Below are 72,089 nucleotides of genomic sequence, written 5' to 3' on the forward strand. Positions count from 1 at the left end.
TACCATTTATTTATTTGGGTCAGACACATGCATCATTCTAGTTAATCCTTTAATTTCCCATTTTACAACTAAGGAAACCGAGGCATAGAAAGGTTAAAATAGTTTGCACATGGTCCTAGCATTATTAAGTGGCAAAGTCAGGAGTATACCTAACTTGTTTGTCTTTTACCTTCAGAGTTTCTGTGTTTAACCACAAGATTATGCCACCACCATCATTTACTGCAATCAATATAATTATCAATGAACTTCCCTTGGAACCTCCAAATCGTGATTAGAATTCACAAACGAGTGGGGCTCCTGGGTGGCTTAATTTGTTGAGCGACCAACTCTTGATTTTGGCCCAGGTCAGGATCTCAGGGGCCTGGGAATAAATTCCCCAACAGAATCCATGCTTAGCGAGGAGTCTGCTTGCCTTCTGCTCCTCCCCCAACTCATGCTCACTCGCTCTCTCTTTTTATCTCTCACAAATAAAAAAAATCTTTAAAAAAAAAAAAAAAGAACTCACAATAGGGGAAAAAAGAACTCACACAGTGTTTCTTAGAAAACATTAGTAAATGGCAAACCACTTTAACTCAATTGAATTAATGAATACTTATGATGTGACAAAATACTAAGCACAATATATGGTTGTTAAATTTAATTATTGATTTCTTATTAAAGTGCTCTTATGTCTAGAGTTGCAAGGATATCCTTTACTTGACCAAAGTCAAGTAAAAATCCTAAGCAGAATCAATAAATATATGTAGAATGAAAGAGTAAAGCTAGTACTATTTACCAATGTACAAGCTACTATTTAAAAGGCTAAAAGTGCTCTAAAGTTAAATTGAAAATATTACCAAGTGAGAAGATAAAAATACAAGCTAAAGATTAAAGGAAAAAAAATCATGTCATATTTAGTCCCTAGCATATTTCTAAGATGATTCTAATTTTAAAACATTTTCTCTAGAGACTCTTTTGAATTCCCCATCTCAGTTTTATTTGGAATTTGAACTTTGCAACAAAGAGAATTTTCTTTCATAGAGTCAGCAACTTAAAAAACAAAGTAAATGTTATTGCTTAGATGGACTGGCTTATTTCACATGAAACCAGTCAAATGGAGAATGGAAACTTTTGCTTTTTTCACTTTAATAGATGAAAGATGCATCATGGGAAAGCATGCCACATACACCTCATGGTCTTCGTCACTTTTCCAATAGCTTCTGAGGTGGAAGCTTTCTGCTGCTTTTAGATACAGTCTGCGTTTATCGATATCTTTGGGGGATAAACATCAAGACATTGTGTAGGGTTTTCACTAATAACTAAGTAATGTGGGTGTGTCTGACCACTTGCTGTCGCTTGGCTGGTTTCATAGCCTTCTTGACCATGTGGTTTCCACATCACCAAGACTGTGTTGCTGTCCAGATGAGAGGGTCTCCTTACTTCTTGTGTGACAAGGTCACGCATATGAGGCAATTCTTGAGTGCAGAAGTGGTTTTCAAGATATGTAACAACCAGTACAACACAGGAACCTACTGAACAGAAAGGAGAATGGAGCAGAGTCCTGAGCCATTAACTCTTCACTTGCCAGATTATAAGGAGGTCCAATGGTCCCAAAGGAGAACACAACATTACATGTGGGATGTCGGAGGCAGTGGATGTTTTCCATCTAGTTCAGAATTACTTCAGTACTTTAATTAAAAAACATAGCTAGACATGTGTGTTCTTAGAGCAAAGTATACCTAAATAGGTATGTGTATGTGTGTGTATAATATATAGATAATACAATACAATACAATATAACATAAGCACATATTCATAAAAAACCTGAAGTGGCTTTTTACAGGTCTGGAATTCTCTCCCCAACATTTATGAAGGAAAAATCCCCCATGACCACAGATCTTATCTCAATCAGAACTCTTTGGTGAGCCACACTGACAAATGAGTACTGATGAGGGAATTTATCCAAGATGGTTTTAAAAGTTAATAGGAAGAAAATTTTAAATGTTTTGATGTGGCTCCTTTTGGCAGAGACCTTTTTGGGATAAGCAAAGTGAATTAGAAGAAACTATCGATGTTCTTTTCATCTTCATCATAATTGATTTTACCTGTGATCATTTTGGGTTCAGTTTCCTATACATATTTGTAATATGGGTTTCATTTCCATAAAATGGGAACATAATAAATATAGGATTTACTAACGATTGTTTTATGTGGCTGCCAATCTGCCAAGTAGCATTCTTAATTATTGCCAGGAAACTAGTCATTTTCCAAACATATGTTTTGGATTTAAGACTAATATGTCATGTCAGCCCTCTCTACTGGACTGATGGGAGCCCAGTGGGACTTCAGAGTGTCTGCTTTGGAGGGTGAGCTTTGGGGGTTAGATAAAAGCACTAATAGGAGAAGATAGAGCAAGGCATCAAAAGTTTCTGAAAGCAAATCCTACAAAGAAATACATCAAAGAGTTATGTTTTCATTATAAACTGATATTTTTACTAGAAGAGGATAGAGTTCGATCTTCCTCTAGAAGCCACGAGTAAAGGAAACCAGACCCTAACTTACATTAATGAACCTAATTGCAAGGCTCTTGTCTTCTTTGAACAACATAACCAGGAGTTTTGCCTCAAATTTAAAAGAAAAGAAAAGAAAAGAAAAAAGTATATGTGGCTTTTTCATTAGCCTGTGAAAACCTGGTATGTTCCATCAAAGAATTTATTCCATGACTTGGAAAAAAAAGGAAACTAAAAATCAAAAGGATCTGGTCCAAATGAGCTATATTTTTTAATGTTCCCCTCAAAAATATTTTTCAAGTCCATGGAAATACCTTTCGGTGGTTTTAGTTTGTTCATCCAACATATGCTTTACTTGTAACCCAAAATTTCCTGATCTTGGCCAAAACGCTAGCACACCCGTTAAATGCACATGTAAATGTGAAATAATTATTGACGTGGAAGCATATCTTATTTTTCTCAATTCTTTTTTAGAAGAATATATTTAGTATGGAATACCTCAGTTCTGGTCTTTGGATAGTCAAGTGCTATTTCTACAGGGCTTAGAAGAGGTAGTACTTTTTCTCTAATTCTCTCAGCCAGTTGGGTAATTTTCTATTGAATTTAATAATGACCTACCAGTCTTTACTTAGTTACTGTTTTTTAAACACGAATATTTTTATTAATTTAGAGAACTCTGAATGCAAATATGTTTTATTTCAATATTTGATTAAAGTAGGAAGGGTTGAAGCCCTACATGTGGCAATGTGACTTCTGTAATGACAAGTTCAAATACAGAAATGAACGCAGGGCATTTTCTGGGCATTGAGCTGTCATCCTGGGAAGAGCAGAGTGACAGACGCAATGTTTACTTTTCCCCACAAATGCATCAAAAGCATTGCATCCGAAGCCAAATACTCAGACATGGTATTGGTCTACATCAATGACATAAGCATTACTTTATTGTTTAAAATGTAAGGAAACATCAACAGCTATATATGACTATGTGTCATCTGAAGAGAAGAATTGTTACTGCAGACAAGTTTAAGGCTCCTGCCCAAGTAAAAGCCTTAGAATCCAGCATTGTCTTTATTTGTCTCCTATACACTATCATCAATGCATTGAGCTGAAAACTAGGATTCATCAGTTTGATGAATTACATTTAACATCTTATGCTTAAATTTAATAAATCTATTAAGAGATCATTTAATAAACAGCATGTGACATGACTGATGATGATATAAGTAGGACACTGTTTTTTATATCCCTGGAGACAAGTTTTGGGTTGAGAAATGTAAAGGAAAATTAACATTTTATTGCAAATGTCTTTCTTAACAACTGAGACATTATGACTGGAAAATATGCATCAACAAAACCAAGGAATTTCAAAAATCCTCAAATGACCCCAAGCAACTGACTTTGTTTTCTTCCCCCTCATCTTCTTCCTCCCCTTATCCCTCCTTTTCTTCTCCCTTATCTTAGACTTCTGGGATAGTTATTGAAAAGGTTTAGAAAATAAATCTCCTTGAATTAAAATGTTTGCAAATAAAACAGCCAATCTGCTAACCTGCCCGGGGAATTTGGCAGACCTCTGGAGGGAGGTATGGTTAGTTTTCTCAGGTGCTACTTGCAAACACTAGCAGAGAAAGCAAGCTAACTCATCCCCAAAGGCAAGGTCTCCCATCTTGCCCTGTGATATCATTTCTTAAGTATGTTTTTTAAATCTTTTTTTTTGTAGCTTCAAGTTTTTATTTAAATTTTAGTTAGATAATATGCAGTGTAATACCAGTAGAATTAAGTGACTCATTACTTACATACAACATCCAGTGCTCACCACAAGTGCCCTCCTTAATCCCTATCACTCATTTAGCCCATCCCCTGCTCACATCCCTTCTGGCAACCCTCAGTTTGCTCTCTATAGTTAAGAGTATTTTATGGTTTGTCCTTCTCTCCCCCCACTCACACACATTTGTTTTGTTTCTTAAGTTCCACATAAGTGTGAAATCATAAGGCATTTGTCTTTCTCTGACTACTTATTTTGCTCAATATAATACTCTCAAGTTAATCCATATTGCCTCAAAGGGCAATATTTCATTCTTTTTTCTGGCTGAGTAATATTTCAATGTGTGTGTGTGTGTGTGTGTGTGTGATATGTATATTATCACATCTTCTTTATCTGGAAGAAATTAATTCTTAAAAACATATAAACTACCAAAACTGAAACAGAAAAAAATAGAACCCTTGAGCAGACCAATAACAGAAAAAAATAGAACCCTTGAGCAGACCAATAACCAGTAAAGAAATTGAATCCATAATCAAAAATCTCCCAACAAACAAAAGTCCAGGGCCAGAGGGCTTCCCAGGGGGAGTTCTATCAAACATTTAAAGAAGAGTTAATACCTATTCTTCTCAAGCTATTCCAAAAGGTAGAAATGGAAGGAAAACTTCCAAACTCATTTTATAAGGTCCATTACCTTGACTCCAAAACAAAAGATTCCACTAAAAAGGGGAGTTACAGACCAATATCTCTGATGAACGTGGATGCAAAAGCTCTCAACAAGAATCTAGCAAATCGGATTCAAGAGTACACTGAAAGAATCATTCATCACAATCAACTGGGATTTATTCCTGGGTTGCAAGGTTGGTTCAACATCCACTAATCAATCAATGTGATACATCATATTAATAAAAGAAAGGATATGAACCACATGATCCTCTCAATAAATGCAGAAAAAGCAGTTGACAAAGTACAGCATTCGTTTATGATAAAAACTCTCAACACAGTAGGGGTGGAGGAAACATACCTCAACATCATAAAGTCCATATATGAAAGACCCACAGCTAATACCGTCAGTGGGGAGAAACAGAGCTTTCCCCAAGGTCAGGAACAAGACAGGTATGTCCATTCTCAGCACTGTTACTTAACATAGCACTGGAATTCCTAGCCTCAGCAGACACCAAGTACGTTTTGTTAGTAGTAGGCAAGAACTCTACATACCTCACTCAAAGAGACACCTGACTAAAGAATTTTAGGAAGCACTACAGAAAGAAAATGAAAGGGCTGTGTCTTTAATTTATCGGTTGATTTGTTTGTTTGCTCAACAACAAGACCTTCCTCTCGTGGGCGTGAATATCTCTCTAAATTAATGAACTATTTTGCATCATTCCAATCCCAAATGGAGAGAACACAGGCTTTGAGGGTTTCGATCTGAATGTGAATCTGTTTAGATCCTGCACAGTTTTCTTAACCTTTTTCACCCTTTGTTTTTTAATATGTAAAATGAACATGGCTGCAGCTTTCTAGCATCCCCAGGAAGAGCAAATGCAACAGTGCATGCAAGGTGCTAGCACAGTGCCCAGCACTTAGGCAGCCTTCAATGAATGGTTGTGATGATTCCAATGAATGTTAGCCCTTCCAATGCCAATCAGTTTGTAGGCACTGGGCATTATTCCATGGAATTGTTGCCTGGCTATCTTGGCAGAGGAGTACTCTCAGCTTAAAAGAAAACTGTCAAGGATGACACTGATCCTCTCTCACCAGATATATCTCCCTCAGGATTTGTCAGCTTTTACCCAGTAGAGGCCATGGATAGGAGCAAAATTATCTTGTGATTAAAATGTCCAGAATCAAAAATTCCTTCAACCCCAGAAACTAGAGATAGCAAGGATTTTCAGAAGAATTTGGCTGAATTTCAGAGGTTTGTACATGGACTCTGAACACTTCTTCTTGTCCAAAGACCACAAGCAGTTGAAGCCTGGATTGATCGTCTGGATTGCATCATCTGACCTTTGTTTGTATTTGTGCATTTTGTAGTATGAACTCTTTTCATCATGGTTAAGTAAAAATTCCATGGAAATTTTAAATTTTATATTATAGCAGCAACACTAAACTCTCTCACAGCACTTATATAAAATTCATTTTCTTAGCTCTTAAAAAGTATTCATTTTGTTCTTTATTCAGTTATTCATTTCTACCCAGACAATTCTATTGACTCATCTGGAATATCTATTTATCTCTGCCCATCCAAGTCTTGCCCATCTTCAGATCTCTTTGCCCTCAGAATAGACTTGAGACCTGGGGTGTCTGGGAGGTTCAGTCGGTTGGGCGACTGCCTTCGGCTCAGAACATGATCCCGGGGTCCTGGGATGGAGCCACAAAACAGGCTACCTGCTCAGCTCAGGCTACCTGCTCCCTCTTCCTCTGCCTGGTGCTATGCCTACTTGTACTCTCTATCTCTGTGTCAAATTAAAGAAAAAATAAAAGAAGCTTAGAATAACCTCTCCAACCAGGGGCAACACCCTTATATCCCTCCACTGCAACCTTCATAGAATTCAGATGGTGTGTGTTACCCATGTGTGTGTAACCAATTGCTTTGGAAAGGAGTTTTCTATATTATTTATATATTTATATCTGCCCCCAAACACTATAAGTCCCTTGAAGACAGGGCTCCCTTTATCTTTGTGTTCTCCACCGTTCAGTGCCTTGTACATAACTGGTTCTCAAGAAATGTTCATACACTTCTGTGGTTACCAAAAGGTTACATAGTTATTGATAGCAAAATATTTTGTTTTGTTTTGTTTTTAGCACTGTATTACTTCTGTCATGTTCTGAAAGTAAAAATAAAGAAAATTATCTCCTAAATACTGTAGAAATTATAGATAGGTTCTTTTAACAGGATAGAGAGAGAGAGGTGAAAACATGTAGTTCAATTCTTTCTCCTCTTCCTCCATGAGTGGTGCTTGGATTTATCTGTGATGTGTCTTTAACATGTCATCATACAGTAGAGATTCCCTGGATGGAAATGAGTCCTGAAATTAAAGCAGAGATATTCCTTCTTTTCCTCTACTTAAAAAAACAAAACAAAACAACAACAACAACAACAACAACAACAAAAACCTAACTTTTAAAATAGTCCCTGTTTTGTATTCATTTTCTAGATCTTTTTCCACCATCAAAAGTTATATAGAATTGAGATCCATGGGTGAAAGTCTCCAGGAATTTTGAAAATAATGAAAATAAAATTAAGAGGAGATTTTGAAGGTTAAAAAACTAACAAAAAGCCCATAAGCAACTCTAAAGCTCACGATCGCCACCTTGAAATATGATTTCTGAGTTCAACGCAAGCAAAACAAGTCTTGCAGAATGACGACAAGAGGCAATGAAGCACCCTGTACTGTTACTACTTCAGATGGTAACAGAGGCACCCTGGCCCACGTCTCCCCTTAGATAGGAGCATGGGAACAGAGAAGAAAACAGGTACACAGAAGGGTGACTTTCAATCAGAGAGTGAAACACAAAGCACCAAATAAGAATAGATTGAGATAGAAAATATCAGTAGAAAAGTAAGTCTAGGAATCCAGTGTATTTAAATTCAACTAAATGTGATCAAACAATAGGAGTTAAATTGAATACTCAGCAACTAGGAGAGGTTTAGAACAACCATCTAACTTACGAAAGAAATAATTTGTGCCACGCAGGAAAATGAAACATTTGAGTACACTCTAGAAGAGTGTGTCCCCAGCATCCCTGAAAATCTCCCAGAGAAAATAAACCAGCTTCTTTGAGTATGGCTTGGACAGCTGCCCACCCGGCCAGGTTCCACGGACGACGGCACAGCTCATTCCTAAAACAGACTTGGTCAGAGGAGTGGAAGACCCTCCAAACGGCAATCTGATGCAAAGACTTCCCTAAAAATGAGAGTACGTGCTAGAAGAGAATACATCTCCAGGGAATATAAAAACTAATTTGACATTTATCAGTGGTTTTAAGATGGGAAAAATAAATAAATAAATAAATAAATAAATACTTAGAGCAAATGGAAGGCAGAAGCATGGAACCTTGAGGAAGGAAGGATGAATCTCGCGGAAGGACATGCCTTACAAGACTGATGGAAATGTGTTCAAGTGGGAGAAGTCCAAGTACGGAGAATCATCTTTATTTCTTCTTAGAGCTGATGTTACTCCTCAAGATTGAAGAGTGCCAAGGGACCCTGAGAAATACTGTTTGTTTGGCATATAAATGAACGAATCAGTGAATATGCATTTATTGAACACCTGATGATTTGGGCCAAGCCCTAGACGAGGTACTTTCACAGTGATTGCCTCATTTAATTCTCTCAGCAATCCTGTCAGAAATTGTATGAGTCATTACATAAGTAAGAAAACAGACTCAAAAAGGCTAGATAAGGAGCCCAAGAATACCCAGCTAAAAAAGAGTAGGGCCAGATTTCCAGCCCAGGTCTTTTGATTCCAGGCTGAGATTTTTTTGTTCAATAGGAAAATCGTCTTTTCCCTTTTTAAAAATAAATCACTGTTGTTGCCGAAATTGTGCTTTGGATGGACAGAGGATTCAAAGACTTGTCCAAAGAAGTTCTGGAGCCACCTCGAGACTTTTAGAATCAATCATCAAAATGGAAACAGTTTAATGACAGTCTGGGCAATTACCCCATTATGCCCAACAAACCGGGGAGAATGAGCCTTCAGCTTGACTCATGCCTTTAACTGTTGTTTCAGGAGAGGCCTGAAAGGAAAAGAGGTTATGTCAGTTGTGTTTTAACAGAGTGACTAAGTTGTGAGGATTTCCAAAAAAATATTTTTTTCTTCAGAGTTTAGTTTTACTAGCTTTGGAGACAATGACTCAGGCATCTCTTTGTTGCTCTGCTCTCTAATTAGCCAGTTTAAAGACATCACCTTCAGAAAGGGAGGAAAAACATCCTTGATTTGGTTCAAAACCTCGCTCCAGTCATTCCCCTAAATGAACTTCGAGAAATGCTATCACGCCATTAACGTAAGCTGATGAAAGGGGAAGCGACACCGCCTGTTACAACAGCTTCCCTGGAAGCCCAAGGCCAGCCCTCTGACACTATCTTTCAAAGGCTTCCAAGGTTTTCAGACACCCATTTAATCAAACACCTATTTACTCGGTGACCCTCTGGAGTACCCGTCAAGTGCTGGTGGATTGTAAGATACACAGTTTTATCGGCGCTTTCCTAACGTGAAGGGAACCAAAACCAGAACCTGTTGCAGAGGCGTGGGGCACGGAGACGAGGACAGGAGGAGAAGAGGTGAAAGTAATTTTTCCAAATTGGCCTAAAGCAAGAATTGCGCTGTGCAATTTCTTTTTCAGTCTGAAGACATTATGGAAAAAAGCCCAAAAAACCCCCCAAAACAGTATTTGTTTTACGGGCTTTTGGAAGAAAATGCCTCAACACCTAGTGTGGCCCGGTGGGGGCATGGGGGGTGGGGGGGTGCAGAAAGGGGGTCCTGTTCCCTGGACCGGGGACTCCGGGAGGCCGGGCTGAGACCCAGACTGCTGAGTGTTGCTGAGCAGGAGCAGTCAGGTGGGCCTCCTTTTGACAGTCAGTCCCAAGAGCGGTGGATTGCGAGGGCATTTAGGTTTCATCATCCCCGAGGTGTTTTCAACAGAGTAAAAATTCCTGATTATGGAGGAATGTGATGAGGTTTGTTTTACACAGTTATCAAAAACTTCGAACATTTTAAGAGACGGGGCGCTGACCGTTCCCCACTGGCAGAGTGTGGGATGACTGCACGGGTGAGTAACCTCTCTTTAGAGCAATAAATGAGATGCTGTACGAAAATAACAAAGAGGGTGAGCCAACGGACTGCCCCTAGGCCAAATCACTCCAGCAGACGAGGCTTTTCCTTCTTTTTGTTTCTTTTTCCGGCTGTGAGGGTTTAAAAAATATATATTTAGTTGCAACGATCTTAAAAATCAGGAGAGGTCATGCGAAAATGCGAGTCTCTGGCTCTTTTTTAAATGGAGAGATCTGGCAATAAGAGGGAGGCCTTCGTCCCAGCGTGGTGTGGGCAGACGGTCTAGACTGAGAATCGGCTGACCCTTTAGATGGCCATGAAAGTGCTAGCTAGCCTCACGGTTCCCACGACTTCCCTGACTGTGCTTACTTAAACCACTTATGTACATGCCTGGCCCTGTATTTGAGCTTGAAACCCCAGTAAAGAGACGGAAGCCAATAACCTGGCCCTCAAATCTGGAAGGCATAACTTCCACATAAGCAGCAAGGCAGCAATTATATAGCAATGTAACAGGAAATAAAACATTAGAATACAGTTTAAATCACTGTAGGCCTCACCTTTAAAGTTCAGAGTTACCAGCAAAATGAAGTGGTTGGGATGAAAAGGTGTCACAAAGAAGAGATAAGAAACATGAGCATTGACTCCTGTCTTCGAAAATGGGCAACTATAGAAAGGAGAATTGAGTTTTCCTTTCTTACTCTTTAAAAATTGGGTCTCATCCCAACTCCTTCCGCAAACAATAAAGTCATAATTAACTTCAATTACCATCCCTTGTCAATTTTGTCAAACCACCATTTCCAGTAAAACTTCTCTGGTCAAGGCCTTTAGTACTTTCTAAGTAACGACTCCAAGTGGACATTTCAGACTTCATACTATGTGGCCAGTCATCAGCCTCTGTGGAGATCTGTCCACCCTGCAGCTCCACGTGGGCTTCTGGCCAGCAAGTGTACATGGAACCCTCCAAGCCTTCCAACCATCTCCATAAGTGGCAACACCACCCACTCAGACTCTTGCAAAGAAAGCTGGGTACACCTCACACCTCCCTTGCTATTTATATCCAGTCACTCCCCAAAGTCTTGTTCTGGGTCTGTAGAGATAGCCTCTTTACTCTTCTCCCTACTTCATTTGTTTTTTAAAAAATTTTATTTATTTATTTGACGACGAGATCACAAGTAGGCAGAGAGGCAGGCAGAGAGAGAGAGAAGGAAGCAGGCTCCCTGCTGAGCAGAGAGCCTGATGCGAGGCTCGGTCCCAAGACCCTGGGATCATGACCTGAACAGAAAGCAGAGGCTTTACCCCACTGAGTCATCCAGGCGCTCCTCCCTACTTCATTTCTTCCCATGGCCTCTAATTTGTCTTCAACAGCCAAGGCAACCTCTAGAAATCATTAACCTGATCATGACCAGCTCAACTTAGAACTCAGCATAGCTGACATTGCTTCTAGAACCATTTAAAATTCTTTTTATATATATATATATAACATCCTTTTTCTTAGAGAGAGGTGGGACAGAGAGGAAGAAGAAGAAGAGAAGGAGGGGGAAAGGGAGAGAGAGACTCTTAACTAGGCTTCTTGTCCAGAGTGGAGCCCAACTGGGGGCTCGGTCTCACAACCCTGAGGTCTTGACCTGAGGTGAAATCAAGAGTCTGACGCTTAACAGACTGAGCCACGCAGGCACCCCTCGAACCATTTACAATTCTTAACATACCCCTCAAGGCCCCACTTTGAGTACTCTCCCAACTGGCTACATGCCAGCCAGAATGGGTCTGTGGTCCTTCTCACGTCAGCACCTTCATGTATGCTGTTTTCGTTCCTCAAGTGCTTTTCTCTCCTCTGTCCTGTCCCTGCTCTGCGCCCTTCACCTCACTAACTTCTCATTCTCCCTCAGGGCTCAACGTAGTCACTTCGTCAAGTCTTTTCCCACCTCTATGAACAGAAACATTATAACACCTGGACTTTTCCATCACAACGTATGTCTGCATTATAATTATCTTATTGCTTATAAAATTTTGATATGTCTGTCTTCCCCTTTAACTATAAGACCCATAAGGGCAGGGAATGTCTTTCCTATTTACAAATATATTACCATATTCCCATATGCCTAATGCATAGCCAGTGTTCCCATATTGAATGAAGGAATGGACGACTATTACCTGTTTGTCAGATATAAACCTTAAATGGAGATCATTATGATTTGAAGCACACTGTTTTTAGGGGTCCAAAACAGCCATGGAAACATGCAGGGCAAATTGTAACTCCAGGCACTAAGCCATAGTAACCAGAAAGTCCATTTATATGATTAGCTAGGAAGATGGTCATCATCACAGTGTGCCTCCAGTTAAAACAATTATATTCAGGGCACCTTCCTGGCTCAGTGGAAGAGCATGCAACTCTTGATCTTAGGGTTATGGGTTCGAGTCCCACATCGGGTGTAGAGATTACTTAAACAAAGAAAACTTAAAAAAAAAAAAAACCAAATAAACAAAACACAGTTTTATTCACAGCCTACAAAGTCGTTGTAGGAAAAGTATATCTGCACATGAAAACATGGATATCTATATACATTCTCAGATTGGTGTGTTTTTGGTTCATAGCATTAAGTTTTGGTTTTACTCTGATTATTGGTATTTCATAATGTGTGTCATATGTTGGTTTTCATATGTTGATCTTGTCGCAAGAGCTAAATGATTCCACACAAATTTGGTTCAATAATAAAATCTCTCTCTAGATTAACTCATATGTGTTGGCCGATTTCACAAAATATTGGTTGTTCAATAAATAATTTTCAAATATGACTGCTTGGGGGAGGCTGGTGTTACCCACAGAAATAGTTAATTTTAAAAAATTATTCCCCAAAACATTTTATTTCTCCACTGATCTGTAGTTTCTCTGATTGTTCAAAAATGTACGTAGACTTACCAAGCTATATTTCTTGAGTGTGTACTATGTGCCAGGTCCTATTCTAAGTGATTTTTATGTATGTATATTTTAATCTAACAAATCTATGAAGTGGGCACTATTGCTAATATATTCCCCATTTTACCATATGAGAAAACTGAAGCACAGCAGAATCGGTAACTTGTCCAAAGTCATACAATGAGTAAGTAGTGAAGCTAGGATTTGTACCCAGCCATTCTCTCTACAGGGCCTTCCTTACTACTAACCTTCCTTAGTCCTAACCTCTATGTTATGACAATAGGTATTTAAATGAATACCTTCCTTTTTACCTTTAACTTCTGTTTCTACTCATTATATCATTGACATATACTTTCTTTAATTACCAGGGATATGTTTGGAAATTATGTCATAGAACATTCTATCATTTTCATGTTAATTCAACTTTCTATTTCATATAGTTATTATTTAGAACCTTGACTTTATGTTGCAAATATATGTTATAAACAGGTCACCAGTTAATTGTTATATGATCATTTATTCCAGTTTCTTAACAATTAAAAAGGTGGGGAATATCCTCACTCCATCTTTTTTTCAGACTCCAAGATGAGAAGATTCATACGTGCAGTTTTGTAAGATCTATGACATCTTGCTCCATGGATGAGTCAAAGGTTTTTACCCAATAATTTTGAGATTTCCTGAGAAACCACATGGCACTGAATTCCAGGCTTGTAACTCATGTGGTTACCTTGTAACTTATCGAATTCTTGTCACCCCAATCAATAGAACCTACAGAGAGAAAACTTTCTCTGTGGGTTGTTTTCCTGGTAGCTTGAAAACCAAAAGAAAAGACAAGGTCAAAAATGTGCTTGAACCAACATTTGCTTCACATTTAACTCTAGAGTATTAAATAAATTCCCAGGGATTGCACTAGCCTATATGAGGTCAAGCCTGTTGTGAAAGGAGAGGATGACAATTGACCCTTTCTTAGAGCAAAACCTCCTGCCTTCCATCCCACCACTCAACTACAGAGTCAAGATTCTTAGAGTTGACAGCTTCCTCCTCAGATAAATTCCAGCCTGCCCCAAATGAGCCATGTACTCATGAAACCAAAGAACTAGCAGAGACCTCTGGGACCATCCATCCCAGCGGTTCCCAAATGTTCCTGTAGCCAACATTCCATTTATCTCCTCCCCCTCATCTCACCATGGGCCATGGGTTTGGAAAAAAAATTTCAACTTAACTGGATATGTTAAATATAATTACCTGTATTTGTCAGTGTTTTTCATCTGAGACACACACACACACACACACACACATATATATATATATATATATATATATATATATATATATATATATAGTCGGAGCTTCTGATCCAAGATCTCCACTCCACAATGACTTGAAATAATTTCTAACCTGAAGCAAGGAAACAAGATTACCTATGCAGTCTTACAAATAAAGTTCAGACTTGCACTTAGAATCCAACTGTTGTCTTCAAGGATGTTTAGGACTCTGGATCTGGAAAATCATGACATATCCAATCTGGCACTTCACTGAAGACTACAGAGACATAGCGACTTGCCCAAAACCGGACTGAAGGTAGACCAGAAACTACGCACACAATAGGTCCCAATTCCAGCCAGCTCAATAGGGTACAGTCCAAGCCACAGGTCAGAATATTGCTCAGAACTGTTCAGGCAAAATCTTATATCAAGACCAATTTCATATCAGAAAATGAGAAACAGCATCTAAAACAAATTCACTGGAGTCTGTTTTGTTGAGTATAATATGACACTCTGCAAAGAGGAATGAAAATCCAGAACTATGAGAAAAGCCTGGACTTGGCTATGAACTTTCATGAAACGCGTGACGAAGACGAATGCAAGAGGTGAGAAATATTCAGAGTGAGTGTTCACGTCTTTACAGAAGAGGAGGACACCCAAGGAAAACAAATTACATCAGTTAAGGCTAACAGGATAGAGATAAGAGAAAAGAAAGAGCCAAAGGAGATAAGGTAAGCCCAAAGGGTTAAAGAGTATTAGGAGGGCAAATCTATCAGGAGGAAAAAGATGACGAGAGAGAAATCGGGGCTTCTAATAAATGAGCAAGGGCATGGAATTAATCACAGCTCCACAATCTGCTGAGATGCTGAACTCATTTTTTAAGTTAGCCTTCTTGGTGAAAAAGAAGACTGAAAAGGTAGGAGAGAAAGAAATATGATGAATTTGAAAGGAACGAAGGCCTTGGAAAAACACCACTGACAAAAAACAGAAGAGGATTATCCCTGTCTATAAGCATGTGTGAAACCAGCCCATCCCGTTTGTAATGGTGGTGAGAACTACAGGACAGTACAGACTGATTAGAAACAAGTATTGGATTTAGTCAAGCAACTGGTTTGTACTAGTTTCTAAGTTAAGCTATTTGAATGAAATCTTTTTGGTTAATCTTGCTGGTTAATACGAGACTTACAACAAATATAGGAAGATATTTTGGTCCAGTCCTTTAAATTGTAGACAAGCAAATTGTCACTCCCATTTTAGAGATGAGGTAGCAGGGGTCACAGAGATAGTAGGTGCTGGAATTGAGAACAAAATCAAAGAGCTGTGTACTCTCGGGCAGAACTTTCTGGATTTTAACTGATTGCTATTAAGAACCACCACTTATCAAGCTCCAATCACTGGCCAGTATTGACCACATTATCGTATACCAACCCTCTCAACAATCTGGTGACTTAAGTGTCCTACTTCCTTACCATGAGGAAACTGAGCACTGAGAAGGATGAGTAAGTGTCCAACTTTACAATTGGTATATGAATATTTATTAGTTAATAGATTGCCTGGTGGTCTAATACAGATGCATTCTGTTTTAAGAAAACAGTAAACAATCAGCTTTAAAAATATTAAAGGTTATTCATCTCACAAATGGTCACATAAAAGCTATCACCATAGCATTCCCTGGCTTTAATGTCTTGAATTAATTTAAATACCTTAATATTCATGGATATTAAATTCTTGCAATTTTATGATTTAAAATGTTAAGAAGACAGATGGGAACAGTGCATCAACACACTACTTTTCAAATGTGAATCAATAAGATGAAATAATAGTCAACGCTTCAGAAATGTGTTTATTTCAAACAAAGTAAGAGCCTCCTATGGAAGCTAGAATCAAAGAGAATGGGATACTCCAGTACTGCACTTCTGGAAGGAGCTCCAGCTATGCTCCCAGGCAAAACAGTGGACCTAGAGGGGAAGGAGACTGAGGTTGCCTTCACAGTACATGGAGCAGGAAGCTTACCAGGGGATCTTCTGCTATTATCACAGCTCTGTGGGGTCACCTAAAGCCTAGCAGCCATAACATCCTACAGTTTTTTCTCCTAGTCATCTGGCTCTCAACCTGCCAAAGACTATTCCTTTCTCCAGCTCAGAGAAACAGGAATTTACACTTTTTGAAACTATAAGAAAAGCCTCCAATTGTGGGATAAAAAGAAATGTTTATTTCTCAAACACTTCCCCAGTTGCAAAGGAAAGAAATGGTCTGACAATGTCTTTAATAATAAGGTTACCTACCCATGAGTAAGTTTTTAAACTCATTTTGACCAAAAAGCACATATCCTTAATTATTCACACATATTGCTCTATGTTTTCTAAGCAATTTGCTTCTAAAACTGCCAGACTAAGGTGTGAGAGGGCAGGCTCCAGAGCTGGATGGGTCTTGGTTCAAAGGCATCTCTCCTATTTACTTGGTCATGTCTTCTCTCCATTTCCAATGTCCTCATCTCTAGAATGAAAATATAATGCTACCTAGTTCTTGATCATTGTCAGAATTAAATGACATAAAACACATAGAATTCAGAAATGACATGCTCACAAAGTCCTTAGCATGATATTTTGCAGAGGGTAAATGCTTAATACACAATAGCAACTATTACCATAGTTTCTTAAAAAGTAATTCAGTGGTCCACCAATCCATAATCAAAATGTGTTTTCCCCTCTTCACAATTTGAATATTCCTATCTTTTTTTTCCTCACTTAAATAAAATTCTCATTTTCTTTGGTAAGGCAGGTAAATACATGTAATATCTGCTTTGCAAATTTTTAAGAAGAAAATATTATAAATACATTTGATACAGGGAATATTGTGTGTACAGACCAAGGCATCTTTAACATCCTTTCCACTTCTGGGAGACCAAAGCTCCATCGTTAGTGTTTCTTTGAGTACAAGCATTTCTAATCAAATCTAGTTCTAGAAGAGGACTAATTGCTAAGAAATATCTATGTTGGAGGAGGATGTACAGTGACATGGGGAGACATAAAGAACTAGCAAGGTGCTGAGCCTGACAGCTGGGTAAACCATGTCTGGCTTTGGGTTTGAGCTTTAGAGCAAACAAAGGAATGTTCACCAAGCCTCTCTGAGAAATGGGTGCAGACTTCAAGAAATTCAGCACAAACTATGGATTTGAACAAGATTGACATATGAGAAAATTGACTGGTATAATAAAAATGTAACTGCTTGGCTATAAAGAAGGAATTCGACTCCACTTCTTTGTCTTTATTATAAATCTCCCAGGAAAATAGCATTGCCTCTGAACTTAAGTGGTCTAGCATATTAAAAACAATGCCTTCTGCCTCTGTGAGATTGTTTGGAGAATGAAGCACCATGAACCCAGCCACTGCTTACGTAACACATGGGTGTTTGACATTTGCCAAGCCCTCTGACAGTGAAATTCAGGCACTTTCAGCCCAAAAGCAAAAGAAGGTGAAAAATTCTGGAAAATGATTAAGCAAAGCAGTTATGACTCAATGCCCAAGTCACAAGAACTGGAACACAGCAAACCTGGGGCTCTTGGGTGACTGAGTAGGTTAAACGTCCAACCCCACTTGGGCTTGGGTCTGATCCCAGGGTTGTGAGATCAAGCCCCGTGTTGAGCTCCATGCTCAGTATGGAGTCCACCTGAGTTTCTTTCTCCCTCTCCCTCCCTCCCCTCTCTCTCTTCTTGGGTCTAGCAGGGGAGACCTTTAAAAGCAGGAGATGTGCAGCCTTTGGGGAATCCCAAACCAGTTGTATATTTTGTCTAAGAACAGTGGGTTGTCATCAGAAGTGTTAATATTCCTCATAAAGATAATAAATATGAAAGCCTGGTAACATTTATGTAATATATTTAACATATGTAACATTTGTAACATATGTAACATTGTATGTAACATATGTAACATTGCTAAAGCTGATTTTCCATCATTAAGATATTTATGATGACACAAAGTTAAAAATCTGTTCAGGCTCTGAGACACGGCTCAGATGTGGGATGTGGTCCCACCTGCTCAACTCAAAACCCACTGAGTGCAGGCACCATGTCTTACCCAACCTCTAGTCTCTGTGTGCACAGTGTTACTGCGTCCCTTGATGCTGGTCTAATGAGTGTATATCACTTCTTTAAAATTCTTCCAACGATGACCCACGGAGGTAGAATTTAGAAACTCATTCACCAAATATTGTACTTGCTGTTTTTCAATACAACCCACACGGTCTTCTGTCTTGGTGTTCCCTCCCACACAGATTTCGGTTCAATCTAGCCTGAGGGGAACACGTAAGCAGCTTTTAAAATTCTTTATGTTGGTCTAATTAAGAATCGGTCAGTGTGGAGTTTTCTACAGAGAATCTTTTTTTGCATACTAGAGAAACACAGCCACATGTGAGAAGTCAACAAAGAATACAGACAGTGTTCATAGAAAGCTTAGGGCAATATATAATTTTTTCTTTTGGTCAAGAGGCGAACTTATTCAGACAGGATTTCTGTAGCCCAGGTTCTCTGCTCCAGCAGCCCACCAGTGACATGAAAAATCCCTCGGTAAAGTTTAGTGTGATGGTGGGCCAGAGACCAGACAAATTTCCTTCTTCTTTTCCCCGATCCTATTTAACATAAGATTTTGAGCATTTGGTCTTCCTCCAGGAAAGGTTCCTGCTGTCCCTGCTTGGTGCCTCGTTCCCCTGCCTGCTCAATGGCAGCTGGCACGAGGTCCTGAACCTCTGTCCTCATGCAGGCTATTTTCTCAGCCATTTGCTTTTCTGGAATGTCCTCCCTGATTCAGCCCTAACACCGAGATTGCTGTTATCAGTGCTCAAATACCAGTCACTCCCCTATGAAGTAAGACGAGATACCCCAGCAGTCCCAGTGAGGCAGGGAAACACTGGCATCTCATTAGTTTTCAGGGTTAGAATTTCACTGTCAAGCTCCCTATCTGTGGGGCCCTCCCAGATAAACAGTAGATGGGGGCTCCCAGCACATTCCTTTTGCACTCACTAATTCCAGTAGAGTGCTCAGCTGCCCAGTACCAGTGAACCGCCTGAAGCCCACTCACTCAGCCGGTCCCTCTTGGTCTCCCTGTAGTAATTAGGAAAATGCTCTCCCTGTCCTCGAGGCTGTGATGCTATGGGCAAATCCACAGCCTTGTCAGTTAACATCCAGGGCTGGGCATTTTGCCCTTATGAGAAACGTTAGGGACAATTCAAGTTATTCCACCATAGGCTATACACTGGAGATTCCCATGCACAGGGTTCCTACTGCTGGAATTTCTAGTCTGGGGCAAAACATGCACTTATGCTTTTTGGATGTTTCAGATGATTTTTTTGAAAGGTCAATAAAATTAAGAAGTTAAAATCTCCCATCTCATTTCACTAGGCTTTAAACACTTTGCCATAACATTGTCAGTATTCCATATAGGTTTTTTCCCCTCTTGTTAAGTCCTGTTCTGGTCTTAGAATGCTTTCCCAGTAAAAACAACAAAAAATCATTTTAATTTTTTAATTTTTTTTATTTTTCAGCATAACAGTATTCATTGTTTTTTGCACCACACCCAGTGCTCCATGCAATCCGTGCTCTCTCTAATACCCACCACCTGGTTCCCCCAACCTCCCACCCCCCGCCCCTTCAAAACCCTCAGATTATTTTTCAGAGTCCATAGTCTCTCATGGTTCACCTCCCCTTCCAATTTCCCTCAACAAATTGGTCTTACACTTTGACTCTCTCCTTTCCAAAGGTGCCTGTGGACAAGGGGAAACATAAATATAGAATGGAGGCAGTAAATAGCCCACAATGTCTGCTTTTCTCATTGGAGCCTTCCTAGCCTCTTAGATTATGATTTGTTTCTGAAATCCATCCATGCTATTGTGCTCAAGAGGAATCTCCTCCATCTTTGATCATCAATTCGTTCTCGCCCCATCACTATAGACATTCTGCTCCTGGGCTCTCAACTCTTCTCTGCTGGGACTCTCCCTTACACTGAGCACCTCCACTTGAATGTCCTTCCAGCTTCTCAGGCTTAAGAGGTCAAAAACAATCTCACCATCTTTGCCTCCCCACCGAACTCCTTTCCTTCTTGACTTTTGTCTTTCTGTTCATGGCACATCTATTTTCCTAGAGCCTCCCGCCCACTGGCTCTAAAACCTTAGAACTCTCCGGGACTTAACCTTTCCCTCACTATGGTTCACCGCTAATGGCTGCCACATGGCTTTTTGTTCTAGGTCCTACATGACCCTCTCCTTTTGTCTTTCTATAAATTCATATTGTCTCCACTCTAGCTACGGCATCATTTGTTGACAGCCTCCTGTCCTATTCTAAGTGCTTCCTGGCAGCTCTCCCCACTGCCTGGCTCTTATTCCCCTCCATTGTACTGGCTAGGGACACAGTTCTCTTCCTGATGCCTTGTCCTTCCTCTGTTCAGATGCATTTGGTGCCTCCCCTTCTCTGTAGCAAAAAAGCCCAAAGTTTCATTTATGACAAATGTGACCCTCTGTAGTATTTTTTCCCAATCTGCTCAGCACTTTATTTTTTATACCAGTAAGCCATTTTACCTACCCTTTTGTCAGTCCAAAAGAATTCTAAGTACTTAAAAACACACAATAGACCCCCCAGGTCTGAACTTTACTTAGCCAAATTTATGCCAACAAAACCCCTCTTTCCTTCTCTGCTCTTGTAATCTAACCTATTCCTCAATGACCAAATGCCAAGAGTTAATCCCTCATTTCTCAGATGAAAGATTTCTCCATTCTTTTTTTTTTAAGATTTTATTTATTTATTTGACAGATAGAGATCACAAGTAGGCAGAGAGGCAGGCAGAGAGAGAGGAGGAAGCAGGCTCCCTGCTGAGCAAAGAGCCCGATGCAGGGCTTGATCCCAGGACCCTGAGACCATGACCTGAGCCGAAAGCAGAGGCTTTAACCCACTGAGCTACCCAGGCACCCCAGATTTCTCCATTCTTTATTTTCTATTTTCAGTAACACATAGTAGGAGGCATATCTTTATGCTGTAGTAATTTATTTGCACAATTAATCACATCTACCACATCATCAACTTGAGAGTAAAGACTTTTTTTGTATATTCCCACAGTAGCCAGTATAATTCCATGAATTTAGCAGAAGATATTATCTATATGAACAAATGTATCACTTGAACTTGAAAATCTCCTTACACACAAAGGGCATTCTGCCTGGCCCATAAAACCTCAATATTTAAATAAAGTAGTATTTTTGACAATATGTGCTTCTGTCTTTTTTTCTCCCTCAAATATGATATAGTATACAGAGGGGATAAAGAGATAAGGTCAGGAAACATTCCTTTAGCAATTCTTAATGAAAGAAGTATCTAACTCCTAATCTTAACTATTAAATGTTATGTTTTATTCTACTCTGCGGAAGTAAGAATAACGGCCCCCCAAATATGTCCCAACCCTAATCCCCCAAACCTGTGAATATATCAAGTGATAGTCAAAAGGGACTTAGCAGATGTGATTAAGGTTACTCATCAAATAACCTTAAAAAAAGGAGATTATCCTGAATTATCAGCCAGAGATTCAGTCAATGAGATGTGAAGCAGGAAGAGGCAGAGTAGATTCCAAGTGTGAGGAGGATTCAACCCACCACACCATCTTTGAAGAAGAAGGAAAGGGGTTACAAGTCAGGGAATGCCCGACCTCTAGAAACTGAGCATGGACCTCAGCTGACCTGCTGGTTATAGATCCCCAGTCCTACAATCACAGGAATTCAACTCTGCCAATGACCTGAATGAGCAAGGAAACCGATTCTTCCCTGGAGCTTCCAGAAAGGAATATGGTCCTGGTACCACCTAGTTTTAGCACTATGAGATCTATATCATCAGACTTCTGATCTATGAAACTATGAGATAATAATACATGGGTGTTCTTTTGAACCACAAAGTTTGTGGTAATGTGTTCAGATAACAATAGAAAACGAATATACTCTCCAAGTACTTATTCAGGTATACTGGACCTATGCTGGTTTGAACTGGCTAGAATCAACAGAGAGTGCTTTCTTATTAAATTAGAAGCCTAAAGGCATGCTTTGGTATTTTTAGTATGGTATTGCTCCCAAGCACTGGTATATCCATTCATTCTTTTATTCACTCTGTCTATAAGCATTTCCCCAATACCCACTGTCTACAGTCACCCTAACTTTTCTTGGAGTTTGTAAGTATTCTTGATTCTATTTCATCACTGGCACCTGAAACATGGCAAGCACTTGATAAATACTTAATAAACAATTCTCAAGGATGGATTTGTCATTTCAACTCTCTCTACCTTTAAGATGTGAGTGATAATTTATCTAACTTACAAGGTGGCCTCAAAGACATCTGCCTAAGGAATTTTTAGAAAATAGGTTACTAGTTTTAATTCTTCTTCTTCTTCTTCTTCCTCTTTTTCTTTTTTCTTTTTTTTTTTTTTTTTGACTAAGCTCTATGTCCACCATGGGGCTTGAACTCATGACCTGAAGATCAAGAGTCACATGCTCTGCTGGGGCACCTGGGTGGCTCAGTTGGTTAAGCATCTGACTCTTGATTTCAGCTTAGGTCATGATTTCAGGATCATGAGATGGAGCCCCGCTTTGGATGCTGTGCTCAGAGAGGAATCTGCTTGAGATTCTCTCTCCCCTCCTTGTGCTTTCTCATGCATGCTCTCTCTCTCTCTAAAATAAAGAAATAAAATAAACAAACAAATAAATAAATAAATAAAATCTTAAAAAAAAAGAAAAGAAAAGAAGAGTCACATGCTCTACAGACCAAGCCAGCCAGGCTACCATGAAATTAGGTCATTATTAACACCAAAACATTATTTCTAAAATCTAAACCTTGATCCCTTTGTGCCCTGACTTATGTGTCCATCTTTGCAATTTTTTCTAGAATATCATTCCACACCATAGCTTTCCTTAAGGACTGCTATTATCTGGTTACGGTCTTTGCTCAAATTTTTCAAATAGCTCTTCACCACCTTTAGGCTTAAATCCAAAATTCCTCAATCTGGCACACAAAGTCTCACAACATGCCTATCCAAAGAGTCTTCTCTCCCGGAACTTCCCAGCCTGACCCACACTCCCACCCCCAGTGCGCTCTCCACTCATTGAAGGCTGCACTCTGACCCTAAGAATGCCACTTTCAGCCTTGACAAAAGCCTTTGATCCTGTGCTACCAGGTCGGAAGTGTCCCCGTTCTTGCCCTTTCAACCCAGCCTATCCCTCAGATAGGCTTGCATCTTTCCTCCCGGGGCCTTTCCTAAATACACCAACTCCAGATGACTTCCCACTCCCACGCGTTGCTCTTCATCTTATGATAGTCACCTGGTTCCAGGTCTTGATCTGCACTTATGATTTTTAATATCGGCATCCCACCCCCCAACCTGGCAATAGTGCTGGGTAAAGAATAAATAATACTAAAAATCACTTACATAGACAGTGCTTACCATGCTGTGCTATACCAATGCTCAGTTAAAGCTCAATCTTATCAGGTAGATCAAATTTTTATGTCCATTTTACAGATAAAGAAACTGAGGCACAGACACTCTCTATTGAGTTGTTGTGGGAATTACGAAGCTATGGCAGCAGGGTCTGAAATGCAAAATAATTGGAATCTTGTAAAATGATGGAGGATGGCAAAATTCACAGTCTGGAGGTCTGAGTTTTCTTTTATTGTTACATAACGGAAAGTAATATACGTCTAACAATAACTGCGAGTCAGGAAGACTAGGTAACATACTTCTTTTAATAGTAAAGTGAAGTTGAATACATAATCAATTGCACAAATCCCAAATACTCTTGAGTGGATTTGGGATTATATCCGTTATACTAAGCTCCCCATCTAAGGCTAACAGAGACTGAATCTCAGTTATGTTTGAGATAAATGTAAGATAGTAAATTTTTCTCTATTTCATTGTAATCTACATCTCACCACCTGGGACTTCTGCCCCGTGGAGTTAGGTAAAGGTTTTTTGGTATTTGTTCACTGGTGGCAATGGTGGTGGTGATGTCTACTTCATTTCAAAAAACCACTGCAAGGCCTTGAGAAAAGCCTCCATGAACATTCACATTCAGGAAAACAAAAAACAAAAAACAACCATAAACCCCCCCCCCCCCCCAAACAACCAAAAACTGAGCCCACTCCAAAGCTAAGCCTTTTCGTGCAGGGACTCCCAGAAGCTGCACTTGAGTTGTGCTAATACCAGCGAGTCTTCCAAGTGCACGCCTAAAGCAGCCACAGCCCACAGCAGTTAAAGAACAAGCACAAAATATACAAAATCCAGCTTCTGGCCCCTCGAACAGTGTCTCCATTGTTGCCATCAACCAGGTGATAATTCTCAGCTCAGAACACTTCATCAGTTATCTTGCACTTTTTAATGATTTATTCACACTGTGATTAATTTATAAGCTCCTTCTAGCTCATCAGGGGATAACAAAAATAGTCTGTCTGAGAAACAGTTTAAGTAAAGGTCAAGGAAATCTTTAGAAATTTAGCTGTACTGAATCAAAGCCGCTGTATGAGCTTTTCCAATCAAGATGTCAGAAGTGTTATCTGTGGGCCCCCCGGCCCCTCCCAGACTTTTTCTATTCTTATCTCTGGTGCCATTCGCCTTTGGGAGAAGCACAGGACCCGGTGTCAATTCTACAGCAGCAGAACATTGTTTTCAGGGAAAGAACAACAAAATCCTATTCCTCCCATCTGGGGATACTCGAATCTCCCTATTTTTTCATGTGAGAAGTGAGGCAGAAAGATCCTGTCGTTCCTCTGAGATGTCATGAATGTTTTACAGGGATTGGCAGGCCTCCTCTCTAAAATGCAGAATACCAGGGTCAGTGGCAATTTGCTGCCCTCCCTCTTTCCTGGCATCCAACTAACTCAGCCAGCAGTCACGCAAGGACGTATTGATCTTTCTACAGCTTGCTGGACAATGAATGGTGGTACAAAGATAAAAGGGCTCATCAGCTTGCCAAACTAGAATCTTCTGCCAACCCTCGAGAATTCTGGAAGAGGGGGAAGAAGGAAGAACAAATTGTCAACTAATGGGAACTTGTGTGATATAAAAAGCAAAGCAAACCCTCTTCTTTTGTACCAAGAGATGGCTTTGCTTGGGGGACAGATTTCATATTCTGCCGTCCATAAGAACTACACGATTTGGATATTGTGGCTTCTTGATCAACCCACTGGTGGAGAGTCCTTGAGGTCGAGAGTCACAAACTGGCCAGCCCAAATTCATCTGTTATGTGGCTTTGGGCACTAATTCTGCTGCTTTCGGAATCTCCTTTGGGATGGAATCCCCACGTGAAAACAGACAAAATACACTTTGGAGCAAAATGTTGCTCTCAGTCTTCACATCAACCACCCACTCTATTTCCAAAATAGATCCCAGAACTCGGAGTATTCTCAGAATATTTCCTTCAGGGACGTGAAAAGCGTGGCGAAGAGGAGCACACGATCAAAAGACCGGTCTGGGTAATCGCAGGCAACGAGGGAGAGGATGGAAAAGGCTGGAAGAGGTCTGTGATATAAAAGCCCACATTGTCAGCAGAACATATTGAGACATATTTTCTGCCTGAAACAATAACAATCATAAATGAACTATTGTTAACACAAAAATACCAAATACTGGTAAGAGCTGTCATTTTGGTTTTCTTTAGACATGATAAATTACATTTGCAAATTAGTGTCTGATCTGAGATGACATGGAACAAATGGTAATATTTACATTCTGCACATTATCCTTGTCAGATTAAGCTGCAGTTGGCCAGTGTGGATATAAAGAGGCCTCTGGAGGCTTGTCTGCTAAACCAGCATGTAAATTGTCTCTAAACCATCCACACGTCTCCATTTATTATCTCCTCAAACCAGGAACAGCCGTCCCATTTACATGTCAGTTTTGCCAAGTTAGGGTAACTTTACCAGGGGAAGGAACTAGTGAAGAGAAATGCCTCCAAGGAAAGTACTCTAGACTAGGTTACAGCTCACAAAACATTTTTTGTAATATGTTGCCAAAGACTTTCTATTTTTTTAGCAGTTTATGAGGGAAGGGGAGAAGAAGAAGGAAGTAGCATCGAAGTGTTCAGTCTTCATTGAAGTGGGTCATGCTATGAAGTGGGTTATCTCATGTGATTCCCCTGAATTAACCTCTCCTATAGGCATCGCTATACCCATTTTACAGATGTGGATATTGAAGCCCAAAGACACTGAGTAATTTGCTAGTCTAATTGGTGAAGACAGAGTTACTATTTGAATCAGGGATAACGGACCCCCAGATGTTGTCTGTATCACTCTGACATTGGCCATAACTAGAGAATCTAAATTGGATGGCAGGTTTTGAGTTTTCTAGAGCATAGCCTAACAGAGAGAACATCAGTAATTGCCCTACCTTGCAGAAATGTAGTTCAAGGAGAAGGTATGGGGAATCGCTGCTAAGCTTCCTCAAAGGATGCAAAGCACAGAACCAATTCCAGCCTGAGTCCCTCCACTGTCATCACAAAAAGGGCAAGTAAGGATCAGAAGGTCTCTGTGAAGGTGGCTTAGTTTAACTTTATACTGACCCTGTCTTTAAAATTAAGCCTCATGGACATGAAATGCAAGATGACATGAGAAAAATAAATTGCCTTTCTTGGTCCCAAAATTTGTGGAGGAAAGAGGAAGTGGGTGACAATAAATAAATAAATAAATAAATAAATAAATAAATCTATGCTTGTTCCAGAGAAATAAAACCTTATATTCCATTGGCTACTTTCATAAACCCAATCCTAGAATCATTTTCTAAAATGAAGCTGTTAATTTGTGGATCTCATTATGATCTTGATTTAAACCATGCACTTGGAAAAAGGCATTTTGAGACATTTCATGAAATTTAATTGTGGATCAGGAACTAGACAGCATCAAATTATTGTTACTAAAGGTGATAATAACACTGTAGTTAGGTAGGAAAATGCCCATTTTTGAAGTATACTCATCATAAGAAAGGAAGAAACAACACTGGATGTGGAATTTGTTTTAAAATTCTTTAGCAAAAAAAAAAAAAAAAACAGTCAAAAGAAACAAGTGGAAAAATGTTGATACTCCTGAATTTGCATAATGGGGCTAAAAGGGTTTATTATATAATTCTCATACATATGTGTGTGTGTTTATAATGGCTCATAATTTTTTTCAAATAAAGTCTCTTGGAATACAGATCTGATTCATTCAAAACACATTTTAAAAGCAGAATGTTTGAAAATGTGTTTGAATCTTCAGCTTCACCAAGTTTACTCAACCAGAGTAATTAGTGGGCAGTCCTGGGAAAGCCTGCAGCAAGATTCTGCAGTCTGTCAATATCTTCTGCTTATTCCCTACAAGAAACCTTAGAGAAGTTGCTATGACGACACGAGGAAGGAAGTGCTAAAATTGCCAGTGTTAATAAGACATGTTTAACTTGCTGTTCAGCGAAAGAGGTCTGTAAACTACAGAAGAGAGTGACATTACTATAAATCATACTTTAAGGTCTGGCTTTGCTGAGGGGAGCTACTGCTTCACAAGATGCCTTCCATTAGTCCTATTTTCAATCAAAACCAGGACACTGGCCCACTTTGCTTACAGAGAGATTTTCACATGCTTCGCAGGGGTCACAGAAGGTTCTTGGCGATGAGGACATGTGGGCTAAGGAATAGACTCTCTCAAACAAAAGTCACACTTTCTGTCCTGCTGATGCATCCGTGTTGCCCAGAGAGCCGTGCACATCTGGGCTCCACTGAGACTGGTGGGTGCAGCCTGTTCTCCAAGGACAGGGCCGGCAGCCTCAGCCATCAACGCATCATGTCTTCAAAATGTTGGAAGATTTTTTTTGGGGGGGGGAGGGGTGGTGGTCATGAACTGGGCAAGTGGATTTCTTTCTACCCTTTCAAAAAGGTCGTATTCATACATGCTAACAACTTCAGTTTTACAAAGGGTAAAAATCAACAAGGCAAGAAACAACAAATGTTGGAGAGGTTGTAGAGAAAGGGTAACCCTCTTACACTGTTGGTGGGAATGCAAGCTGGTGCAGCCACTTTGGAAAACAGTGTGGAGTTTCCTCAACAAGTTAAAAATAGAGCTACCCTATGACCCAGGAATTGCTCCACTGGGTATTTACCTCAAAGGTACAGATGAAGTGTAAGAAGGGCCATATGTACCCTAGTGTTCACAGCAGCAATGTCCTCAATTGCCAAAACGTGGAAGGAGCCAAGATGCATTTCAACAGATGAATGGATAAAGAAGATATGGTCCACATATACAATGGGATATTACCCAGCCATCAGAAAGAAGGAATACCCAACTTCTGCATCAACATGGATGGGACTGGAGGAGATTATGTTTACTGGAAGATTTCTTTTTTAATGAAAGCATCTTTTTAGAAGAAATTTGTGAAATGCCCATCCATTTCCATGCTAGGGAAGACGCATAAATATGATCATGGGAAGATCCAGATAGTGAGCTGGACAAGACCAATCTGAGAGAACTTCAGACAACACAAAGTGTTTTTCAAAGTGAAGTCAGAAGCCATCACAGGAATTGGAATCATTTGGGATATTTCTTAAAAATGCAGTTTTCCTGGGGGCACCTGGATGGCGCAGTCAGATGAGAGTCAGACTCTTCATTTTGGCTCAAGTCATGACCTCAGGGTCTGGAGATGGAGCCCCACCATTCGGCTCTGTGCTCAGCAGGGAGTCTGCTTGAGATTCTCTCTCTCCCTGTCCCTCTGTCTCTTCCCCCAGTATCTCTCTCTTGCAAATAAGTAAATCCTTTTTAAAAACTTATTAAATTAAGAAAATGCAGCTTCTCTGACTTTGCTCCAGATCTATTATATGAGAATATTTAGAAGAGGGACCCAAAAAGCTGCCTTTTCAATGCAATTTCCCAGATTATCCTTCATAGTGAACCTGAGAACTGCTATTTGTCCTCTTTGCTTTCACTGCTTTTTTTTTTTTTTTTTTTTACTTTAATGGCCATTCTTTGCTCCCTCTCTAGACATTCCCCTTGAGCCTCATCTTTGCAGCTTTGTAATATGTGCTCCCTTCATTTTCCCTTAGGTTGAATTAAGAGGGCCCCTATGTGATTGAATCTTCCATGTCCTAGCTATGAGCACCTGAGTCCTGTCCCTTCTCTGAGTGCCTTTAGGATCCTTTCCCCTAGCACAACTTCCCATACTGCATTTTAATTGCCCATTTACTTCTTACTTGTTGAGTTCCTCTGCTAAAGGGACTGCTTGGTACAGGGCAGGCACTCAATAATTGTTTGTCAAATAAGGAAAGGAATGATTGCTTCTTATTCATAATTCTTACTACTTAAAACTAATTCTCTTATTTCAGGAATTATATAACAGGCATTTTTTTTTCAAACTTTCTCCTCTCCCATCCTCAACAAAAATGTCATTGAAACATTCATTACATATTAGGAACAGATCAGAAGGTGTTACTTTCCATGATAGGAACATATAAGAAAATAGCATGATAGACTGGATTTCTCAGAAGTTACCCATCTTTTGGTAAGACTGAATTTCCTGATGATATTTAGCTACTCTCCTTCATATCCTCAGAAAGTAACCAACACAAAAATCTTTGCAGGGTCATGAACAGATTTGGAAATTGCAAAGAGGAAATGCACATATAAGAGGATTTTTAACCAAATCTAGGAACAGAAGAGCTGAAAAGTAGGGTCTTTTGAACTAGTTTTATTATTTATGTCCCATATGCTTATAAAAGGAAAAAGATCAAGGTGGTTCCTGATAAAAGACACATATTCAACTGGATCATTCATGAAACTTAAAAGATCAAATGTCTGCTTGTTCTTCACAGTCATACAGATTGGGTGACCAGGTCTTTGGTTTATGTGGCATAGCCCTTAGTGGGTAATCCACCCAATGTTTGGCTTTGTAATTTGGGAAAGATAAAGGGCAGTCATTTTTTAATGTAAAGTAGACTAACTTTGAGTCTGTCCTGTAGGAGCTATACCTGATAGGTTAATTACTAAGATCGAATTAATTTGATGATATTTTATAAGTATGGATGTGCTCAGGATCTTGTTTACTTATGTTTCTAGTCTCTTTTTGTTTTCCCAAGAGACTTGATATTCTGGTAACCCAAGAGATGTTGTTCATTCATGAAATAGTCATACCTCATTTCAACCTTCTAATGATCCTTTAGTAACTGTTAAGCCAGGAAGCTTCATGGAAGACAACTAATGAAATTAAAAGAAGTCTTTTCTATGTTTTCACCAACTTTACCTTCTTGACTTTCCAGGCTTGTGTACCATGACAACTCAGAGCCAGTAAGTTTAATAAACTGGAACTTTAATCTAGTTTAAAGACTCTAACACAAGAAAGATTAACAATTCATCATTTAGTTATCATTGGCTGGTGGTGATGTATCGAAAGTTTATCCTTTGCTTATAGAAAAAAAGTCCTCCCATCCAGCTTTTCCACGGTTGGAACCTTATCAGAATCCTTGACAAATCTTACTCACATTTGAATCCTTAAATATTTATATCAGGTTAAAATATAAAATAAAATTGGGAAAACTGTTGTTTGGGGGCTAGAGCACCAAGGAATGTGCCTGCACTTTTGCAAGAGGAATACACAGATTGAGACTTAGTAGATGGCTCTTTTTTTCCCCCTTTTTATTTAAATTCATGTATTAGGGGCACCTGGATGGTTCAGCGGGTTAAGCCACTGCCTTCGGCTCAGGTCATGATCTCAGGGTCCTGGGATCGAGCCCAGCATCGGGCTCTCTGCTCAGCAGGGAGCCTGCATGCCACCCTCCTCTCTGCCTGCCTCTCTGCCTACTTGTGATCTCTCTCTCTGTCAAGTAAATAAATTTTAAAAATCTTTAAATTCATAAATTAACATATAATGTGTTGTTTCAGGGGTACAGGTCTGTAATTCATCAGTCTTAAATAATACCCAGTGCTCATTACATCACAGGCCTTCCTTAATGTCCATCACCCAGTTACCCCATCCTTTCATCCCTGCCCTCAGCAGATGTGTTTGTTTCCTATAATTCAGAGTCTCTTGCTACATGTCACAACTAAATCAGAAATCATTCCTCTAGGGAATACTGAACCTCATAATCCTGTCCTGTCAAAGCTACATTGCTGAGGTATAGAATTTTGAACTAGGCTTATACTCAGGATTTTTAATTGGTAAGCAATAATAAAATTTGACTAACATAAAAAATAGTGTTTTCTGGAGAGATAGTGGGTAGTTGACAAAAGAGTTTTATTTTTTTTTTAAAGATTTTATTTATTTATTTGAGAGAGAGAGAGAAACGGAGAGAGAGCAAGCTTGAGCAGGAGGGAGGGGGAGAAGGACTGGGAGAGGGGCAAAGAAAGGGAGAGACAGACTTCCCACTGAGCAGGAAGCCTGACCACAGGAGTGGGATCCCCATCCCAGGATCATGAGACCAGGACCTGAGCTGAAGGTAGATGTTTAACTCACTGAATCAGCCAGGCACCCCACAAGAGTTTTAAAAGTCCATATGATAAGGCTCAGAAATAGGATAAGAACTAGAGCTAGTACAGATGGCTCTGGCATTTAGTCAAAAGGAAATACTTAACCATCTCGTATGGATACATTTCCTTTACTGATTGTCAGAAATGAATGCTTTCTAGCCATTTCATCTACCAACCTCTTCGTCTGTCATCTTTGTAAATTAGCTAGTAATGGAGCATCCAGAAAGAAAAAATCTGATCGGTTTAGCTTGGACCATGTGACTCCATCTTGGTTAGAAGACTAAGTACCTTGTATTGATTCTCCACCAAGAGGCCCTGAAAGGGTAAAGGAGCTATTCCCCAAAATAAAATCAACATGCTGTTGAAAGGGCAATAATATAAGAAGGCAAAAATACTAACAGATATCATTAAAGTGTCTAATGAGTTCTTAATTTGGACTTTATCACTGAAATGATTTGTAGATTTTTGTAAATTTTTACATGGATATAAAATCTTCAAATATTTTTTTAAGATTATTTATTTATTTATTTGACAGACAGAGATCACTAGTAAGCAGAGAGGCAGACAGAGAGAGAGGAAGGGAAGCAGGCTCCCTGCTGAACAGAGAGCCCAACACGGGGCTCAATCCCAGGACTCTGGGATCAGGACCTGAGCCAAAGGCAGAGGCTTTAACCCACTGAGCCACCCAGGTGCCCCCAAATCTTCAGATTTTTTAAAAAAGTGTAAGTCACAAAGTGTCTACAACTACTACACAGCATTGCATATAAACATTTTCCTCCAAAATCCAACTATCTTGGAAACAAGTAGTCTTAAAGTTCAGCAGGAAATCTTTGCTTTTAGTTTCCATTATTTTGTACTTTAGGAAAGGACACTTAAGGTTTGTCCAGGGGTTAGGGGTAAAAAAAAAAAAAAAAAAAAAGCCTCATTTTTACATTCAAGGTTTGTTGAGATGCTGATAATTAACACTTCAGAACAGGGCAGATAAATTTTTATCTGGGATGGGGACTAAGGCACTCAACCAGCCTTCCCCCCACCCCATCTGCTTGCCCGGCAAAGCCCAACCCTGGATGAGTCCAAGCACCAGCCTTCTCTAGACAACTGTGGACAGATGAAGTAGTTCTTAAGGAGGATGGACAAGTTCATGACCACTGGCTCTCCTCAGCCATCCTCCCACCACTATTCCCGGCCAGCTCATTCTCCCTCCTAATGCCTATTTAAAAACCTACCCACTCTCTTCAAACTCCGACTACTTTCTCCACATTCTGAATCATCCAATAAAAAAGGCTTCATATCCAATTTATTGCCAGGTACTTGAGCCCACAAGCAGAACAGAACCCTACTACCACCCTCAAACAGAATCAAGAGGCCCCATACAACATAATTCTCTTCTGGGATTCCCAACTGAGAAGGGAAATTGGGAGGTGGGAGGAGGAGGACCCATCAAACTTTTTAGACAAAAACAAATATTCTTAGAGAAAAGAAGTGTATTTCATCTATTTTGACACAAATGTCTCTAAAGAAACCCAACTCCATTTACTCTCATTTGAAGATTATTAAGAAATCTTTAGATTTATAACTTATTAGCTTTATGAATCAGTCTTCTGTGTCTTTGTGACCTAAATCAATTCCTTGGAGCCTGATCACTACCACAGAAATAATGAAATCTAAACCTTTAAATTGCAAAGCCAGGTGCCAGACTCTAGATCTGAGATGGTCCCCCAATTAGGCAATAATATGTGAGTCTTGGTTTAAAATGGTCAGCTGGTCTTACCTGTATTATATTTTTATCACAATCATTATGAATTTTTCTGATTATCACTTTCAGGAATGATCTGATTCAAAACATCCACTCTGAATTCCTAATAGGTAAATAGCAACTTCCCTTCCTTTGTACTGGTTAGTGACTATAAGGAAAGCACAAATGTTCTTTATTTTCTTTGCTTTTTCCAGTGGAATTGATGAATGTTTCTCCCTTTTTGGGTATAATTCTGAAGTCAGTAGGAGGAGCCTGAAAATAGTGGGAATTTCAAGTTCACACACATTGTAGCCACACTGACTTGCCTGTTAGGGTCCTCTCGAAATAAACATACTGTTTCTCAATCAATGCTTGATTTAAGTTCAGATTCATCTGTCCAGAGAAGCTCTCTCAGACACTTCTATTATACTTGGTGCTGCATTTCAGCCTGAGCAGATCTCCAACAGTACTGAACTGATTAATTCATATGTCAGGGATGATGGGACTATATTTCAATCATCTCAGAATGTGGAAAAATGTTTGCTCAACAAATGAATGGAGTGTAATCCAGCTCAGTGCAGGTGACAAAGTTGTGGCCAAGATGAATTGCTGAGCTCTCTTTCATGATCTCATTTTAAGACAGAATTATGAATGGAAGGAATAGAAGCTTTGGCTCCATTTGGAGGTGAGTGGAATGACACCTTTAAAAATAAAAAAAACATTAACTATGTCTACTCAAATCAATTATTCTTTCACTGTGACTGACTCATTTAGAGAGAATAGCACATTTATATGTTTTTATGTGTATCACCTAGTCTTAACTTCTCTACCAAAACATATAACGTGACTCACTGTCTCTACAAGAATTTCCAGATCTGTTGCAGTTTTGTAATGGGTCAACTTAGCTGAGCTGGAAATGTGTTTCTCAAAATTTCCCTCTTTTATGGCTCCTGATTAAGAAGAGCTCAAGAGAAGTTTTGCATGAGTTTAGAAGACGAAAATAAGGCAGGTGTTACAGTCCAGAGGTGGGTATAGGGCACCAGTTTTGATAGTTCACACCTGTTGTCACCTAGTCACCCATGGGCTTGCTAACTAACTTTGTCATGAAACAGCAGCCAGGCCCACAGCTCCTCCCACTGGATCCCCTCCTCCAGTTTCTCCAGGTTCTTGGCCTGCTGCAAATGAAGCTCATGGCAAAAACACTGGCTGCTTCTTCAAGTCTTCCAGGAGTAGAGGCTGGACATAGTGAGAGACAGATGCGGTTCCAATATGCATTGGTAGCTTCCAGTTTGTCCCCACATGTTCCAGTTTGTCTTTACTCTTCTTCATTTCATATCTAGCTCTTTATTCCAACAGCTGGCCCCAGTGGCCTTCAGAGACTTCAGGGCCACATCAGATATGACAGTGTATCTTCTAGAGAATTCTTCCCCAGCTGTCATCTTTGTGTAACATCTAAACTTTGAAATAAACCCCCTATTCTATGTCATTCAGAGTTGTCTTACTTCCCTGGCCAAATCCTAACTCATCCACTTGTACAGAGTAACACTTTGTCTTGTCCCAGTCATTCTGTATAACTCATATAGGTTAAAGCAGATAAGAATAAAGGGATAGTCTGGGAAGACCGCTCTGTGGTTTATCATGATGTGTTTGCTAATTAGGGGTCGATAGAGCCACTTCAAATTATGAGTGGCAGATAGGATTGCAGTATTGTGCCTCTCCAGAGATGCCTGTGCTCTTGCCCAGTGTACAGTCTACTCAGCCACAGTTGGCAGCCCTGGCAGAGAGGAGTATCGTAAATGGCTCCTCTTTCTATAAAATAGCCATTTTAATTTTGTAATAAGTAACCAATCCATTCATATAGAACCACCCTTGACTGAGTCTAGATGAGATTTATAGTCCACTATAGTACAGTACGTCACTAGGAATAAAAATAGAAAACACAGTGCATCCAAAGAATTACTAAGTCATTAGAAATGGAGGAAATTCACTGCACAAGCCAATAAACTTGAATATTCTTATGACAGATTTTATATGATTTGACTCCTATATAGCTCCTTTGTTCTGTTTTCCTATTCTAAAGCCACTTGAATGTAAATTGGCAAACCCAACGAGTTACAGATAAATGGATCCATAATCACTCTGTCAGTCGTCATAGTGTACAGAAGGCATTTTTTTTTTTAAATTAAAGTCAAGACTAAAACAAAAAGCAAAAACCATAAGGCTCTTAAGGGTGCCTTTGAGACTCAAGGTCAAAGCACGCTCTCTCTACTTGAGAGTAACATGTCCTCACATATAAGAGGTCACCGATTCTCCAGGCTTGTCCAATTCCATCTTCTGTTCGAGACTTTCCTCAACTCCATAAAATCTATCTATGAAAAACCCACAGCAAATATCAACCTCAATGGGGAAAAGCTCACAGCCTTCCCTTTGAGATCAGAAACACGACAAGGATGTCTACTCTCACCACTATTGTTCAACATAGTACTAGAAGTCCTAGCAACAGCTATCGGACAACAAAAAGAAATAAAAGGTATTCAAATTGGCAAAGAAGAAGTCAAACTCTCTCTCTTCACAGATGGCATAATACTTTATATGGAAAACCCAAAAGACTCCACCCCCAAGAACTCATACAGCCATTCAGTAATGTGGCAGGATACAAAATCAATGTACAGAAATCAGTTGCTTTCTTATTATACACTAACAATTAAAACTATAGAAAGGGAAATCAGAGAATCAATTCCATTTACCATAGCACCAAGAACCATAAGATACCTGGGAATAAACCTAACCAAAGAGGTAAAGGATCTGTACTCAAGGAACTACAGAACGCTCATGAAAGAAACTGAAGAAGACACAAAAAGATGGAAGAGCATGCCATGCTCATGGATCAGAAGAATAAACATGTTAAAATGTCGGGGCGCCTGGGTGGCTCAGTGGGTTGGGCCGCTGCCTTCGGCTCGGGTCATGATCTCAGGGTCCTGGGATCGAGTCCCACATTCGGCTCTCTGCTCAGCAGGGAGCCTGCTTCCCTCTCTCTCTCTCTCTCTCTCTGCCTGCCTCTCCATCTGCTTGTGATTAAAAAAAGAAAAAAAAAAACATGTTAAAATGTCTATATTGCCCAGAGCAATCTATACTTTCAGTGCCATCTCGGTCAAAATTCCACCAGCAGTTTTTGAAGAACTGCAGCAAACAATCCCCTGAGACTTCAGACTGCTTCTTGCAACTTTCTGTTAACAATGTGCTTTGCACATAGTAGTCACATAATAGTTTCTATGATGCTAAGATCTCATATCTACCCAGGACATATTTCTACTTCGCACCCATGATGAAGGCTGTATACATCCTCGACAAAGAGCACTGGAATTGGGATTACTTATAGAACTAGTTCTATTATTTTCATGAACTTCCAATTTCTTAGAGCCTCTGTTTTCTCCTTCATCTGAAATAATGCCTAATATTCTTTACAGCTCACAGAACAGTGTTCCTATGAAGTCTACTACAGTAAATTCTTCAGCATGCAATGCAAAAGAGACAGCTCTTTGAGGTTTGGCAGTGGGGACTGTTTTTGCCTGAGTGGACTAACACCTGCCAGGATGCCAGAACTGATGAGCTGAGACCTTCAGAGCAGTGCAGCACCACCATGGAGGCACTTCCTGGACGCCAAGCCTGGGATCAGATGCCCACCTGCCTTCTGCCTTCCTTCTTAGCCACTCTTGAGATCTGATGCTACCTTCAGTTACAGACACATAACCACAGCCACTGGTTTCCAAGAGGCATCTGGCTGAGTCTCCACATACCTGCTAACACTGATTTACTCACTCTTCTATTATGTTTGATGAGATTTATAAAGTTCATCACCAGACACTGTACTGATGGGCCTAAATTCTTAGGAAGAGTTGAAATAGTTTCAGAGAGAAGCCCTATTTGTAGATCAGAAAATCCAAGAGACTGGCTTCCCTTGCTGGCGCAAAGAGCTCTGGGTAAGTGGCTGCCAAAAAGAAATCCTGAGAAACATCAGTTCCAAAAGGAGAAGGAGGGTATCCAGGGTGTTTTGGGAATAGTTCCAGGTAATTTCACATTAATATGAAGCCCCAAAATAATACTGTTAATCAAGCCAAAACTTTCCAGCTTAGAATTTGTTTTCCTACACAGTGATAACTCAGGGGATATTGTAGCAATATGACATTTTGTATGTGAGTGGCAGCTGTCACCTCAGCTCTGAAGAGGTAAGACCATTAGCTCTAATAGACTTGCTTGTTCACCTCATCTTGGGTGGTGCAAATCATTGGTAATTGTGTCCAAAAGAGCTTTGAATACCAGAGCTTTATGAAAGATGTGAGTCCGTTTGCCCCTGATCCCCTGATATTTTTTTTCCACAAGCAAAAAAATACCTTAGTACATAAGTTACAAGGACCTCTGGCTGATAAGTGATTTATACTAAAAACACTGAACATAGTCAGGAGAAAGCAATTCCTGCTATTTCCCCAGCTTGGAATTTGGACCCTTTCCAAGCATTTCTCTCTGAATCAGGCCCAAGGATCCCCATCTGGAGTACTAGCAAACTGATGAGATCTTCTGCCTCATAAAAATCTTATAACCTTACCAAAGCAGAAAGCTGGCTTTATCTTAAAGGTCTCTGAACAAATTGCTTCAATTTTTTCTAATTTATTTGAAAATATAATTTATCTGAAAAAATCTTTTTCACTTCCACACCTTTCAAATGTGTTGGCAAATGTGTTTTCCTGTATTTCCAGCATTAAACATCATACACCGCATCTTCTGCTGCCTGAATTTACGAGGTCCGCCTTGGACTTCTGAAACAAGCAGGTGCCATCTGATTAGGTTCATGACTCCATTTGAGCCAGGCTGGCTGATGCAATCAGCAAACTATTCTTGCACATAGAAACTGTCTGTTAAATAAATACTCTGCAGGAATCTGCCCATGAGGAGGACTCCACCCACAGCCAGATTCTCATACACTTCCCCGAATAATCCGGAGTCAGTATATTGAAGTTGAAACAAACGGAGAAAATTTACTTGTGAAAGCTCATACTCCTGGTTTACTTTCACAAAACTGCAAGGTCGGAAGTCTGTATAGGTTATTTTGTCCATCCCTCAGCCTCTGGCGGGCCCTTCATCTAAACAGTACTAGGTGGACAGTGATCTAATCTAGGTTTAAAAGGATAACAGAAAAGGCAAATTTTCACTCCTACATCAGCAATGCTCTTGGACCTGCCTTTCCCTCCCCCACCACATATACTTTGCTATGACACTCCTATCCTCATTAAAACCCATCTCTTCCTTTTCCATTTTCATAGAAGCTCAAGAACACTACCAACCAAAGAATATGTTTTCTTTTCAATTTCTCCCTAGGGTGGGGTCTCATTCACCAAATCAAAGAGGCAGTCCTTTCTGGTGAAATTAACTTGAGATTACCTATCTTATGTCTCAAATTAGGCTTTGTCCCATGCTCAATAACAAAGCAACAAAGGTAAAACCCAACGGAATTACTCATATAGAATTGTATATGAAATATTTTGGAACACACGACACAACTCAATCTAAGTAAAAAATATATATATATCTGTAACAGAGTAATATCTGTTGTTTAGGACAGGGGGTGGTCCTAGTTTTAAAATGACATGTATTCATTATTTTTTAAATGGGAAAATAAAGAAAAGTACAAACATACATAAAATAAAAATGTAGAAGATCCCATTGCACAAATACAACCACTAACATATTTCTTTCTAGATTTTACATTTTTAATTTTTTTATTCATTTCTGCAAACCCTGCTAAGTGAAAAGTAATTAAATTATAAAAAAATATTTCCATTAATTTTAAGGGGAAAAATGATATGCTCCATTCCAGTGCAAGATACCAAAGGATTTTTGCATATAATAAAATATATCAAATTAATGATGAAATGTTTCTATAAATAACAATAATTTATAAGCAAATAAGTACTGTTTGATCATAAAAGTAATGTAATGAAGATTTATTGTACTCGCCAAAGAAAAAAGAGAAAGCTTGATTGTAGGTGGGAAGGCTGGAGACTAAATGCAAGACTGTCATTTTCTGCAAGGTGGTGAGAGTCAGCTCTCACCTTTCAGAGGCGATGTTTTTTTGCACTCATTGGTATCTTACACATTTTAATGCAGACAAAAACACTCCAAACTTCAAGGACTTAAAATAACACTTATTATTTCTCATGACTCTGTGGGTTAACTGGGCTGTGTTTTTGGTCCACACTAGCTTGGCTGATCCCTGTTGTTAACTAGTGACTCAGCCGGAACTTGTTGGTCTAGAACAATGGTGGGCAAACTTCATCTATATAGAGCCAGATGTGAATTTGTAGGCTTTGCAAGCTGTTCTCCCTGTCACAACTACTCAGTTCACTGCTGTGGTGTAAAAGCAGCTAAATACAACAAGTGATCAAATGGTTGAGGCAGTGTTCCTTGCTGACCCCTCATTCTAGCACAGCCTCATTCATGTGTTTGGCAGTTGGCGGGCTTGTTGGTCTAGAGGATGGTTCTCAAACTTGAGCATGTACTAGGATAACCTAGATAGCACATTAAAACACAGACCACTGAGCCTCCCATTCAGAGTTTCCAATTAAGTGGGACTGGGGTAAAGTTGCAGAATTCACATTTAGAACCTGTTCTAGGTAATGCCTTGTTATTGGTCTGGGGACCACATTTGGGGGACCATTGGCCTAGAACTTCTCTACTAGGATGGCTCATCTCTGCCCAATGGATCTTTCATTCTCCAGAAGCTAGCCTGAGTTTTTTTCTTTACAAGATGGTCTCAGGATTCCAAAGAGTAGCCAAAAAGGCCCAAGGCACAGATGGTATGCAAATGAAGGAGACTACCTAAAGTTGTGGGTAAAAGAAGTTCTAACAAGTTGGATGCCATTATTGCAAAAAACTACCACACTGCACTAAAAGAAGTTATAGAGCAGAAATACATCTTTAGAACAAAATAAATACTGAGCACATGAAGGCTTTGAAAAACATGGAAATAGCTCACATGCACCATGGATGGAAGAATCCTAGAAGATACTACCTTTCTGTCTCTCTCATTTGAAGGATGTTCACAAAGCAAAATATTTTGGGTTCATCCACTCAGGGCATACAATTCAAATTTGTTCCATGTGATAGATCCTCTTATTAGAACCTTCTGTTGTCAAGCAAATCAGTGAATGAGTCTTTGCCTGAAATTATGTCAATACATGACTTCTTCTAACAACATTTATTTAGTGGGCTTTGGAGTGAAAGAGTTGTTATATTGAGAAAAAAAATTGACTGAAAAATAAAAAGTGGCATGACCTTTTAAAAACTGTTTTAGTAAAAGGTTAACTGGTAGTTGTTATGTGAGATGAGTCTGGTTATATTAAACATTTTCACTATTTCTAATGAAGAAAAATGGAAGAAATTTTTTTTGGTCAAACTCACAAAATGCATATTCTAAAGATAACAAATGAAATTAATGCGTCTCACCTTGAAGCACTTTTCAGGGAGCACCCAGGAGAGGAACATGGGCTGGAAGCCTGAGATGCCCTCTTTATGTTATTAAAGTCAGTGTATGGCTCCTCCCCATTGACCTCTTTCTGGATTTCAGAATGCCATAGTTTTGTGACTTAATGGCTTTGATTTATAAAAGGTGTCTTGTCATGGTTCTATTGTTTTTCCGGAATCTGCCTCTAAATGAAACACTAACACTAAAATGAATGATGTCAAATCCAAATGGCTTACAATATGCCTGTGTTGTTTCTTATGAGACACAGAAATATTTATGTATTTCGGTGTAAGCTGAAGCACATTGAACTTTTTTGTGCTTGAGTTTACTTTATTGGGGATTAGAAAAATTGATTTTATTTACATAACAGTGTGCCTCCAAAAACTGATGACAGACCAGATCACTCTATGGAAAGTATTCTCTCCTAAAACCAGGCACAGAATTGAAATACAAGTTGGAGAGTAAAATATGCTACCTAGAAGGAAACCCTAAAAGGGCCGCAAGACAAACTGATAATACGCCCCTATTTATGGCTATGAATGCTTGGTTAAATCCAGAATAGAAAAGACATTAACCTTAACCTCAAGAGACTTACATCATAGGTGAGGGTCAGACAGGCAAACATCACATGGGCTAATAAACAAAATATTTATGAGACTGGAAAAGCAGTAGGTTGAAAGCTATGCTGCAGGTTGCAAAAAGGAAAGGGATGAACAAAAAAGCTCCCCAGTTTTCCCCCAGAGACAGAAATGGAGTTGATCCCATCCAGTGTATGTGGTGACTGTGGGGGGTCTCATGGAAGCTACCACCTGGAAATGCCGGTCAGTAGAGCTGACCCTTGAACAGCATGGGTTTGAACCATGTGGTGCCACTTCCATGCAGATTTCTTTTTATAAATACAGGACAGTACTGTAAGTGAATTTTCTCTTTCTTATGATTTTCTTTTTTTTTTTTTTTAAGATTTTATTTATTTATTTGTCAGAGAGAGAGCGAGTGAGAGTGAGCACAGGCAGACAGAGTGGCAGGCAGAGACAGAGAGAGAAGCAGGCCCCCTGCCGAGCAAGGAGCCCGATGTGGGACTCGATCCCAGTACGCTGGGATCATGACCTGAGCAGAAGGCAGCTGCTTAACCAACTGAGCCACCCAGGCGTCCCTTTCTTATGATTTTCTTAATGACTTTTCTCTAGCTTACTTAATTGTAATAATACAGTGTATAATATATATATATAACATGCAAAATAAGTGTTAATCAACAGTTTACATTATCAGTAAGGCTTCTAGTCAATAGTAGGCTATTGGTAGTTAAGTCTTTTGGGGGTTAGAAGTTACACGTGGATTTTTGACTGCAGCACCCCTAACCTCTGCATTGTTTGAAGATCAACTATATGGTGGAAAATAAAGAAGCAAATCAGAATTTGTCCCTAGATAATAAGTCCTCTTCCTCCATAATTATCACCTTCAATGTCTCCATCAGGTACAACTACCATTTTTGTCCTTTCTTCCCTAAAAAGAGCATAACCTCTAGACACCCTGGAGGTTCCCAGAAAGACTAATGAAAAGAGGGTCCCAGCCAAGGTGCTTTACATTCAGCCTCTGAGTCAAAGGCCAGAGAAGAGTACTGGTTTACCCAGCTTTCCTCCCCTTACCAAGTGGCATAAATGATCTACTGAAAGATAAACTAAGACATGTATCAATTTTGAAGAGTTTGCACAAACCATCCATTCTAATTGGGCAGTGCTAAACAAGGAATGGTGAGGAGTGCTCCTCCTACAGGACCTTGGGGCAAGATTTTTATAGAGAAGATTCCAGAAAGAAAGCATAGGCATTTGATTCAGTATAGCTTGAGCAGTTGTCTTATTTGGGAAAGCCTCGTTGGTGCTTTGTGATTGGTTGATTTTAAGTTTCATTTTCCCCGGATTCTGGGCACTGACTGGCTTAGGTTTCAGTTTGCTTACATAGACTACTAACATATTAGGGTCATTGTGGTCTAATGGCCTCCTGGTTTAACTACCCAGCATCTCTCTTATCCTCTGGATAACTTCTCTCCACCTGAGGCTGTCATGGAGAGCCATGGCTCATTGTGGCACAACTTTCCAGCAAATCACATCAGGGGACATAAACCCTAAGTTGACAACTTGCTGCAATGCATGGCCATGAGAAGGGGGCTACTTCAGGCAACTTCCCCAATAAGACAGGCTTTCTCTTAAAAATGAACTGTGTTATAGGATTTAAAACAAAATGTTATCTGCCGATGGTCATAAATTAAAAAGTACTATTTCCTCGTGTTTCATTTTGATATGCTGTGACCTTTCAGTACTTAGCTTCTATGGGTTCTTCTTGCCAAGTATTTATTAACAGAAGGGTATTTGGCATAGAGGATAAATTAGGAGACAGAACCCCACAATGAGAATTTATGGGAGATCGGATCTTGCAGCTTGTTTATTCACAAAGTTCTAGAGACTTGTTAACTGCTTTGGGTGTCTCCAGGGTGTCATCAATTAATTGAACTCTGGCCTCGCAAAAGTTGATTGATAGGCAGGTGATTGAAGCAGAGGCTGTGTCTCAATATTAATTACCCTTTCTGAAAACACCGACTTTTTCTCAGCTCCTCCAGAGAAAGGGAAAGCCTGCTTTTTCAAAGATCATGTGTTACCTACTCATCACTTGAGATGTGGCGCTGGTCAAGGATAAAATGGAAAAAGATGTAGGAAGAAAGAAATTTTAACGCGGCAGCACTGTTGAAGACTTGTCATTAACCCATTTCCCTTAAGATTTCGCTTTGTTTAGGAAACCAAGCCTTGTGGGATTTAGCTGGAGCCTGCATATGGGGAAGTGTTGAGGTCTAAATGCAATTTGGTCCCTAACTTCCTTATAATAACGGACCATCATTCATTAAGCACCTTCTCTGTGAGAGGATACACATGTAAAGGTTTTTCTATACATTTCTATACACATTCTATACATATTCTATACATTTCCTATTTATTTCTATACGTTTTCTTAACTACTCTTCACAACAGCCCAGATGTAGCCAGTAAGAAAACTAATGTTCAGAAAGTTTCCCATGATCTCAGAGTGAGGAGGGGCAGAGCCAAGATTTAAACTTAGGTCTGCCCCATTTCAAAGTCAATGGGAGATTCTTGGGAGTTTATTTTATTGCTTCACTTCCTTACCTTTAAAATATGAATGGAAATGGAGAAGAGGCACAGTGAAAGATGAGAGGTGGGAGTTTAATACGTTAATTTTCTTGACAAGATTGTCCTGAGACTTTTATAAAATATAGAGAAAGGTCGAATGTGGGTTTGTGAGTGTATGTATATAGTTTCCGCACTCACCAACTGCAAAAATCCCTCAGGACGAGGATAAAATGGATCAAGACAAAATAGTCCTTAATAGTTTTTGATTCACTCCATGGAAAATACCCAGCTATATTATGATTCAAGCAAGGAGAGGTGGGAGGGGTTACTACAAAGAGAAGAAAACTCAATTTCCCTTTTTATATAAAAAGTTTTAAATCTAAAAAGAAAAGTTTTAAATCTGTGACTTCAAGATTGTTAAAGTACTGTTTGTTGTTGTTTTTGTTTTTGTTTTATGGAAAAAAATCTACATCACATGAAATCTTCTGTCTTTTCCCCATGACAAGTGGCCTCTGTCCTTTGGAGGTGACACAAACATTTCTTTTGAAAGCTCTGAAGATTGCAAACAATGACCATCACATCCTCTCGCCAGGACTGAAGAGCAGAGGAGACTGGTTGTCTATGCAGAAGCCATTCTTTGTCCTGATCAAGACATTAGGTCCAGCTCTAGAAGAGCGACTTTGGGATTTATCCCATGTGTGGCGTAAACAATCGCACTTAAGAGCATTTTTTAGTAGAGCATTTTACTCAAGAAAATCGACTTTCTTCTAAGGAGCATGAAGATGGTGGGGTCATGTGGTGGTTGAGGGTGGAGCCACCATTACTCAACCATGTGAGTGCTCCCCCATCCCCATCACTTGCTAACTGTGGTGGTCCAAGTGAGTCACCCAATCTCCCTGGGGCTTCTTATTTCTAAAAGAGAGATAATAATTCAAGAGTTGTGAGGATTAAATAAAATATTACCTGAAAAGCATTTATACTTGACCCTCAAAAAATACTACCTATCATTAATATTGGTAAAGAATTCAAGACATATTTTTCCTTTCTAATATTTTCCTTATTTCCCCAAAGTTGTTTTCTCTTCCTACTCTTTAATCATCATTCCCTAATTCCCCACTTACCTTCACATCCTGGATGAGTATATGTGACTCTCATGATTTTTCTCTATTTACTCTTGGTCCCAAATTAAGAACATGTATCGGTCCACACCAAAATAAATCATGTACGGTATTGCAATTTTTAAATCCAAGTCAGAGCCAATATTTCCTGTTCCTCCTCCTCCTTCTTCCCCCTCTTCTTCTTCTTCTCCCCTTCCCCTTCTTCCCCTCCCCCTCCTCCTCCTCCTCTTCCTCCTCCTTCCACTTCTTCTTCTCATCACATTCCTCCTCTAAATTTGTCCACGTTGAGTGTGACGTATTAAAGTAACAAGATTATTTAAGGTGAATTGTCAACTGACACCTTATACAGGATCTTTGTTATCTGGTCTTTTTTTCCTCTCCCTCCAGTTCCACACTCTATTCCAGAGTCTGGCAGTACTCTGAAGAAGATGATACTGGGAAACACAACTGCCTACTCCAGTGATGAATGAGGAGGTGGTGGGTTACTCACTGTAGAGTTTACTTTTTCAAGTCTGAAATGTTCAAAGTAGACATGTGTTAAGTCATCCATCAGAAATGTGGAATGCAATGACAGAAATAACCAGATGCCCTGTAACAAGACGCCATTGGGCAAACTTGGAAAAATTAAATAACGACACTTTTCTCTCCTTGTGTAATAAAATCCTGCTTGTGACCCAAAGTTTTACGCATTTGTGTACAGCAATTACTTCCCAAAAGACACCGAAAAAACTCCTGGGAAGCATGGATATTCTCAATGTTCGCAACAGGCCTTAGCTTTATTCTAGTTACTTTTTTAAGGTCTTTATAAAAGAAAGGAAAAAGGATTATTTGGTAAGTCCAAAAATATATATTAGAAAGCAGAATGGTTCTTCGTTGCCATGTGAACACTAATGTTTTCTTGCTTATGGTATTGCCTGGTGGATCTGTGGTGAAAATTATTTTTTCAATGCATAACTTTATGTTAACACATATTGTTGGGCAATGAGGAGAGCGATCAAAGGAACCCAGCCTAGGGAAATCATAACACACAAGGACAAATATAAAATTGAACAATAACGAAAAGAAAAAAATAATTTTCTCTTGAAAATGACCAACTTGGTACAAATATAATACACTTTTTGAAACTCAATAGTCATTGTCCCCCTTGTTAATATTTGCTGAATTAGAAATGCCTTGTGAAAGTCCTCTGTCAAAGTGAGACCTTTCGTGACCATGGTCAGCAATTACTAATAGGAGTTGCGTTACCTGCCATCCACACAACACTCCACTAGAAGCCTTTCAGAACTTATGAGGCTCTCCATTTTGGGAATTTAACTGTAGTGAAATGAACACCTAAAACCCCTGAACCCGCAGGAAGATCCAACTAAGCCTTGGGGTATGAGGAGTGGCTGAGAATCCCCAGTGTGTGAGGTTGAGTAAGGATCCACATTTTATTTCTTTTTGTTTTGGAAAGAAAGCCTCTCTCTCTAATCTTCCCATTTTAAACCTTCTGCAACTTGAAAGCCAGTGTTCTCATAACCTCATGTTGCTATTGACTAGAATGCCTTACCCCTGCCTCAACTTCCCTTTAGCTATTGTGTGATTGCTTATTCACTCAGCAAACTGTTGCTGTCCTTCTCTTGATCGGCCCTTATTCCTGAAAATAGGAAAGTGGAACATATGGTGGCGTATGGACCTTTGTTTGTTGTCTTGCTGGGCCCTCAGAAATACTGAGAACAGATTAAGCACTGCAGACAGGTTTGCAAGTACTGAACCCAGGATAAAAGCTGCTTGCCTTTTGCCTCCGTTTGATGTTCCCTGCTTGCTTCCCATTAGTCTGCCCACTGTGCTTTTGTAGTCGGAGGAGTGCACAGATACACAGTGGCTGGTCTACATTGGAGCTGGAGCAGAAATTATTGTTCATTCTCTCTATCTATACAATATGCACCAGGACTTCAATAACCAAGCTGAGCTGCAGTCAGTTTGGTCCTATATTAGGCATCCCTGCCATGATGGTTTCCTAGCAAATGCTGGCAATCCTGATGCCTGTAATGGGAAGGAAAGGGAAAGAGACGTTTCTGTGTGCTTTTGATCTACATATTTGCTATTCCTGTATGTCTTCCTTTACCACATACCTTTATTTTTATAGGAAAAGAATTGTGCCAAAGCCATGAGTTTTATTAACCAATAAATGACGTCTCTGGAATATCTCCGAGACAGCTAAAAGGTAAGTTTAAGAATGTTGGTTCTTGGAAAATACTCAAATGGATTTGGCAGTTTACCGTCTGAAAAAAATGGCATCTAAATAATGAAATAATTACCTCCTCTTCCTCACTGTAAGATAGCCTGTTTTATGGGTTTAGGAAGGAAGGAAGGAAGGAAGGAAGGAAGAAAGAAAGAAAGAAAGAAAGAGAAAGCGAAAGCACAGTTCCGCCACAGGGCAGGAAATGAAGAATAGCTTTATACCAGAAATGATGTGGGAAACTCTTTATGTTGGCAATGCACAATTTCCCAAAATAGAAGCTGGCCAGAACCAGTTTAGCTATTTGGGAATAAATATTGTGGCATTTTTACTAACTCAGAATGGTCAGTGAAGACTCCAGACTATGGAAAACAAATGCCAAAGAGGACTTGTCCAGGCTATGGAGTCTCTTCTTGTTGTCATGCCCCAGAGACAATAGGATTGACACAGAATTGCCAAAGGTTATTTGAAAAATTACTTTCTTCAGATCATTAGAAAAATGAAAAGTATGTCTTTACAGGTGTTAAGTGTTTTACTTTGACAATTTGATTATCTCAATTATGTTGAATTCTTTGGCGTAACATTCCAGATATCTGTAAGAACTTGATATATTTCATCTACTCCCTTTTCCTTCTTTAAAGCAATCCTTTTCCTAATGCTTATAGCATCAACATTAACCCAGATGCTATATATGAAACAGAGAAACTATGGTAATAATCTCTTCCTTTCCATTTTACATGTATTAAGTTGACTTAAAAATCATGTGTGTCAGTTTTTCTCAAAACAAGGCACATACTGAGTTCCCAGAAACACTCAATAATTTCATTTTTCAAGTTTTATCCACATGCACACCTTTCTGGATTCTCTTGTGTTTATGAGGGTGGATTTGTGACACTACAGGTCCTGTCCCAGCAGTTTATGGGCAAGTTAACTGCCTAAGGAGGCATCTAATATGTGGCCTGGCTTCCCAGACACCTTCTGGAACCACAGTCCTCACATGCCCTTGACTGTTGAAATGAACATGTTTATTCACTCATTACAAAGTGAGTGTTGGTGAAGGCTAGGAGCTTCAGACCCAATGGACGTTGTTGGTGTAATTATCAAAGCTCCTTACCTCAGGGGAAAATGAGCTCAGTGATTCAAAGGACAAAAGAGCACTTAGAATTAAAGGTGAGAATATGTATTGAACATTAACCCCAAGGACAGTTTTTTGAGAAGAACTACAAAAAGCAAAATAATATGTAAAGATATACAAAGCCAAAATGGTATTGTAAGTTACCCACTATTCTGGTTGTTACTGAAAACATACCACGCTTACTATTTTTTCTAAGACACTTGAATTCAACTGTCTTTCAGAATCTCTAAATAATGATAATCTATATCTCTCTCTCTATATATATATATATAGAGAGAGATCTCTATATACATTATCTTTACATGTATACTATACACATGTATATACATGTATATCTTTTTAATTGCAAGAAACAAAAAGTAATGACCTTGGGCTTGAACTTTGAGAGTAATCCCACTCCTGATATGCCAGCATTTACCAGTTAATTTGAAAGCTTGGGAACAAATCACCCTTTGATTTTTGGTGAAATGTTCACTCCCCGGCCTGTCAACAAACTCCTCATGAGATAGTGTCCTTTTTGTTCTCACATTCAGAGCGGCTCTGTCTCCACAAGGCACATAGCGTGGCCCAGGGCTGTGTGAGGAATCCAGGGAGCTGTGAACGTCAGGCACGTTTAAGCATGATCCTGAGCATAGGAACTTTCAGCTTAGTCTTTTGTGCAGAGATAATGGTTTACGTTAGATTGATTATATGCAGACCGAGAAGTGTATCTTGTGCAGCAACTCCAAGGCGTGCTGAAAGATAAAAATCCCATTTGCTGCATTTTATATTGGTGGTCGATGACGTGGGCAACACTGGACTGCACAGTCCTTGTAAATCACAGATATAATGAGGGCCAGATAACAGCTCGCTTAACTGCTGAATGAAGTAAGTGTTTCTTTACTCCAGACTGAAGGATGCCATATTTGCTATCTAAAACCTTAGGATATCAGGTTGAAAGAAGTCTTTTATTTTTATCTCTGAACGCAGACCAGATAGCTGGTTAGTTCTGTGAACGCTCCTGATGTTGCCCAGGAAAGTTGTAATGGGAGTTTATTTATCTGCTTCTATTTAATTTTTATAATGCTCTCCCTAGTAGGAAGGATAAAGGATGAGCTGCTTTCCTTTTGCCGCCCTCTGGGCAAAGAACAAAGGCAACCCCGCGGGAGCTCATCAGCATAATTCTTTAACTGGCGACCAGCTTCTCAGATGGAAAAGGAGCAAGAACAAATCCAGACCCAATAATCCTGCCTGAGTGGGAACATAAGCCTCACGAGTGAAAACACCTTCGCTTCTAATGTTTCATTAATCCCACTTTTATAGGAAACAGTTTACTTTATGTCTAACAGAGCTATTTCCAAGTGTTTTATACGATGATGCATTTCAATATCTACAAGACAAATAGTCATTCCAGGTTTATAAGTAGAGAAACAGGAGCATGGAGCGTTTACAGGGACCTTGTTGTTAGTATCACCGGCAAAGTTTTCTATTTGTGCCATAAACACACACACAGGATATATACGTACACACAGTCACACAAATACATACACATCACACACATATGCTCACAGACTTACATACACACTCTCATATAGAAATACCCATACCCTCACACATACGCATTCACACGCTTGCACAGGGACACACACACGTACAGTTACAAGCATGAAACTTAAAAGGAAAAAGCTCTCCGTTGGAAGAAAAGCAATCTGATTTATGAACATTTTGTAACTTAATACTGTTTAATTTTTTCTTTCCAAACATTCAATATTCATTCAATGTATCCAAACATGCCCCCAAAAGTCATTTATCCAATGTATTTATTGCTTAGCAGAAATACTTGGGGGATTTGTTTTATTGAAGACTGAAATATATTGTAAGTGTTAAAAATTTAAGTAGCAGCTCCCAACAAGAGTTTTGCATATAGTAGGCATCTAATAAATGTCCTGGATTTTTTTTTAAATGTCTTTTGAAAAATACTAGAGTCTTTAGGTTAAACATAATAGACTGAACATATGTTTACCTTTATTCCCTTCTGAAATTCTAATAAAATGATAGTAAAACAATAAATAGATGAAACACAGATAATTTATAATCCTCAGGGAAGATATCAGAGAAAGAAAAAAAATATCAGAAAAAATGAAAGCAAACAAAGACATCCACAAGAATTGAAGAAGGAAATCTGAAAGAAGAGTGAAAATGGATTTCACAGCGTAAAGAACTCAGAAACCTACATGCTTGCAGGAGAGGAAGCCATGAAGACATAAGTAGTTCATGCCACTGAACTGGGACAAGCCCAGGAATTGGAGGTGCAACATTTCTACAGAAGCTAAGGTCAGAGACAGAAATGAAAACAGGATAATTGGTTCAAAATCTGCATTGAGACCTCTCCAAGTCCTTTCCCTAGTCCAGAATGGTGGAAATTTACTCTCCGGAGAAGCCTCTTCCTTGGAAGACAGAGATCTAAGCAAACAAAAGTAAACAGAACTGGAGGAAACAGAACAATGGACAGAGCTGAAATCACTGTAAAATAGTAATATTTGTCAATAAGATAAACTAATGTAGCCATGAAACAATAGAATGTTATTGAAAAGTAATGAGGGCCATTCAGACAAGAATAAACTCATTGAAATGTGAAACACATTAAAATAAAGATTTCAACCGAAAAGATGAAAAGTAAAATTGAGGAAATATCCCCAAATTAGACAAAAAGACAAAGAGATGGAAAACAGGGAGCAAAAGATATGAAAATTAGACATTTTATTTACAAGGTGGTCAATGTGTAAGGAATAGGAGTTCCAGAAAGGACAAACACACCAAAACTAGAGAAAAGTAAATATTCAAAAAAAATTTTAAGAAAACTGCTCCAAAATAGAGAATGCGATCTCTAGATTTAAAAGGATCTCCAAGTGTCCTGGACAATTATGAGAAAGAACTGTATTCAAGCATATCTCCATGAAATACTGCATCATCTAGGCATTGGGGGAAGACACTAAAAAAGTACCAAAGAAACAAAACAAAACAAAGCTAGGTGCCTGGGTGGCTTAGTCATTAAGCTTCTGCCTTCAGCTCAGGTCATGATCCGAAGGTCCTAGGATCCAGCCCCGCATTGGGCTCCCTGATCAGCAGGAAGCCTGCTTCTCCCTTTCCCACTCACCCTGTCTGTATTCCCTCTCTCGCTCTCTCTGTCAAATAAATAAATAAAATCTTTGAAAAAAAAAAAAAAAAGCAAAACTAAACAGAGACAAAAATACGCAAACAAAAATCAGTTTACATACAAAAGAGGGGACGTGGAATAGCATCAGACTTCATGAAAAGAAACTCTAGTCACTGGAAGAAAGTAGAGAAATGCCTTCAGGAGATAGTTCAAGATGATAGCCCAGGACCATCCTAAACTCACCTCCTCCCATGGGCACACAAATCTATAGCTAAATATATGGAAGAGTTCCCTCTGAAAAAGACCTGAAAATTAGCTGAAAGCTCCCTCCAAGACAAAGGATCAAAGGACCACATCAAGACTGGAAGGAGGGGTACCTGGGCAGGTCAGAATAAGTGTGTGACTCTTGGTTTTGGCTCAGGTCATGATCCCAGGGTCCTGGGATCAAGCCCCGGATCAGGCTCTATGCTCGGAGGGGAGCCTGCTTCTTCCTCTCCCTCTGTCTCTCCCCGCCCCACAACCCCTCTCCTTCTCTCTCTCAAATGAATAAATAAAATCTTAAAAAAAAAATCTTCTTTTGTGTTCTTAATACCTTGAGTTTATTTATTTATTGCTTCAGTCAGGTATGAAAGTCAGCCAGTCTCAGATGAGAATAGACTGAGAAAGGGACATCACGGTCATCAGCGACAGCGACACCCACTCACTTAGAGACCCCGAAAAAAATTGTGGGTTAGGACTAAACTACTGAGAGTGTAGGCACAAAGTCTGAAAAACTGGGAAGCTGCTTTCCTGGCAGCTACGGACCCAATAAAATCTTGACATGTCGACATTTCTCAAGTCAATAGCAGTCAGGCGGGAGCATGCCAAACAAAAAAAGGCAATAAAACCTGAATAGATCTCTTTGCATATCATCCTCTGTGCCAGTGTCCAATATATAAGGCAACGAAAAGGCAGCAAATAGGCTTTCTCATTCCCAATCAAATCCTTCTCAAAGATTCCTGGACACACATTCCCATTGTATTGTCTAAAGCCCTGGGTGGGCTCCTTCACAAAAGAAGCATTTCACAAGAGAGGGGAAAGACTTGCCAAGGCTCTAAAACTTTCACTTCCTATATTTGTTTTTTAATGTATTTATTCCAATTTTAAGATAGGGTTTCACTCATTCCTTCCCTATCCGCTCCCCTCAAATTTAGTGGAGGAGAAAGAGGAAAGCCAAGGAGACTTGCTCTTTGTACAGACCTCATGTTGCAGGGGGTGGAGGGTTGTTTGGGGGTTCTGTTTGGGTAGTGTCTTGGACAAGGCATAGGATTGGTTATGTACACACAGAGTGGGGAAGTAAAAGCATCACTGATCCTTTAATGGGAAAAGCTTAAAGTAAACAGAGTTTTTCATCCTCGTTATGCCAAGAGCTGGAATAATAAATACAGATAGGAGATAGCCTCATACTTCAAATAATTTGTTGAAACTAGGTTCACAAACTCAGCCCGTTCCTATTTGTGCAGTTGCTAACCATAAGGACAGTTGTAACCCTTGCTGTCCCTGAACAAGTGCTTGCCAGTCACCACTCACACCATCCCAGCCTTGGAGACTAAAATTAGTTGACACTGCCCAAGTGTCCAAACTATGATCGATCGTCTCAACTTTCAGGGCAGACCCTTGAGTTTGATTGGCAGATCAAAATGGAAACTATCTGGTTGGAGGGTCAAAGGTTATGCCGTGTCTGTATCTTATGATATAAACAATGCCGCCAAGAAAAGAACAGAGAAACCAGAATAAAGATAAACTGGGAAAAAAACACCAGAGTGACAAAAATATTCATTGCTTAAGTTTAACTATGTAAGGTATTTCATAAAACTGTCATTCTGAAGTTTATGTATCAGCAATTCCTCGTGTATTATTAGGGACAAAATAATTCAGAAAGTTTCAAAATTAGGTTTATGTCTTAAGCTTTTGTTGTCAGTCCTTTTGGAAATGAGCTAAGATGTATGCTCTACAAGGCTGGGTCTACCAACAGACAAGTTTTGTAGGGGAAGTAAAATATTGAGTAAATGAAAGAAATAACGACAAATTCCTATATACAGAGTTTTGCGAATAGTGAGATGTTTTGACAGTAGATGGGTCAGAGTATCTGAATGTGTTTAAACTTAAATATATTTCAAAAAAATAATTATTTTTTTTCTAAACAGAGCCCAGCATCCTCATCTCTTGGTCTTTCCTTAACCCAGTCCACTTGGGGTTTTATTCTTTCAGTAGAAATGCATTTATCAAAGTCATAAATAAATTATAACATGCCAAAATCAACATCAGTTTATCATTCCTTAGCCTCTAGACAGTATTGGATATAGTTCATCAGTCCATCCTACCCAAAATATTTTGTGTTATAGCCCATAAGATTGTGACTACTGGCTTTCCTCCTTTCTCATAAGTCAACCTGGGAATGCTACTTGGGTCTCTCTTCTACCACCTTCTCTCTATAATTCTCCCTGGGCATTCTTACCTGTCCATGCCTTTCAATAGTACTTCTAAACTGCTGATTCTCAAAATCCTGTTTCTGGCTCAACAAATCTTTTAAGCTCTAGATTCATATATCTAACTACTACTTGACAACTCTGGTTGTCTGATTTTCACTGTATACTTAACATGGACCAAACAGAGCGATCAGTCTCATCCTTCTCCCCTAATTCACTGCCCCCAAGTCTTCTCCATATTGATAAATGAACCATCATCCACCTCGTTGCTCAGGCCCAAAGCCAGGATCCCCCCTGCCTTGCTTTCCACATCCTATTTCCACTTCATCAACGAGTTCAGTTAGCTTCACTTCTAACAGATAGTTTGATTCTGATCACTCTTTGCCCTCTTCAATCCTACCACTTTTGCCCAAGTTAGCCCCAAGTCTCATCACAACATCCTTGTACTCAGTCTTTCTCTTTCCACCTTTCTCTCCTATAGTCCATTCTTCACAGAGATGCTAGTGAACTCTTAGAACATAAACCAGACCTCAGTACTCTTCAGTATTTCTTTGCTGATTATCATATGTCAGGCCTGTGCTTCTATCTGTGAATAGAGAAAAGCCACAATTCAATACAAGAAATAGACATGCACACTGTACCTCGAAACGAGAGTGACAGGTGTTAAACTAACAGTACGAACAAAAATGAAAAGACTAATTTTTACTAGAGTGGTGATAGTTGATATGGAGCTGGTCTGGAGACATTACTTTCTGGTCACTCACTCATTTTTTTTTTTGAACAAACACTATACCCTGAACTGTGCCTCACAGAGAAAATTGAGTCGAGCAGGATAAGCAGGACCTGAGAGGAATATTCTCTGCCAAGGGACCAACATGTGCAATATACAAAAGCAATTTACATGTACTTTTGAGAATCATGAGTGGCCCAGTGTGCTGGAACCAAGGCCATGGCTGGGAAAAACCACAAGGACAGAACACAAGAAGGTTGGAAGGGTCCATATAATGTTGGGCCCAGAAAGTCCAGACAGGCCAGAAAGTCTAGAATTAACCCAAGGGGCACTAGCAATCATCAAACGGGCTTTGTTTTGCTCTCTTTTCCTTTAACAGTAGAGTGATACGATCAACTGTGTATTTTAAAATTTCTACTCCGGAGCCAGGATGAAGGATGATTTAGTGGGAATAGGACACAAGACAAGGAGAACAGTTAGGAAGCTGTTGTAGTATTTTAGACAAAAGATGGGACAGACCTAAATTGGAATGGGAACAGTGAGAATGGAGAACAAGGATAGTATTAGGCAAAAACATCACAAACCGGCAGCTTGCGAATCCAATCTTGTCATAAATGTTTTGTTTGAATTATGCAATGTAATTTTGTTTTGCCTGAATTCATCGCCAAGATCTTACAATCCAGACACTTCACATAAAATCGAAATTTCCAACTTCTCTTTTAGAAATCCTACATCTGCAGTCCTGAGCCACGTTCCCTTATCACAACACTGTCCTGCAGGAAGAAGCACAGGCTCTCTTTAGACAGTAGACAGTGCCCTCTCCACCTGGCCACATCCTGTTTGACCTGTTTTATTTGATCTGTCAGATCTCAGATTGACATGATCTGAGAAAATTACCTGACCCAAGGGGTTGCTGCGTGTGGATGATAAGGGAGGAGAAGAGATTCACCTTCAGGCGGTAGAAACTGGAGATGGGACTACCTGAGGTAGGGTGCAGAGGAGAAGGAACAGGTTTGAGGAGTAAGATCATTAGTTCAGTTTAGGACATGCTCAGTGAATATATTATTAATCAGTCTTCCGGTTAAGCATTATTAAAGGAAAAACCATCTTCTATTATAAGCTTTTAAAAACAGATGACTCTCCATTAAAGCAACCTGCTAATTCTCTTCCATTCTGCCAAAAAAAGGTCTTTGATCCAAAACACATAAATGTACTGTGTGCATAAAGAGATGTCATTTTAATCAAATTTACATTTGAAGTGTCATAAGGAATTTTTATTCTTCCTGTCATTATTTATGTAAAGGAAAGTATTGCCAAAATTAAAGGGAAAGGAAATTAGCTTTTCTAGTTAATGTCATAGGACATGAAACATTTTCACTCTGATGGAATGAAGAATTGGAAGATTTTTGAAAAACTGTACAACATTCATTTCATCTTATTAGAAAGGACTATAGAGCAAGATATTGAAAGGCTGATTTTTTTTTCCCTAATGAGGAAAAATGCCAAGATAAATGAGCTTTAACCCTGAAATGAGAAACAGATTGTTTATGGAGAGTTCATAGGTTATTCCACATTCCGGAATGTTCTCTCTCCTCCTTCCTCCTCATCACTCATAATACTTAAAGGTCCAGCCTCAGCCACACCTAGTTCACTGAGATGTCACAGAATCATCCAATCTACATTCACCTCTTTCTCTAAACCCTTTCTTCTAGTTTCTATAACCAAGAGGTCAGCACCCCCTTTCCCTTTCCCCTAATGGTTTCATCTGTCTTCATTGTACTTCTCCGACAAGTCAGTAACTTCATCAAATAAAGAAAACATAGCTACCATTCCTCTCTGGTACCCAGAACACTGTGCACACACTAAGTGTCTGGTGAATATTTTTGTCTGGTTGAGTGATAAGATTGAAGGCCAATAGAGCACAGGTTCTCCAGACAACCTGAGGGCAGTTCCCTCACTTCCTAGCATGTAATGTGGGGAAGTTGTTCAACCCCTCCCTGCTGCAGTCCCGCCATTTGGTAAATGATGAAACTCGTGTCCCAGGCATGTTGGGTGATAGGAGTAAACATATGGCATGCACCTAATGTCTAGCATGCAGTAAACTCCCAAGAAATGTTGTTATTATAAAGGTAGACTCTGATGCAAACTGTCTGATTTTGGATAAATTATCGCATCTTCCTCTGACACGGTCATTTCTTCTGGAAACTAGGGGTACTAGGAGTCCCTACCCCATAGGGTGAATGAAGTGATACATGGAAAGTGTTCTTTGAATAATGGCTGGCATATAGGAGGAGGTCAACAAACGTCAGCCACTGTAATTATCACTATGAGTATTTGGTATTTATACCAAAGCAACCAGACAAAGGACAGAGGTAGGGGCCTGAAGAGATGGGAGTAAGTGTACGGAAACGGACAAAAAGCAATCAGGATTTCTGGCACCACGTAGAAATCTTGTGCTTTCCAACAGAGATCTCATATATTTTTAAATAACCGTTTTGCCAAGGAAGAACCATCACTTTCTACAATAAATGAAAAGCTGCCTCCATGTGGATAGTCCAATTTAGTAAAGCAGTAAGAGCTTGATGATTTACTATGCCCTCATCAGTAATCATTTGGACAAAGACAAGGCTGAGAATTACCAGTGCAAATCTGGGGAGACAGTTTGCTAAGCAAATCAAATGCATGGAAAATAGCTTTAAAATATCTAATTATTTTATTTTTTAGGTATAATTAACATACAGGATTATGTTACTTTCAGGTAGGCAATGTGATGATTCAACAATTCTATACGTTTCTCAGTGTTTATCAAGATAAGTATATCTACTAACTTTTTAGAATAAACTGAGTTTCCGAATGTTAGACATATATACTCATGCATAGGAAATTGATATGCTAATCCCAATCAATTTCTCAAAGCTTATTATTTGGAAATATTTTTACTATCTAGTTTTAGAGGTCATGCATCTTAAAACTAATGAAACATCTTTTTAAAAAATTTAACAAACACATAACCATTAGTATTATTTTAAAGTAATTTTATTAGTTTAATATAAAACCATTTTAATACCAAATATGTGTCAAGTTCTTTCCAAATACTACTTCATTTAACCTAATAATATCCTTGCCAGTATGTATTATTATCCCGGATAACAGAGGTTAAGCAAGCTGCCTTATGCCATTCAGATTATGCACTTGAACTAGGATCAGAAATCAGGTCTGTTTGTTATAAAATCCGTGTTCTCTTTCTATATCATGTTCCATTTAGAAAATAATTGACCCAAAATATGCTGTCCTCCAAATAAGTATTTGACCAGCTTGTCACCTACTTTATTTAGTATACTAGACTGATTAAATTCTGGCTATTTAAAAACATTTATTCATTTATTTATTTTTATTTACTTGAGAGAGAGAGCACAGAGGGAGATGGAGGACCCCCGCTAAGCAGGGAGCCCAACTCAGGGCTCAATCCCAAGACCCTGGGATCATGACCTGAGCTGAAAGCAGATGCTTACCCAACTGAGTCACCCAGTGCCCCCTAAAAATTTTTAAATGTATCTTCATGGGGCAACAATTTTCTCCTATAGAACACATACAAAGAATGGACAATACAAGCCCATAGGCTAGATCTCAAAACTACTACACTGAGCAGAAAGAAACAGTACAAGAGCATGGAAAAGAGGATTTCATTTATCTGAAGTTCTAGAATACACAAAACCAATCTATAGTGGTTTCAGTCATACTAGTGTTTGCTGAGGGCAGTGTAGTGGTGGAGATAGGCTGGGAAATGGGTGATTACAAAGGAGTAGGAGAGAACTTTTGGGGATGAAAGAAATGTTCTCAACTTTAATTGGGGTTGTCATAACATAAGCATATACATTTTAAAAATCATCAAATAGTACATTAGAATACAGCAAAATCTTTAAATGAAACAGAAAAGGCAGCTTGATATGTAAAAAAAATTAGATAGAGAAATTCCTAATATTTAAGCAAATACAATAAATCATAAGGAACAATATCAGTCCCCCCGAAAGTTGTGTTATTTTAATATAAAAAGCAGAGTTTAAGACAATAAATACCATAAAGTCTAAAGGATACTATATATTATATAGAAAAAATCAGTAATATAAAATATAGTTATAAAATATAAAAGATAGCACATATGTATGTATTTAAGAGACAGAACCATGGAAATTAATTAATTAAGGATCTAGAGATTCAGAGGTTTAACACACCTCTCTCAGAATGTGATAGATCAAGCAAATAAAGAAAATGAGATAGAAGTAGCATTACCAATAGGTTAAACAGCTATTAAACAGAGAAACATATTTCTTTTTAAATTTAATTTTATTTTAATTCCAGTGTTAACATACAGTGTAATATTAGTTTCAGGGATATAATATAGCAATTCAGCAATTCCATACATTAGTCAGTGCTCATCAAGATAAATGCACTCTCAACCCTCTTCCCCTCTCCCCCATTCCCTATATCCACCTCACCTCTGGTAACTAAAGAGTTTGTTTTTTGTTTTCTTTTTTTCTGCCTTTGTTCATTTGTTTGGTTTCTTAATTCCAATATGAGTGAAATTATATGGTATCTGTCTTTCTCTCACTGGCTTATTTCGCTTAGCATCACACCTTCCAGGTCCATCCATGTCATTACAAACAGCAAGATTTCATTCTTTCTTATGGCTGAATAATATTACATTGTATATATACATACCACATCTTCTTTATCCATTCATTGATAGATGGATGTCATTTATGTTTATTTATGTCGCGTCCATAAATTGGCTATCATAACTTATGCTGCTAAAAACAGAGGGTGCCTATATCTCTTCAAATTAGTATTTTTGTATTCTTGGATTAGTACCCAGTATTGTGATTACTGGATCAAGAATAGTGCTATTTTTAATTTTTTAAGGAAACTGTTTATGGTTCCACAGTGGCTGCACCAATTTACATTCCCATCAACAGAGAAGAGATTCCTCTTTCTCCACAACACCTATCTCTTATGTTTTGATTTTAACCATTCTGATAGGTGTGAAGTGATATCTCACTGTAGTTTTGATTTGCATTTCCCTGAGGATGAGTGATGTTGAGCATCTTTTCATATATCTGTTGGCCATCTGTATGTCTTCAGAGAAATGTCTGTTCAAATCTTCTACCCCTTTTTTAATTGGGTTATTTCTTTTGTAGGTGTTGAGGCATATAAGTTCTTTATACATTTTAGATACTAACACTTTATCAGATAAGTCATATACAAATATCTTCTCCCATTCAGTGGGCTGCCTTTCAGTTTCATTGATTGTTTCCTTCCCTGTGCAGAAGATTTTTATTTTGATGTAGTCCTAATACTTTATGTTTATGTTTGCTTTTATTTCCCTTGCCTCAGGAGACATACCTAGGAAAATGTTTCTATATCATTTGTTTCTACTCTAATCTTTATTGTTTCCTTCCTTCTGTTGGTTTGGGGTTTTGTTTGTTCTTTTTCTAGCTGCTTTAGAGCTAGAAAAGCTGTTAATTGGAGATTTGTCTTGCTTCTCCAGGTAGGGCTGTATTTGTATAAACCTCCCTGTTACAACCATTCTTGCTGTATCCAAAAGATTCTAGACTGTTGTATTTTCATTTTAATTTGTCTCCGTGTATGTTTTGATCTCTTTGATTTCTTGCTTGACCCATTCATTGTTTTGTAGCATGTTGTATTGCTTCCATGTATTTGTGCTCTTCCCATATTTTTCCTTGTGGTTCATTTCTAGTTTCATTGCATTGTGGTCAGAAAAGATGCATGGCATAACTTCAATCTTTTTGAGTTTGTTGAGACTTGTTTTTTGCCTTAATATTGATTGCTTCTGGAAAATGTTCCACATACACTTGAAAAGAATGTGTATTCTGTTTTAGGTACACTTGAAAAGAATGTGTATTCTGTTTTAGGATGGAATATTTTGAATATATTTATTAAATCCATCTGGTCCAGTATGTCATTTAAAGCCATGGTTTCCTTGTTGGTTTTTTGTTTAGATGATCTGTCCACTAATGTAAGTGGGGTGTTAAAGTCTCCTACTATTACTTTATTACTGTTGATTTGTTCCTTTTTATTTGTTATTAACTGTGTCATGCATTTGGGTGCTCCCATGCTGGATGCATAGATATTTACAATTATTATGTCTTCTTTTTGGATTGTGTCCCTTATTATTATATAGAGTCCCTCTTTGTCTCTTATTAACAGTTTTTGTTTTAAAGTCTATTTTGTCTGATAGAAGTATTGCTACCCTGGCTTTCTTTTCACATCCTTCATGATAAATGTTCCCTCATCCTCTTACTTTTAATCTGCATGTAACTTTAGATCTGAAATGAATCTCTGGTAAGCAACATATAGATAGGTCTTGGTTTTTTTTTGTTTTTTGTTTTACCCACTCTGTCACCCTATGTCTTTTTATTAGAGTATTTAATTCATTTACATTCAAAGTAATTATTGACAGGTATATATTTATTGTCATTTTGTTATTTTTGTTTTTGTGGGTCTTCTCTGTTCCTTTCTTCCTTTGCCCTCTTCTCTTACCATAAGTTGGATTTCTTTAGTGATATACTTAAATTCCTTTCTTTTTATTTTTTTGGATATTATTACTTTTTTTATTTGTGGTTACCATTATGTTTATATATAACATCTTCTGCATATAGTAGTCTAAGTTTGAGTACATTCTTCACTCCTTGCTCCCCTACCTGTGCTTTTGGTATATGGTGTCATACTTTACATCTTTTTATTTTGTGAAGTTATTGACTGATTTTTATACATATACTTATTTTTATTGCTTTTGTGCTTCTTACCTTTTTTTTTAAAAAACTCTTCTTTTTTTTTTTAAAGATTTTATTTATTTATTTGTCAGAGAGAGAGAGATCACAAGTAGGCCAAGAGGCAGGCAGAGGCAGAGGGAGAAGCAGGTTCCCTGCTGAGCAAGGAGCCCTATGTGGGACTCGATCCCACGACACTGGGATCATGACCTGAGCCGAAGGCAGCCGCTTAACTAACTGAGTCACCCAGGCATCCCCTTTTTTTTAAACTCTTACTTATGGTCTTTCCTTCCCACTCAAAGAATCCCCTTTAACATTTCTTGTAGGGCTGGTTTAGTGGTCATGAACTCCTTCAGCTTTTGTTTGTCTGGGAAACTCTCTTTCCTTCTATTTTGAATGACAACCTTGCTAGATAGAGTATTCTTGGCTGCAGATTTTTTTTTTCCTTTCAGCACTTTAAATATATCATGCCACTCTCTTCAGACCTGCAATGTTTCTGCTGAAAAATCTGCTGATAGTCTTAGGGGGTTTCCTTTATATATAACTGTCTTCTTTTCTTTTCTTGCTTTTAAAATTCTATCACTACGTTTTGCCTTTCTAATTACTATGTGTATTGGTGTAGACATTCTTGGGTTGAGTTTGGGGGTGGGGAGGGAACTCTGTGCCTCCTGGATCTGGATATCTCTTTCTTTCCCCAGATCAAAAAGTTTTAAACTATTATTTCTTCAAATAACTTTTCTGCCCCATTTTCTCCCTCTTTTTTAAAGATCCTTATAATGTGAATGTTATTACACTTGATGAAGTTACTGGGTTCCCTAAGTCAATCCTCATTCTGCATAATTTTTTTCTCTCACCTGCTCATCTTGATTACTTTCCATTACTCTGTTCCCCAGGTTTCTATTTATTCTTTTGCTTCCACTATACTGCCCTTTATTCTATCTAGTGTGTCTTTAATTACATTTATTGTGTTATTAATCTCTAATTGGGTCTTTTTTATGTGTTCTATCTCTTTGTTAAGGATTTCACTGATGTCCTTCACCCTTTTCTCAGATCCAGTGAGTGTATCTTCACTATCATTACTTTAAACTCTCTATCAGGCACATTACTTATATTCATTTCATTTAGGTATTATACTGTGATTTTGTCCTGTTCTTTCATTTGAGACATATTTTTGTGTTTCCTCACTTTATCTAATTCTCTGTGTCTGTTTATGTCTGTTAGAAAAGTCAGTTTGTCTCCTGCTCTTAAAAGCAGTGGGCAGGTCATGCATTTTTAACAAGGTGGTACTGTTCCTTTGCCAGAGGGAGATATGCCTCCACTACCAAGACAGGGCTGGCTGGGGCCACTCTGCAAAGCCTGCACCGGTAAGGTGCACAGTACCTGCAATTTGTGTGTACCAGTCCTCTTGCACAAGGGACACAGAGCTGCCAAGGCCAAGGCCGCCAGAGATGTTCTGCAAAACACATATAGGTGGGCATGCCCTTTGTGGGAAGTGACTGGTCTCAGTGACTACAGTGGCACTAGATAACACATCAATGTAAATAACCTCAAAGACTGGCAGAACAAACTCCACAATTTAATGTAGAGAAGAGGCCACATCAAAGAGGATGGGAAAGGCAGAGACGCAGTTGGGAGGTAATCAGACTTGTGGGCCATCTGCAGGTGGGAGCCACAGGCACAGAGAGGGGAAAGAAATAAACCCTCACATTGGGGAGCCCACACAGGGAAGGCAAACCACCAGAGTATTTGGCTTTGATAACCAGAGGGGGCAAATTTTGTGAGTTCTTACAACCAGCGGGGCTTAAAGCCTCAAACTTTAAATATCAGAGGGCAAAAAGGAACAGAGTCCACACCCTTAAAAAGACAGCACATCAAATAGACCATATATATAGAGAGAGGGGGGTGGAGTATAGAAGCAGCAGCTTGAAAAATGCCTGGGACATATAGAAGGAAGAGTTATTTACTGATTGCAGAATCTGTCCCAGAGGGACAGATCTACCTGGGACACTCCTCCAGGAAAAGGAACTGGCAGATGCCATTTCCCTCCCTGACTCTCAGCATAAATATGGTCCCCTATGGCACCAGTAATCACTTTCAACTTGCTTACATCACGCCCCACCCCTTTCAGCCTGGCCTGCCTCAGTCCCAGCAGCTGCAGGCCCCCTCCCCTAGAACACCAGCGCAAAGCTGGCCAACATCACACCCACCAACTGTAGGTTATCTAGTTGTATCTGTGGGACAGGGTGAGCTTGTGGTCCTCCTCCTCTGCCACTTTTTCCAGAAGTTAAAATATATTCTTTTTGAGAATAAAACATTCCACAAGATTGTACTAGGAAATATGTAAAGCCTAAATCAATTATGCAGAATTAATTTCATACAGTTCAAACAGAATGTATTCTTTGACACTAATGCAACAAAATCAGAAATCAATAACAAGAGATCACCAAAATAAGCTAGAAACTTATGGGGGGAGAAAAACTACAACATAAATCTTAGGTTAAAAAGGATTTTTCAAGGAAAATATGTAATATGGAGAACTGAAGGACAAGAAAGCACTATATATCAAAACTTCTGAGAAACAGGAAACTTAAATGACCGAAAGCTTTTATCATAAACTAAAACTCAAAACAGTAAGTTCAAACATCAACACAGAACCTAGGAAAAGAACAACAGAGTAGGCCGCCCCCCTCCAAAAAAAGCCATCCTGATTCCCAAGAAAAAAACAAGAAGGAAGAACACAAATAATAATAGTAACTAATGGAATAATCAACAAGTACAAAAGATTAATAAAACTAAAATTGGCTCTTACAAAGATCAAAATGATAAAATTTTGGTAAGACTGACCAATGGCAATAGAAAAATCTGTAAATAAGCAAGTTCATACAAAAAAGAGAAAGATAACTATAGAGATTTTTAAAATCACAAAGAATGTTCTAAATGAACCTATGCTAATAAATATGAAAGGACAGACAAAATGGGATACATTTCTGCAAAAACAAACTATCATAATGAGCACAAAAAGAAATTTAAAATATTGAAAGCCACATAATCTCTACAAACATAAAATGATTTTAAAAACTGTATTTTCCCACCTCTAGTTGAACCAAGCTTAGTTATTTTAAAAGATGAGTTCTGTTAAACTTTTAAGAAACTCCCCGAGAAGCTGGGTGGCACATTTGGTTGGGTGTTCTGACTCTTGGTTTTGGCTCAAGCTGTGATTTTACAGTGGTAGAATCCATCTCCACCTTGGAGAGCAGAGTCTGGTTGAGTTTTTCTCTCCTTTTTTCTCTGCCTCTCCCACCCTTCCCTGCATGCACACTTGCTTTCTCTCTCTGGGATAAATAAATAAATCTTAAAAAAAAAGAGAAAGATACAGAAATCCCTATTTTTTATACAAGTTATTGTGGGAAAAAAAGGAACTCTGCCTGATTTAAACTTAGAAATTTGAATGAAATGCATTGCAAAAGTAAATCTTAACTCTAAAATAACATAAAAGCAAATCAAGAAAATATAGGCTCACTTTACTTGTGAACTTAGGTATAAGAATTCTAAATAAAATATTGTGTAACTAAATCCAATAGAACATTAAAAATAATTTTAAGGATTCAAGGTTTAACATGAGAAAATTTATCCAGGTATTTGGCATATCCCTGGGAAAAAAACAGGAAATCACGTCATTATTTTAATAAATACAGAAAATATTCAATAAAGCTCAGCATATATTTATAGTTTCTTTTTAAAGGTAACTCAAAAATAGGAGTAGATGGGAATGTTTTTAACATAACAAAGACAATCTACCCCCCCAAAGTAGATCGAATTACAAACGTGAGAAGGGAAGTTTTAGAAATACTGCCATGAAAGGCAAGAATAAGTCAAGGATGGCCTGTTATTATTTACCAAAAACATAAAAACAAAGGAAGTCTTCACAAATACAATAAGACAAAGAAATTATAATAGGTGTTTATAGATGTAGAATATTAACTCTACACACGACTCCAAATAAAATCAATAGGCATATAATTAACATTAGATTCAGTAATGTTGCCAGTTATGAGGTCAATTTAAAAAATTTATTTTATATCAGCAATAACCAACAGGAAAATATCATATTATGCAACAAAACTTCTAAAATGGCTAGAAAATTTAAATTATTTACAGTAAAAAATATATAAACTCTGTTCAAGGACATAAAAGAAATCCAGGAGGAAAGAAAAGATGTTCAAAGGTGAGTTGATTGAGCAGTCAGATCAGTTAATTTTTTCTGAATTAATATAAAGTTTTGTTGCAAAATCAAAGTCATTTCCATACACTGCTGGTGGGAATGTAAAATCGTATAACACTTTTTCCATCTGTCTGGCAGTTTTTAAGAAAGTTACACATACATCCACCATATGCCCTAAGCATTCCACTCTAGTTTTTTACCCAAGAGAAATTAAAGCCTATGTCCACAAAAAGACTTTATTTATAAAAGCCAAAACTTAAAACAGTGGAGATGTCCTTCAACAGGTGGTTGTTCTTCAGCTGGTGGTATATCTATACAAATGAATACTACCCAGCAATAAAAAGGGAATGAACTACTAATACACACAATGAGGAGAAATTCCAAAATAATTTTGCTAAGTGATAGAGCCCATCAAAACAAGAGTGCATACTGGACTTCTTTTACATTTTTTCCCCTCTTCCATTTTTCTAAAACTCTATAAAACACAAACTAACTGATAGGGATAGAAAACAGATCAGTGATTGCCTGAAAGTTGGAGGGGTAGCAGGGAGCGGGGAAAGTGATGATAATGGCATACAAAGAAATGCTGAGGAAAGATGGATACATTTATTATTTTGATTGGGGTCGTGATTATATACTACCCTATATACAAACCCTTGATCCAACTATGTACTTTAAATATGTGCAGCTATTGTATGTCAATTACATCTCAATGCAGCTTTAAAATGAAAAGTCGTGGCTAGGTGTTTTTGCAGGCAAACTTGACAAAGTGATTTTAAAACTTATAGGGAATATTTGAGGCAAAAAAAAGAGATTCATCTTACCAGATATTAAGACACCTTTAAAGTCATTATCCTAAATATACTATTGGCACAAAAACAGATTAATACAAAATTAAACTCAATAAATAACTCAGAAATATATAATTCAACTTTCTGTATAATGGATGTGGCATCGCAAAGAGTGGATGATTCACTATGTGCCGTTGTGGAAACTGGCTTACTATGTGGAGGAAAGTAAAATTGCATCTTTGGTAATTAATGGTGAACTCTACCAAATTAAAAACAAATGTGGAAGAAAAGACCATGAAAAAAATGGCAGATAGTATAGAATAAATGCTTATCTTGGTAAGAAGAAGGGCTATTAAAACAAAATCCTCAAAAAATAAATCACTAGGGAAAAAAATCAACATACTAAAATATATAAAAATTAAGACAAAAAACAGAAATCATTGACAGATGGAGGAAAGATAATTGTATCTTCCAAACCCATGTAAGATCGATTTGGAATATACAAGAAACTTCTATCTATTAGTAAGAAAGTCAAGAAATTATTCTAAAATGGCAGAAGTCTAATATGACTGGTTGACAAATATCAGAATGTCATATTTGATCAGAGAAATTCACAACAGAAACAACAAAATTTACCACTTTACACTGAACAGATTTGCAAAAGCCATACAATCAGACAATACATAGTGTTGGCAAGAGTATGGATGCTGTTGAAGAAAGCTCATACTTTGTGGTAAAACATAAACTAGAACCACCATTCAATTCTCAGTGAGATGTCTATGCAGAACCACCATTCAGTTCTCAGTGAGATGTCTATGCAAATGCCCGGTAACTCAACTATCTTCTTTCTGGATATACTCTTATGACACTCTCACAGGTTCACAGAAAGACATTTATGAAGATCTACACATCACACTGTTTATGGTAACAAGTTGGTAGGAGCAATATACATATATAAAGTAACAATGTGTATTAACTGAAAACCTATTACTTTCAGCAAAGAGCATTATATATTCTTCCAGGATATGTTCATATCCAAGAATATATATGCTAGAACAGCCGCTGATGGTAGAAAGGCAGGAAATAAGAGTAGATTTCATGAATGACTGAATGATGGAGGAAAAGTAGTATTTCAAGAGAGAAGCTTCACACAGACTGATAGACACAGTGTGTCACGAACTAAAGAGTCTAATTAGCTCAAGTTTCTGCATCTGAAGTCCAAATAAATAAGAAAATCATCTATATTCTGCATCAGTGGTCCTCATATGAATGAGTAGATGTAACGGTAACAGCTCTTGCTATCTTTCCTTTAGTTAATGTGCTAATTTGGGAAAGCAATTTCAAAAAAATAGTCTTACAAAATACTTGACACAGGAAAACATTTTTCTTTTAAGATTTTATTTATTTATTTATTTATTTATTTAGAGAGAGAGAACAAAAGTAGGGGGAGCAGCAGATAGAAGGAGAAGCAGGCTCCCCACTAAGTGGGGAGCCTGATAACAAGATTCAATCCCAGGACCCTAGACTCATGACCTGCGCCAAAGGCAGATGCTTAACCAACTGAGCCACCCAGGCATCCCCAGAAAAACATCCTTAAGTTTTACAAAGGCAAGGACCATGACTGTTTTCTATAGCCTTTTTACCTCCTGAGAGCTCACTGACTGGCATAATAGTTAAGTGATTTATAAATACATGGAAATGATAAACAGAACAAAAAGAAATGTACCTGAGTGCTTAATGTGAAGTGTAGTTATAAACTTCAGAAAGAATTCAGCTTGTTGAACATTGAAACCTGGGAAATTTCCAGAGATTCCTGTCTCCTGAGAGACTTAGGAAATAGGAGACAGCTTGGGTCAAATTGTTCTTGACACATCTCCTTGATAGACAATATGGGATTAACCACAATTGCAGACACATTTGCACACATACACAGACACACTATGCCCCACTGCCCTATTTTTGTTATTGTTGTTCTTTTGGCATTTGTTTGTTTTCTCTAAAGAAGCTTAATCCAGATCTCAATGTGAATGGGGTCATGCCAGTTCTACTACATCTGGCACCATGATCCATCCAGAGTAAATGATAAGACGTTGTTCCCTGGGGCATTTCTGTTGTGAGAAGTCACGGAGAGAAGGCTGGGGAAGACCCTGACTCTGAGTTCCTTGAAATAGAGACCCAGTCTTAGCATTTCTTTTCTTTTCTCTCAAAGGCACACAGCTGATGCTCCAAAAATGTTCTGAACATTTTTGAAACATGAGGAACAGCGACTGATGTTTACTACATGAATCTGATGTGGACTACAAAACTATTATCCCCATTGGGCAAACTGTGAAGATCCAGTGTGTGTGGACAGCACCCAGCCTGCTTCTGGGGCCTGTGGCAGGACTGTTTTGTCAACTCAGCAAAGTATAGAGGCCCATAGGCATACATAGTAATGAAATATATGCAGGTTAAAAAGAATTGTGGAGCATAACAAAGAGCATGGAGGACAAGGGGAGTTAGAGAGAAGAAGGGAGTTGAGGGAAATTGGAAGAGGAGGTGAACCATGAGAGACTATGGACTCTGAAAAACAATATGAGGGTTTTGAAGGGGCGGGGGGGGGTAGGAGGTTGGGGTACCAGGTGGTGGGTATTCCTCATTTTCCACTAGATTTTAACTTCCATGGGAGCCCAGACTTTGTCTTGTGTATTACTGTATCCCCAGAACTAATCTTCTACCTGAAACATTGTGGGCACTTAGGTTAAACAAAAAATTAAAAATTAAGGCTCAGATACTGTGATTTGCACAACATGGGACCACCAGGAAGAGCTTTTTTACTTGACATATTACAATACAGAATAATATTACAGTTGAATGCCTTGTATAGGAACTAAAAAATAAAACTATTTCATTTATTCTACCTGAAACTGATTTGGATAATCTACAACCAAATAGCAAGTAGATAATTCTAAAGGATCTATTAATATTTGTTAATGAAATCACTTTGGGAAGTATACACAGAAACGAATAAGGTTTATCCAGAGATTTTTTTCCTCTCTAAAATATATTTAGAAGACATGGTTTCCAGACTTAATAAACAAAGCCTATCATTTTAACAGTGTTTTAAAAGTTTAAGGTTGGGTGCCTGGGTGGCTCAGTGGGTTAAGCCTCTGCCTTCAGCTCTGGTCATGATCTCAGGGTCCTGGGATCCAGCCCTGCATCGGATCTCTGCTCAGTGGGGAGCCTGCGTCCCCCAGTCTCTCTGTGCCTGCCTCTCTGCCTACTTGTGATCTCTCTCTTTATCAAATAAGTAAATAAAATCTTGATAAATTAAAGTTTAAGGTTTTATTGAAAACAAAAACTCTGAGCTCCCGTTAGGAGACAATGAATAGAAAGAAAGCAAATTGTGACACTGTGGGCTGAGTCCAGATATGTCCTTAAAAAGTAGCTGGGAAATAACAGATTGCATAATATGTGGAGGAAATTTACCAGAGTTTTAGTTTTAAAGCTAAAAGCAGCTTGTGAATAACCTACAAGTAACCTTTTTTTTTTTTTAAGATTTTATTTATTTATTTGACAGAGATCACAAGTAGGCAGAGAGGCAGGAAGAAAGAGAGGTAGGGAAGCAGGCTCCCTGCTGGGCAGAGAGCCCCATGCGGGGCTTGATCACAGGACCCTGGGATCAGGACCTGAGCTGAAGGCAGAGGCTTTAACCCACTGAGCCACCCAGCACCCCTACGAGTAACCTTTTTGTAGATTGCCAAATCTAGTACTTGTCTTGTAAATATCTTAAGAATAAAAAGAGGAAAGCAGAATAAAGTTAGTTATCATTGCACAGGTTGAATAAGAGTTAATACAGTATGCCTATATTATATTTTTATTTACAAAATTGCTACAGCCTTTCTCTGTGTGCATATCATCTCTTACCAACATATTCTAATTTGTTGGAACATATTAATGAATAGTCTAATTTTTCCAAAAACTAACTGGGCTCATTCATATTTTCAGGTAACTTCTCTTCTCAGTTCCCTCACTGAGAGCTCCGTTAACCACAGTGCAGTGGCTCCTTTGTCCGCCTGGTGGAAATGCCTGGAATTGCAGGAATAGTTTCAGAGACACAAACCTCTCTAATACATAGCTAAAGGAAACCCAGATGTCCATTAATGTGTTTAACAATTATTATGTACTAAAAAACATGAGATGTTAGAACATAAAGATGGATTTCACTGGCAACAAAGATGTAGAAAGTTTAAAAGTATAAACCATAAGAGACTTAATCATAGGAAACAAACTGAGGGTTGTTTGAGAGGAGAGGGGGGTTGGGAGGTTGGGGATAACTGGATGATGGGTATTAAGGAGGGCACGTGATGTAATGAGCCCTGGGTGTTATAGAAGAGTGATAAGTCACTGACCTCTACCTCTGAAACTAATAATATAATAGTTAATTAATTGAATTTAAGTAATGAATAATACATTTTTTATTTTAAAAAATTGATTTAAAAATACATTATATATTGATGTAGCAATGGATTTAAAATCAACTGTGAAGTGCCTAGCATATCACTCTTAATTACTAAATTCAAAGTACTACACTCTAATTAATGCTTTCATATCTATCAGCATGTTAATTAAGGCCTTATGTCTGTATATGTGCTGCCGAAGCAAGCACTAAGGCCTTATGTCTGAAAAGAAGATTTCATGAGATGAATTTAGCCCAACACACATCTCACAAAGGTTTCTTGTCTACTCCTGGTTGTGTCAGGCCAGTTTGCATAATGGTTGCAACTGAGAGTTACAAAAAGGAAAAAAAAAAAGAAGAAGAAGAAGAAAAAAAATTATGTGTTGTGATGAGCAATTTAACACAGGATAAGCATTATTCATTTTTCTTGGATACTGCTCAATTTCATCACTCCTCAGGGGAGGAAAAACCTCAATTTTTTTTTTTTTTTTTTGCAACAACATAATCTAATGCACTCTAACCTGTGAACTGCAATGCTTCTTTTAAAACCTGTTGAAAACTATGATTTTGGTGACTCGTTCAAAACGGTTGCAAATGCATAGTCTATAATTTAGGGCCTGAGCAAATTAAGACTACTTCCTGGCCTGCCCAAGGCCACAGAAGATGCTCTAATAGGCTCTGGAGCCAGTTTGCAAGGAGACTAGTGGATGCATGAAAGTTTTCTTAAAACGCACAATTTCTTTTTGTTTGTTTCTGTATCACTCAGGGATACAGAGTGAACCAAGAGCCCATACACAGAACTTCATCTCTTGATTAAGATCAAAATGCTTGATTCCGAGATGCTGTTCTCTTGGGACCCAACTCTGCTCTTGAAATAGGAGGCACTGATGTGCTTGTCTCTGTGTAACCTGCCTTCTGACGAAGGGGATAAAATGGCCACACCAGAAATCCACTTTCCA

This window comes from Mustela nigripes, chromosome 5, assembly GCF_022355385.1.
Source record: "Mustela nigripes isolate SB6536 chromosome 5, MUSNIG.SB6536, whole genome shotgun sequence".
Taxonomy (NCBI): Eukaryota; Metazoa; Chordata; class Mammalia; order Carnivora; family Mustelidae; genus Mustela; species Mustela nigripes.